This window comes from Eutrigla gurnardus (assembly GCF_963514095.1).
Source record: "Eutrigla gurnardus genome assembly, chromosome: 6".
Lineage (NCBI taxonomy): Eukaryota > Metazoa > Chordata > Actinopteri > Perciformes > Triglidae > Eutrigla > Eutrigla gurnardus.
In genome coordinates, this window is record NC_139920.1 from 18,364,570 (window position 1) to 18,436,658 (window position 72,089).

At 40.9% G+C, this 72,089-nt stretch overlaps 4 protein-coding genes across 6 annotated transcripts in view; all 4 read left to right on the forward strand.

Moving 5' to 3' along the window:
• Positions 1-12,259: 12,259 nt before the first annotated feature.
• On the forward strand, positions 12,260-39,575 carry kank3 (KN motif and ankyrin repeat domains 3). Of its 3 annotated transcripts, none has more exons than XM_084011468.1 (12): positions 12,260-12,303; positions 28,004-28,078; positions 29,122-29,202; positions 29,865-31,652; positions 32,255-32,360; positions 32,553-32,780; positions 32,989-33,079; positions 33,871-34,090; positions 34,437-34,579; positions 36,086-36,286; positions 37,975-38,073; positions 38,696-39,575. In XM_084011468.1, exons 3-12 carry the CDS (start codon positions 29,166-29,168, stop codon positions 38,759-38,761), a joined length of 2,979 nt encoding a protein of 992 aa, XP_083867594.1. In that variant the 5' UTR covers positions 12,260-12,303; positions 28,004-28,078; positions 29,122-29,165; the 3' UTR covers positions 38,762-39,575. The 3 variants fall into 3 exon arrangements, with proteins under 3 accessions (XP_083867594.1, XP_083867596.1, XP_083867595.1); XM_084011470.1 differs by having other exon boundaries at positions 32,258-32,360; XM_084011469.1 differs by having other exon boundaries at positions 12,287-12,309; positions 28,006-28,078.
• Positions 39,576-45,367: 5,792 nt separating this feature from the next.
• LOC311015293 (GTP cyclohydrolase 1 2-like) lies at positions 45,368-46,740 on the forward strand (the record flags this gene model as incomplete). The annotated part of the gene is made up of 6 exons (XM_084012418.1): positions 45,368-45,614; positions 45,862-45,971; positions 46,139-46,194; positions 46,293-46,324; positions 46,429-46,513; positions 46,611-46,740. The coding sequence occupies 6 exons, from the start codon at positions 45,368-45,370 to the stop codon at positions 46,738-46,740; spliced, it is 660 nt and encodes a 219-aa protein (XP_083868544.1).
• A 7,818-nt stretch (positions 46,741-54,558) lies between these two features.
• Positions 54,559-63,503, forward strand: LOC311015318 (phosphatidylinositol 3-kinase regulatory subunit gamma-like). Its single transcript, XM_084012460.1, has 11 exons — positions 54,559-55,118; positions 58,116-58,256; positions 58,618-58,723; positions 58,880-58,978; positions 60,634-60,814; positions 61,060-61,182; positions 61,303-61,445; positions 61,593-61,769; positions 62,392-62,463; positions 62,894-63,055; positions 63,222-63,503. Exons 1-11 carry the CDS (start codon positions 54,866-54,868, stop codon positions 63,409-63,411), a joined length of 1,647 nt encoding a protein of 548 aa, XP_083868586.1. The 5' UTR covers positions 54,559-54,865; the 3' UTR covers positions 63,412-63,503.
• Positions 63,504-70,229: 6,726 nt separating this feature from the next.
• The window catches only part of ifi30b (IFI30 lysosomal thiol reductase b), a 3,859-nt gene continuing 1,999 nt past the window's right edge, over positions 70,230-72,089 (forward strand). The window contains exons 1-4 of the mRNA XM_084012484.1: positions 70,230-70,608; positions 71,448-71,636; positions 71,714-71,785; positions 71,875-71,964. Of these exons, the coding sequence (XP_083868610.1) occupies positions 70,468-70,608; positions 71,448-71,636; positions 71,714-71,785; positions 71,875-71,964 (492 nt within the window). The 5' untranslated portion in view covers positions 70,230-70,467. The remainder of the gene's footprint in view (positions 70,609-71,447; positions 71,637-71,713; positions 71,786-71,874; positions 71,965-72,089) is intronic.

A 72,089-nucleotide genomic window follows, 5' to 3' on the forward strand; every position in this document is an offset into this window, starting at 1 on the left:
TGGGCCCGATGGTGATGCAAGAGGAAATGTCAGAGGATGAATAAAGATCAGGACAACCCTGAGGACAACTTGTGTGCACTAAACCCCATGACATAGTCTGATAGTTAGTTAGAGCCACGCTGCCGGTGAAGCTAAAAACAACCAAATGACAACAGATCGATGTGGCTAATGTTTGACTGAAGTCACTGATTAACAAACTGTTATGGCATCAAAGTCAATAACGATACAAACAAATATATTGAAACTAAACCATAAATATGTCTCTGGAATTATTCTCAACCTCTGACTCACACACGAAAAAAAAGCCTGCAAAGAGCTGGTGGTCAAGATGTAATGACTCAAAACGAAAGCAGAAAGCCAAAGAGGAACTACATCGGCAGTTACAAAGTACAGTTAGATAAAACTAAAACAAACATTAACACTCGTCTCAAACATGAACTGATTACATTTGTTTGTATTCCTAATATAGTCTCATGACATTTCCTCGCCTTGACATCATTGCTGTGCTGTCGTGGTCTGGTGTGTGGACCACTGCACGTATCCTCTGACCTCCTGCTCCCAGCCTGCATCAGGCAGAGCTTTGTGTCTGTAACTCTGTTCACAGTCAGCTGATGGAAGTCTTCCGTTCTTACTCAGCTGTCTACATGAGGTTGTGTTTGGATGAGATGTTCATGCCTTAGTTCCATTATACCCAAAACAATGAAGGGGACACTAAATCATCACAGTATTATTATCAGTTCAACTTCAGGGAGATCGTCTGTCCATTTAGGTTGTTGTAGGCTATTGTGAATCATTTCAGCTGCTCTGGTGCAAATGAAAGTCACAACAGGTGCAACGAGGAGGCAAAAGGTATGTGGTATGGTGTGACCTGGGTTCCTCCTGGTGCAGTGTTCTCTGGGTTCCTCCTGGTGCCGTAGACACTGGGTTCCTCCTGGTGCAGTGTGACCTGGGTTCCTCCTGGTGCAGTGTGCCCTGGGTTCCTCCTGGTGCAGTAGACCCTGTGTTCCTCCTGGTGCAGTGTGCCCTGGGTTCCTCCAGGTGCAGTAGACCCTGGGTTCCTCCTGGTGCAGTAGACCCTGGGTTCCTCCTGGTGCAGTGTGACCTGTGTTCCTCCTGGTGCAGTGTGCCCTGGGTTCCTCCTGGTGCAGTGTGCCCTGGGTTCCTCCTGGTGCAGTAGACCCTGGGTTCCTCCTGGTGCAGTAGACCCTGGGTTCCTCCTGGTGCAGTGTGCCCTGGGTTCCTCCTGGTGCAGTGTGCCCTGGGTTTCTCCTGGTGCAGTGTGCCCTGGGTTCCTCCTGGTGCAGTGTACCCTGGGTTCCTCCTGGTGCAGTAGACCCTGGGTTCCTCCTGGTGCAGTGTGCCCTGGGTTCCTCCTGGTGCAGTGTGCCCTGGGTTCCTCCTGGTGCAGTTGGGCCTGGTTCCTCCTGGTGCAGTAGACCCTGGGTTCCTCCTGGTGCAGTGTGCCCTGGGTTCCTCCTGGTGCAGTGTGCCCTGGGTTCCTCCTGCTGCAGTGTACCCTGGGTTCCTCCTGGTGCAGTGTGCCCTGGGTTCCTCCTGGTGCAGATGGGCCTGGTTCCTCCTGGTGCAGTGTGCCCTGGGTTCCTCCTGGTGCAGTTGGGCCTGGTTCCTCCTGGTGCAGTGTGCCCTGGGTTCCTCCTGGTGCAGTAGACCCTGGGTTCCTCCTGGTGCAGTGTGCCCTGGGTTCCTCCTGGTGCAGTGTGCCCTGGGTTCCTCCTGGTGCAGTAGACCCTGGGTTCCTCCTGGTGCAGTGGGGCCTGGTTCCTCCTGGTGCAGTAGGGCCTGGTTCCTCCTGGTGCAGTGTGCCCTGGGTTCCTCCTGGTGCAGTGGGGCCTGGTTCCTCCTGGTGCAGTGTGCCCTGGGTTCCTCCTGGTGCAGTGTGCCCTGGGTTCCTCCTGGTGCAGGACAATGCCCATCCTCATGTGACCAGAATGTGTAGGCGGTTCCTGGATGATGAAGGCATTGGTGCCATTGACTGGCCCTCACGTTCCCTTCACCTGATTCCAATGTGAGACGTTATGTTCCCTTAAGTACTGCCACAGACTGTCCAGGAGCTCAATGATCCCCTGATCCAGGTCCAGGAGGGGGTTCCCCAGTACACTATCCACTGACTCATCAGGAACAGCCCAGACGTTGTCAGGGAGACTGAGTCAGACCATGAGTTGCCGTCATGAAAGCACTCTGTAGTTTGGCTTCTTTGAAGCTAGCACGCTTAATTATTTCTAGCTCTTCTTGGTTTGTACCCTAACGGTTGGATGCACTTATTGGAAGTCGCTTTTGGTCGGACTTCTGATGTGGACGTGGATTTTCGAGATCTCCCTGGATATGTTTTGGCTTTTAAATGCTGATAATAACAAATGTTTCTGTATCTGTGACTTGAGAGACGTGGGTGACACCGATATGTGATAAAATGATAATTGTGTCCCTAAACATGAGATTGAAGGTGGTTATCTGCAGATTTTAAATCTCAACACATCACACTTTGACATCAGTCGATGACAGTTTTCGTCTCCCATCACAGACATTCCTGAACCCCTCGAGGTCACTTGAACTGTGCAGATTACAGCAACACAACATGTACCATCGGACCTGCACATGTACTGCACATGAGCTTCCACCAAGGGGGCGGGCCGCTGATGGTGGGGGTCGACCGTGCTTTTGGACACCAGTGGGTTAGTGTGTGAAAGGTGAGGGTGCTGTCACGTGTCTGGTATGTTGCATCAGGCGTGCCCAGCTGGAGGCTGAGACCGACTCCCTGGGAGCCCAGAGGACAAAAACATCCAGAAGAGCTGCAGCCTATTTGAACTTTTTGTCTTGTGTAGTCTTTATCAGTTTGATTGTTTTTAAAACTTATTTTTTACATGTTGGTGAAACTATCCTGCCCTTTGCTCAGTATATTTAAAAACATTACAAAAATACAAAAATTTCTGCAAACGATCCCTTTCACCAAATTTTAAACAGTAAGATGACATTTTACATTTTGATTTCCTTTGAGTGCTGTCAATTTTTTTAATTACATAAATCAGCAGCAAACCATAATTTCACAATAATGTTTCATACTTTATCATGCTCGTACTGTATTTATTCAAGTGGTAAACATAAGTTTTGGAAAACATTCTTCAATCCTGCCTCGTCTCTTCTCTTTTTTTGAACATTTCCAAGGAGTCATTTCAGTTCATTTGGCAGAACAGCAAACTGTGTGAAAGGTAACGCTTCTGCGAGGCTTCATACGTTGATGTCATGGGGATTCATAAAAAAACAGCTGCTATTTACAATTCAAAGGTTCAGTCTCCGCTCATTCACATGCGTCGACCTTTTACCCAGATTCCCCTCTCATAGCATCTGTATCCTGGTGTTCCCGCCCGCTTTGGGTCCTGTAGCCTTTTTTTTTCTTCTTTTTTTTTACAATCTGATTCTCCAGCTTGCACTTTAACCCAGAGAGCAACGTCGCGTCCCCGAGGCATCCACGCCATGATCAAAGAGTGTAACTGCGGCGAAGGAATGTTAGTCAGAGGTGGGTTTGTAAATACCTTTCCTGTTTTCATGAGTTAATGTTTTTATGGCTCCTGTTGAACACAGAATGTAGTTATTCAGTGATCAGAAACCAAGTTAATCAGAAACTAAGATACAGGATGATGAATCCCTAGTATTAAAGTTTAATTGTGTTTATTTGTCAGGAAATGATCTGCCCTGCTTTGAAGAGTACCAGCTGTTTGTCATTGTTTGGAATGAAGCTTCTCATTTGATTTATAAACTAGGGACTACGTTGGCCCTTCAGGGTGTAAACTGGGTGTACATTTTGGATTGTTGTTTTTGGAAAGTTACAGAGGTTGTCATTACTGGGGGGTTTCCAACAGGGATCAGCTGAAGCATCCTGACACGTTGAGTCTTGTATAGACTTTGTTGAGCATTTGTTAGTATACAAGTTGGACAGGCTCTGTTGATACTGGATAAGCAGCTGATTTTTTTTTCCACAAACAAACAAACTGAAGGCTGTTTGAGACCAGAAGATGTGTTTTATTTGACACTCCCCTGTGAGATGCCCTAATGAAGGACATTCATCTAGCTTATGAGGTCTATGTTAGTGTAAAGAAATTGAGGTTCAGTTAAACTCAACCTAAACTTTATTCCACATTTACATCCATTTTCTTCTACTTCTCCGGGGCCCCGGGGCAGCAGGTTTAGGAGGGCATTCCAGGCGTCCCTCTCCCCAGCACGATTTGCAGCCCCTCCTGGGGGACCCCGGGGCATTCCCAGGTTGGATCAGATATACAACCTCACCAGTGTCGCCTGGGTCTTCCCCCGGAGCTGCTTCCCAGATGGACGTGCCTAGAACGGGAGGCGTCCTGATCAGATGCCCACATCGCCTTTCAACGTAAAGGAGCAGCGGCTCTACTCTGAGCTCCCTCCACATATCACCCTATCTCCAAGGTGAGGTCCCCTACGACGACAGCTCATCTAGGACACTGATCCGTGTTTGGACTAAAGGGAGAGCTTTGCTTTCAGACTATATCTGACAATAGTCCAATATTCATGGACCAGATAGCTTGTAGCAAGGACACCAGTGCACGATATCCCTGCATTACCCCCCACAGGACAGTACGCCTTCTCCAAGTCCACAAAGACATGTAGACTGGAGGGGCAAACTCACATGACCTGAAGGTATAGGATGTTCCACAGCCAGCACCGACTCTGCAGAGAGAGAGAGAGTGAGAGAGAGAGAAAGAGAGAGAGATTATTACACCCATGCGGTCCAAATAATAAGATACATACACATTATTTTTTTATTATTGCATATTACACCTTTTTTTTTAAAGTGATTTTTTCATCAACATGAATAATTTGAACAAATATGACCTGACAACCTGTCTAAACGTATCTTTAAACTTTCCATCTTATTGAATGAAATATAAATAACTGCTGCTTCATTTCTGAAAATGTTTTTAATTAGTATTAACCAGGTATTAACCTTTGCTTCAGTCCAGAATTGTACTCACATGGGGCCTTACTAGTTCACTGCATCCACCATCACATTACTTTACGCTCTGCTTGACTGTGACCTCTGCTGTGAGAAGGTAAAATCACGTCTTACACAGTTCACCTTCTACCCAGAAACCAGGGGGAAAGCCTGAGGAAGCAAAAACATGAACATGTTTTCCCCAAATAACATTATTTGGGGAAAACTGAGACTGTGACGCATACATTTAAAAGGGAAAACATTTAAAAGCTGCAGACTGGAACAAAACTGTGAACGTCTGAATCACACACACATCTAAAGCAATCTGCCAAAGGCATTTCTCATCTATACACGAACATTACTTCATTAAAATGTGCAATAAAAATCAAAGTTCACATTAATCTTGGCTAAGTAATATACAATTAAACACGAATGTATGCTGATCTAATGTATTGGATGTTCCCAATCAATTCCTCTGTATTTATGTTCTGCTGAAACAATTAAATCGTCAATTATTACCCACTATTTTGATTAACCTTTACTCTTTCAAGTCATTTGTCAAAACAAAAATGCAAAGATTATCCTCCATCCTTCTGCTTGAATGACAATAGACATGAGAGAATTTGAAGCATTTCAAGATAATTATAGCCGTCTTTTTTATGAGAGCTCACACTTGTTTTTCTGAAGCCAAACCCGGAGCGCATTTCTCCTCGGGGAACCTTCAAACTAATGCAAAATGTGTTTATGACTTCTTCCTGCTTGGCCTGCACTCTCCTGGAGGCCTCCGGTAAAGAAAACATGTTTTGCTGCCAGCGTCTCTGGACTTTGATTGGTACTCTGAGCGTGACAGACAGGTGTCCTCCTATCTCCATCCTGTCTGCATGCATTGCCCAGCGGGGAAATGGCTTTTTGTTCCGATAAAGACGACTGATATTTGGCCTCCAGCTCTGTTTTTCCTCTCCAGTCGCTCACTGTGTACAAAGGTTTCTACCTCTAGGTTAATGTGACAGACCGATAGAGGTGAAAGGTCAAAGACACACAAATAAAGGATGGCGGCATGAATTTGTATTTAATATTAAGGTAATGTGAAGTAGAAATTTAAATATTTTTGAAAGGGTAGAGAGAAATATTAATCTTGCCATAATTTGTGATTGCAGGATGTAAATTCACCTTATTGATGAACAACAGTGTAGCCCAACCCAGTGGTTGAGAATTGCTCATTTATGACTTGGGCAGCAGGATGATTAGCTATTGTTGCTACAACGGGGATCAACAATACAATTTTCTCCATTAATCAATTTCAAATTTTTATATTATATCAATGGATCAAATTACTTGTTGATATGTGCTTTAAAAACAAAGATATGGCCAATAACCTGATACTGAACTCAAATTAATGTTGCTCTTTGTCTTTTAAATGTTCAATTAGGCATCTGTTTCTTCGTATATTAGCAAGGTGGAGATGCTGCTCTGTAATACTGCCTTGTATAGTGTGTCATACATAGTGTCATAATGACGTATGCCATAAAAATGCGTTGGCATAAGAAGCACTAAAACATGTCATAGTATGATATGGTATAAAAATGCTATAGTATAATATGAAAATATCATATAACATTAAAATGAAACAGTAAAGTATGCCATAAAAACACAATTTAAAAAAACTAACGTCTTACAAATTGTTATTACAGTATCTAAAAATATAGAATGTCATAGTACAGTATATCATGGAAATGTCATATAAAATTTGTTGATATGTCATACAATGACATATCAACAAATGCCATATCATGCCATGCCCTTACACCCACTGCTGCCATCAGAGCCTCCCCGAGGCATAAGCAAACTAAGTGGCTGCTTAGGACACTTGCAGCCAGTAGGGGGCCCCCAAGAACGCCTGAAATGTCTTTAGAAAGTAATATTATAGTAAAAAAGACGGATTCTTAATCTTAGCAAGCAAATGGTTAATGAATGTTATTAAATTGTTCAGTACAATGATGAATAAACTCTTTAAGGTTCTAGGTTCAGCTTTATTGTCGTTGCACAGTGAAAGGCAGCTGTAGCCCCCTCCATGCAAAAACAGATGAAATATAAAAACAAATATTAAAATATTTAAATTAGAATAAAAGAAAACTTAGAGGTAATAGAAGAAACTCTATAAAAGTTACATTAGTTGTAGTAGCAAGGAAGAAACTAAACATATTAAATTAGTATAGCATGACTGTTGATTATATTATTTCTCATGTTCATGTTTGCTTCAAAAGTCACATTTTAAAGGTTTGCTGTTGCAGCATATTGAGATGAACCTGGCAGCAGTGAAATAAGGCGTGGGAGGATGAGGGTGTGTTGATGTCTCTTGGGTCTGATTTAATTCACTGTGAGTGTGACCCTCTGGACCGGAGGTCAGGGCGACATCAGGAAAGAGAAGCCATGAAACTCAACGTCTCAACTCAGTGCAGCTTCCTCCATCTGTACGATCCATCAGAAAACTCTCCTCGTCAGCAGTGAGCACGATGTACTTCCAACAGCTCAACAGCAGCAGTCTTACCAAGAAGCTTCATTCCATATGTTGCTCTGGCATGAATGTTTACACATGGACTTATTTTAGGGAAAACCCAAAGCCCTGTGCACCATTCATTTGACTTATGGTAGTTATATAGATTTATATAGTCATTAATATATATCATTTATACAGTCAGTGTGCTTCAAAGTTCAATTCAAGTCATTGTACAACAGGGTTGCATCACAAAGTTCAGTTATCTGTGTGAGAAAGTGATGAGAATGCAGTTTCACATGTGTTAGAAAGTGGAACAATACTTTTACATTTGTTTTATGAACAGCTAAGCTAAAAACCCAGTGAAAATAAGTTGAAGAGTGAAAGTTAAGTAGAAGTCTAAATTCATACAATATGCTTAAATATTGTCCTGTCCATTATCATGAATTAAACAAATTAAATAATCAGAATTAAATATTCATGCAGACCATGGTATAACAAGAAATAATAGATTTAAAGTGTCTTTAAAATGATAAAAGAATATGCCTAAATGTGTTCATTGCATGCATTTAAATGACCTGAAAAAAAAAAAACTCTTACATTTTTTGAAAATACTTGGAAGTTAAGTTTGGTTATTTTATGAAGACTTGACTTAACTTGACTATTTATTTTGTTATGGTTTTGTGTATCTATTACCTTTAATGCTTTAACATTCACCATTTCTTTAATTGTTCTAAATTTGTTATTCACAGCATTCATACAGCAGCAATCAACTATTTGCTATGTAAAGACATAGTGGATTAATGTCTGAACTTTCCCTCTGTTTGCGTTGTAATATGAGCTTCTCCTTGCTGTGTTGCTGCTGGGAGTGCATGCTTGTGCATGTAAGCGTGCCCCGCTGCATGGCGAGCTCGTGGCTGCTGCTTATATGGTGTTTACAGCTGCCGGATAATGACACACACACACACACACACACACACACACACACACACACACACACACACACACACACACACACACACACACACACACACAGTCGCCATGTTGAGAACCAATTGAAATATATAGCACCTTTAAAACTGCAATGATTGTTGTGATTTCTGACCACTTGGGGGCAGCAGAAACAAACTGTAACCACAATCTCCTTACTTATCTCCTTATGAAGCCATTATGGAAAATGGATTATTTACACATCCAGATAAAGAGCAACGTTATCATGCAACTGTTTCTGGCAAATATTTATTCTTCTCACAGAACTGTTTGGTCCACCAACTCCCGAGGGAAATATCTGGCTCTCTGCTCTTCCTGTCCTGTCTCTGGTTGTGTGTGGTGTTTTGATAGTGTCACGTTGATTGTTGTTTCTGCAGGGTCATGGCGACCTGCCAATCACCGCATTGTTCACTCCGGTCAGCAGAGTGCCGAACTTTCCTGCCCGAATTCTTCGCAGAATAAAACACCTGCACGCGTGACTGTAGAATAAAGATATAGGGTTGGTCGTCTGTTGACTTGATTAGAATACAAACCATCACTCCAGACATTTGACTTATGTGGCAGTGAAATGGTCAAACTAAACACAAGCATAGACAGTTGCCTGAAAAAATATGGATTCTTAATTGGCAAAAGCCACTCAAGGTTCACTTACAAGCTTTAATTTATAGCTTTCAATCTCACAATGGAGTTTGCTCCAGCCATGTGATGACAGATGGTAACATAACACTGTTTTAGCTTTTTGTTTGTTGAGAAAACAAAATCTTAACTCAATGTCTACTTGCAAGCTTTTCCACTGAGGTTTCAACCACATTTCATGGGCTTCCTCTGTGTATGAAGTTAGCTTCTGTCATGTGATGACAGGTGGTATTATCACCCATTTTTCTGTTAAACTGTATAATCTTTGGTATTAGATGTGAATGGCCTTGTCGATCACACTCCATCCCACCGAGGAAGATAGGGATTAAGAACCTGAGATCTGGGTGAAAGCTCTAAAGAAGGAACCCCATGTTTCCTCTGACTCTAAATAAAAAATAAGGCATGTAGACCTAATGAATTCTTTTAATCTAAATAAATGTTAATATAGTTGGGGAGCTTACCTATGTTCCCCGGGTACTATGTTCCCTGCTTTGTATGTGACTGGGGAACATAGGACCCTTTTTTAAAAAACACACTAAATACATAGATATTAATAAATCATTATAATAAACAACAAATAAATACAACAGCAGCAGTCAATCTTAATAATGAAATAATGAGTATGAATAATAATGAAAATAGTGAGAGAAAAAATTTGCTGCATAGTTCCCTTTTGGGAAAAATGGGGGAACATAGGACTTGGGGAACAGGACCTGGGGGACATAGGACTTGGGGAACATAGGACCTGGGGAACATAGGACCTGGGGAACATAAGATTTGGGGAACATATGAACCGGGGAACATAGGACCCGGGGAACATAAGATTTGGGGAACATAAGATTTGGGGAACATATGAACCGGGGAACATAGGACCCGGGGAACATAAGATTTGGGGAACATATGAACCGGGGAACATAGGACCCGGGGAACATAAGACCCGGGGAACATAAGACCCGGGGAACATAGGACCCGGAAAACATAAGACCCGGAAAACATAAGACCCGGGGAACATAGGACCCGGAAAACATAAGACCCGGGGAACATAGGGCCCGGGGAACTTCCTTCGGGATCAATAAAGTATCCATCCATCCATCCATTGTCTGCCGCTTATCCTGTATTCAGGGTCGCGGGAGCCAATCCCAGCTGTCATTGGGCAAAGGCAGGGTACAACCTGGACAGGTCGCCAGTCTATCACAGGGCCGACATGTAGAGACAGACAACCATTCACACTCACATTCACACCTACGGGAAATTTGGAGTCTTCAATCAACCTATCCCCCATGTGAACTGAACATGAGCCTCATGAAACGACTGTAAGTAAAAAAAAACTTTAATCATTAAATTTAATCTCTTTAATCAATAAATTATTCAACTGAAACACCCAAGTATAGTAAAAGTACCAGAAACGTGTGTAGGCTACTTGTGCCGACTTTCCAGCACTAGACAGTTGTTTGTTGTAGAGTTGACTGGCTTCAACCTGTAGGACAACAGCGTCCCCTGCTGCTTGGTGGAAGATAACGTCGTCTCTGGTGCTTTATTTACCGTAGACTCCACTGTTAATTCTTTATTTACTAGTAGAGGTTTGTCCCCAAAAATAAATAGTGCGAGCTTTGATACGAACAGACCGGGAGAATCACATCGATATTAGAGCCTATTTATTTAGACTCTAAATTATGTGCTCAAAACAGAATAAAACAGGACTACCAAAACAAGCGAAATGGGCTAAAATGGGGTTGATTGCATACATTATGCGACTTATACTTTCTGTAAAAGCGCTGTAATACGTCGGTGGAGTGACGTTTATACTGCCCGCGGCTAGGAGCGAATATAACGAAGCAAGTTGACACTTTGGCGCCGTTTGACCAAACTGACTAACAAGTCCCGCCCCTCTGTCGTCACATGCGGACGCTCTAAATCTGGTTCGTCATTGGAGAACTCAGCTGTCGGTCATCAATTCCCTCGAGCTGTAATGAACGGCAAACTAAAGGCGAACTCAAGAAAGCTGGTGAAAATCAACAGTTAGACAGGAAATCACCGCTTCAGCGAAGATTCTGCCTTCAAAATTAAAGCATGCAATGGGTAAAATTAAAAACAGCCTGTTAAAGTGTAAACAAGGACATACTTTACACAAAGACATATCATTTGTCTTGTTTTTTAATGTCCTTGCCATGTTTGTATCAGTCCCAAAACAGTCTAAAAGTAAACTATTATTATATTTCTGGACTTTTTTTTGCATTTAACCCATTTAATTTTAAGACATGTAGTTTTAATTTGATTCTACAGTTGACCCAACAATGTATCACTCCTGTATGAAAATAAATCATGTGTGCTTTGTGGTGTCAAATATTCTTATGTCGATTGGCAAGGCAATATGAATATTGGTTACAGCACAAGCAGGTGTTGCAATTACACAAAAGATGTAAAAAAAAAAAAAAAAAAAAAAAAAAATCTGAAAAATGAAAACCAACTGCAAAGCAAGAGGAGAGAAAGAACAAAATGGAAGTGGCTAAGAAAGTATATACAATGATGATATGTAGAGTATGGTATGGCAGCCTGTGAAAGCCTAATGAGTGTATTTATAAAAGTAAAAACACAAGTTAAAACAGCTCACTGATGTAAGTTTATTTTGTTTTTAAAAAAGGTGTATGAATATAATAAAGCTAAATTAGCCTTAAAATTACATTTTTTGTCAAAACAAAAAGAAACACAGGTTAATTAAAAGATGTACAGCTGAAGAGCTGCTTAAAAAACAACTCATTAGTCAAACACTTTTTAAATGCCATACTGTAAGAAAAATGTGTTTGTTTTAACAGTGTTCTATAACTATACACGTAGACATTGATTTGAAAAGTATAATTTAGGTGATATACGTTTGATTTTCTACCAATATTTTAGATAGAATGTAATCATCATCTTCTTCAAACAAGTAGGACCAAATTATAACACATTGATCCCCCCAAAATCAATGTGGAGCACATAACCAACAGAAATTGATGAAACTTAAAAAACAAAAAATTGGCCGAGGATGTGCAGGCCAACATGAGATGGGAACCCTGCTCAACATTGGCGTTTTATTTTTAAATCACAAAACGGAAATAGTTTTTCACGGGTTATGTAACTTGACACCAGTTTTTTTCCTCCTCCCAAACTTTTCTTACCTTCTCCCTAAAGTCATGACAAGTCCCAGTGAGACTGGACGGAGAGAAGACAGAAGGTAAGAAACAGCCCGAGGGATCGATTACACACGCGCGCACGCGATATACGGATACGTATTGATTAGCTGATTATTGCCTGACTGATCGACTCCGTGAACAAACGATTTATGCTGCGTGTGTTTTAGTCATTAGCTGCCAAAATTGAGGTTATTGCATGTCCAACGCCTATAAAATACTTTAAAACAGCCGCTACATCGTTGTTGCTGCAGTTAAACTATGTTGTTGATGCTCCTGTATTATTTCCAGGACTTTTAGTGTCCAAGGCCTATGTGTTTATAATCATTGTTGTGCTTTATGGTGTTTAAACCCACTGAATGTTGCCAGAATACTCTTAATATCGCAATAGAGACCTGAAGTCCCTATACTTTACATTGTACAGTATACTGTACATATACATTATTTGTATTAAGGCCTTTTGGACCCTAAAAGTGACTGTAAGACATTTTTCACTATTATTCTCACTATGATTCTCAGTTCAAAATAGTGCAAAAAAGAGAGCTCTTTTTAAATGTGTTGTGGATTTTCTTCATATTTATAATATTTGACGTAAAAATGCTCTCAAACAGAATTATATTTTCACAACTTTAAAATAAAATCTCCCAGCCAAAGCCTTCCTCTACACTTATTACAGTAAAGGTCTAAAAACTGGTGTTTGTGGGTGACAAGTATAATGTGATAAATAAGTTCATCCCACCAGATCTAAACATTGTTGTGACTTTCTTGCTTGTGTTGTTTCTCCACACGTCGGTGCACATCTTAAAACCATTCTTGTCTTCTCTCGATCTCTTGTTTATTTTGTGGTTGGTACACTTAACTTGACTTGTTCTTTGTTTCTTTATCTCCCTCTCTTCTACTGTTGTGGAAAGTGCTTCACAATAAAGTTCCTTAGCTTGCTAGTAGAGCAGATAGAAGAAATATCTATCAGATGGTGGGTGAGGCTACTACGTGGGATGGAAATCCCCCCTCCACCTCCTAGTGTTGAACCCTGGTTGGTAGCGACCAAATCGGAGTTAAAAGAGAGCGATTTTTCGTGACGTTGACACAAACATGACTCCATAACTGCTGGATTTGTAAAAGAGCAGCTATATGCTCAACATATTAACTTAAACAGTGATGCTATCTCAATGTTGTGTTCACAACTTGTTTCTGCTGCCCCCTAGTGGCCAAAACAAGTCAGTTAGTGCAGGGTTAACAGTTTGACTTAGTTAATTTTCCATAACTGGCATCTTTCTCTAAACCCTAACCATATGCAGATACTGCAAAACAAAGTATGTATATATGTTTTATATCCGCAATTGGATGTTAACAAATGGTGTAATTGCAACCTCGGACTTCAGGTTACGCAGAATCTGCCAATATTGTTGTTCTGTCGGGTGTTCACAGACGTAGAGTGGACGGGTTTGTTAATAGGAAGCCACACATTTGATTTTAACTCCAAGTTTTAAAGAGCATCCAGTTGGATGATTGATGACAGTGGCTGCTACTGGTTGGAAGAGCGTCTCTTCCTCATGTGATGGAAGCAGAGATCTCAAGACACAGTGTATATATGGGATTTGTTGTTATGGGCACTGGAGCGTCCCTAAATGGAAGCGTATGTCTCTTGTTTGTGAGTGAGGTTAAATGATTTGATAACCAAAGAGATGGGAGGGTCTATGAAGGGGAAGAATCATGTGAAGAATGTGGAACAAACTGATTGTCTTAAAGGCTGAAGAGAAACAATGAATGTTTATTTTAGTTAGAGATGTCAGGACGCTGTGGCCTTTTGGTTGAACTTCCACTTTCTTGTCAAATGAAACAAATTAAGGCTCAAGTTTATATGAAGTTTAAAATGGCTGCTGTCTTCTTAACTGTAATTTGTATTTGTTAAGTTGGTTATTCCATAATATTGTTTGGGGAATATAACTAAGGCACATTTCCCAAATTGATAACCATGAGATAATCATGTGGTACAACTGTGTTTATTGGTAACAACTGTCTGTCTCAGGGGGGAAAGTGTCTTTCTGCAATAGGACTCTGGGGTTTGACTTACTGCGGTGGCCTCAAAAATAGATTGACTGTAAGGTTAGTTGCAGGTGTCAGGAGGTCAGTGTTACACTCTGATACTCTGAATAATTTCCCTCCTGGTCCTGTTTTTTAATGTTCTTTCATACACGCGTCCTAATTCTTGTTTCGTTGACACCTAAGAACAGAAGGACAGTTTATTACCTTAAAACTGAATTCAATTTGGGTTAGTGCTCCTACTCATGAGCTAGATCAGATGCATGCCGTCGTATTTTTAGCTGCATTACAAGTGGTTTTAATTTTAGCACCTTTTAGCGACACGGTGTTCCTCAGTGAACTGCAGTGACATGATGTGCGAAGAGAGAGCTGGACTCACCAGACTCAAAGTAGACGACTGTCAGAATCCAAATTGGTATTTTTATATATGAGGTAATCAGGTGGCTTTGTAATCCAAAGAACCCCTTCTTATTATTATTATGATGATGATTGGAAAACACTGGATTTGGCCTGATTTAATTTCATTGTACTTCGGGCGTTGGAACTCGCTATGTCGCAAGCAGTGGTGGAAAGTAACTAAGTACTACTCAAGCCTTTCTAAAGACAATTTTGCGGTATCTTTACTTTACTTATTTTAGGATACATTTTACCTACGTCACCACACACATTGTAATTTTACTAATATACATTAATGTAACAGCAATAGGTCCGGGTTGCTTCTCATATTAAAATGTTATATAGAAAACAAGTTTATAATTTGAAGTACCTAACCGTAGGAACTAGTTAAATAGCTCCATGTTGAAGAAATACAAGCGTAGTTACACGTGAATTGATCAGTGTTAATTATCCAGTAATAAGATAACACTCATCAGGTTTAAACAAATTCTCTACTCAGTGAAAGTGGTTTGTTTACCTTTTTTTAACATTCAAGCATTTGCTCCGAAGGCAACAATTAGTTTTAAGTGTCAGAGCTGTGTGGAACCTGATAGCAGGAGGTTTTCATCATCATCAGGCTTTGAAAATGGAAACGATCATTATGAGGTTCAGACCAGATCCTCTGATTGGAGTGGCTTTCCAAATTGTCCTTGAAAGGAGAATCAGCTGCAAATTTTCCACATGTAGACCATTAGACTTTACACGACAAGAAAAACAACTTTTCTTAATTGTATCATTTTAAGATTACATATTTATAGTTTTGTAGGAATGTAACGTCATTTAATAAAGTTATTATTTGGATCATGAAGTCCTTCCTCTTGGCCTTTTGAATAAATGTAATCAACTCTCTCATTTTGACATTTATATAACTCTCTCAGCTACTAGACTTGAACAGACTATTAAGTAAAATGAGACACTGGAAAACTCAATTCCCCCCGAGGGCCCGTCAGCAAAGTCAGGGATCACCATGGGTCCCCATCTTTGCCTGCTGCCCAACTCGCGCTGCCCCTGACCCCGATACCTCTCCTTGCGAGTGTTGGGGCTTCCATCCTGGGCGTGCAACAGTATACACTTGCAGGACTGTTGGAGCGGTCATGGGGATGTGAACATCGAGTCTACATTTTGTGGACTTGAAGGCTTACACCGTGTCCCTCGGGGAGTCCCGTGGGAGGTACTGCAGGAATATGGTGTTGTTGCTCTGGGCCCGGTTTCCCGAAGCCTTCTTAAAGCCTTCTTAACGCTACGTCATTCGTAACCCCTACTTAGAGTTCCTACTTAACATTTCGCGTGTTTCCCGAAACGTTCTTTGCTACGAATCTCTTTCGTACGTCACATGTTGGTAAGAGTGGTCTGGAACGCTCTTAGAGCCTTCTTAGCTCTACCGTAGCGATGTTTCAGCTCCTGACGCTAGTCGCCGCCACTGTACGGTAATCCAGAAATCCCCGCTGCGCATGGAACTGCACATTACCAGTGTTGTGTTTCACCAGTGGTTTTAAGTCATTCATGAAGAAAATAAAAATAAAATGCGCATGCATTTCATCACAAGGCTAAGCTTTACCTCAACCTCAGAAGTAGCTGAACCAAAGACGTCGCCGTCTCGGAGCCGTTGGTATACATAATTTCATAAGGATCAACTTCAATCCCATGGATATATAGACGGACGCGGCTATATTGCATAAGTTTCGACTACAACGGCAACAAATACGCATGTAATTAAGGATGTAATTGGCTCAATCTCCTCCGCTGTTTCTATATTTATTATGTCGTTTTTTAAATCAGTACATGGTAGTATGTTCGACCATGGTTAAATAAATGTTTAGGCCTAGAAGGATTTCTAGCAATGTTTTATTCGCAAACACTGCAATAGCCTACATTTTATAATATAGTGCTGTCATGCACCTGCGCATAAAATGGAAAATCGAACTCTGAGCAATCGATTTCAGCACTTTCTTTCTGGACAGCGCCGTGTACATACGACGTAAGGAGTGTTACTCCTCCTAAGAGACCGTTCGGGAACCAAGACTATTAACAACTTTGTTAAGTCATAACGTAGGAGTCTTCATAGCGCGCTAAGAGTGGATGTTATCGGGAAACCGGACCATGGTCTCTATGCTACAAAGTGAATGTTGTGTCTGTATACTGCACAAAGTCATACATGTTCCCAGTGGGTGTTGGCCTCCACCACGGTTGTCCCTTGTCAGTGATCCTGTTTGTGATTTTCATGGACAGGAATTCAATGCGCAGCCAGGAGGACGAGAGTGTCCAGTTTGGGGACCTCAGAAGTGCATCTCTGCTTTTTGCAGATGATGTGGTTCTCTTTGTTCGCTTCAGGACGCAACGGGGTGGTTTACAGTAGCATCAAGTATGAGGCCAATGTTGGGTTGCACCCTTAGAGATGGAGGGAACTCGGAGTAGAGCAGCTGCTCTTTCCCGTTTGAAAGGGGTCAGTTGAGGTGGTTCGGGCATGAGATGAGACCCAGAATACGCTGGAGAGATTATATATCTGATCTCGCCTGGGAATGCCTCGGGGTCTACCAGGAGGAGCTGGAAAGCGTTACTTGGGAGAGGGACGTCTGCCATTCCCTCCTAAAACTGCTGATAAATGTTTTTAAGTGACATGGCTGCTGATATTCTTGCGGTATTGGCAAAACCAGCAACTTACCAACTTCCCTACCCTGCCTGCCCCCAATCCCACTAGTTCCTGCTGGACCAGGTCAAATTCTAGTTTAATTTTTATATGAATTTCCTGGGTACAGCTGGGTACTGTAGTTTTTAACAGTTCTTAGGGACTTATTTCATCCAGATAAAGATTTGTTTTAGATTAAGAAAAAAAAAAAAAAAAAAAACTAATTTCACCAAATGTTTAAAATGTCTATATGAATTGATAGGCTTGTCAGTGAGTGCCTACTGTCCACTGTGGTCCAATTAGCTCTGCTATCTCCACTGCCTGAGAAACACAGAGCTAAAAATACCCATGTGAAGTGAAGTACTTGGGCAGAGCATGGGAAAGAGTCACTAATCAAACTGTGTACTGACAAACTCCTCTATCACTGCTGCATTCTGATTGATCTGATGAATCTGTTGAGTCTACCAGACACTGATCATGATCTACAGGTTGTGATACCTGGCCCTAAAAGTCTTTATGGCTGGTAAAATGGCGAAAGTCCTAGACTGGTTTCACTCTTGTGGTTGAGCACCAGAAAGGTCAGACTCTTGCTCTGTCTGGACCGACCACTTCCGTCAGTGGAAGCACCAAACCGCAACTGCTTTTGGCCAAACTTCCTGCATATCATGTGACGCCAAAAACCTTTTCATCCCAATTTTAATTTTTGGATGAAGCAATGAAAGTTATTGTGTGCTTCTGAAGGAAGAGAAGTTCAGTTTGTGGTTTTACTCAAACTTTTTCTGACGCCGTCTAGAAATTTTAAATCCAATGCCTGAGAAAACGTCTCTGAGGGCAAAGTGAGAATGAGACCTTGGTTTCGCAGCACAGAGATCACCTCTGTTCACCGGCTCATAATGGACGAAATGTTGTGTTTAGCTCTGTGGAAAAGCCTCTGCCCTATGAAGTCATGTGAAGAGGCTGAACAACACTGCAACGTTCAGTTTCCACAGCAGCAACATGAAATGACAACGACAAAGATTGTTTTCATAATCCTGCATGTCTTTTTCAATTCAGATTTTGTATCTTCTGTTACTCCCCCCCTCCATTTCTTTCTTGTTTTGTATACTTTTCTATTGCTTGTGAATATCTGTTTTGTAAAGCATCCAGCATTTAAAATACTGGTTCCACTTTCTAATGGGGTGCTCATTAAGTTACCCATGGCAGCAGAGCAGATGGTCCATTGGAGAGTGCAACTAAATAAGTCTGAACTAAAGTTAAAAGGCAGATTGTCCTACTAGAACCAGAGTACGTTATGTTACACAACTTGAAAAACTAAGAGTTGGTTGTTATTGCCTGCAACTCCATAAAACACTACTAAATGTATCTTATTAGGAAGTGGCGTCAAAGTATTGAACATCATATCAATAAAACCGCAAAAACAAGGAGGGAAGAGTTGTGTAATAAATTGAATAAATAACGTTTAGAACCAGGCAACAGACGAAGAGCAAGTTAAAGCCAAATTGATGATCAAAAGAGTCTCCTTTGCAATTTGGGTGAGATCACATTGCAGATTGTCTCGATGTCTGCTGCATGGTATTGATACGTTTAATCAAGTCTCGTACTGGCTGGCAGATAACGGATCAGGAGTAATGAGCGGCTTTGAGAAGCTAACTGAATCAGTGCCTGATGGAAACATGTATTTACCAGAGGGGCAGCGCCATAGCGATAAAGGTGTGTTTGCAGGAGCTTTGGGAAACATTTCAAAGACCTACGAACACCCGGTGCCTTGTCATTACCCCGACTCTCTCCATCAAAGAGATGCTGAACTGGTATAATTTCTTCAAGTGAAGGAAATAACATGATATACACATATTTCAGTTGTTTCTGGGCAGAAAGCTGGCGACATCTGGTCCTGTTCTGTAGTTATGACAATCAAACATCTGGAGATTCCAGTCGCTACTGTTGTGAAAGAAAATACTGAATATAGGTCAACTCAGAGAGACTCTTAGAGACTGGTTTATTTAAGTTATATGCTTGACTTGAAAACAAAGAGCGGAGGTGATTAGAGAAAAAGGAAAGGTGCAGAAAGAGACAGATCTTTAGAGGGAAAATTCAGTTTTCCTGCGTATTTGAAAAGCAGCTGCTCCTAACGTTCTGTTTGTCAAGTTGGGAATACAGGCCTCGAGTTTTTGAGCCTCACCACAGAGGGAAAACAACGTACTTTGGTTCAAAATGCAACATGACATCAGAGCTGGAAACTGGTTAACTGGGGGAAACTCAGCTGACTGGATGCTGCTGCAGCTGCTGGTGTACAAATTGTGCAACGCTGCAATCTGATGCTAACATCATTGTGTCCAGAAAGAAACATATAATGTTGCTTTTCTAGGGATTCATTCATGCCCGGTCAGGTCTTTTGTTTTGGTGGTTGTCCATATTTGAATCCTCAAAGGATGAAAAACCGCAATACAGTTTTACCAAAAGATACCAGAGGTTGTTACTGGAATAGAATATATACCAAAATACTAAGTGATTTGGTTTGACAAACTCAGACTACTGAAGCCTCAGAAATCAGCCAAACAATAGGCCGCGCTGTCGCTCGGGACAAGGACTGTGGATTTGGCCCTCATCTTTGCCCCGGCTCAGCACTGCATACTTTACTGTTCCCTTCAGACTTGCTGCTCGTGTGGTTTATCTTGTGTAAGTGAACTGCTGGTAGATGGTCAGTATGGTCATCTTCGTCCTGGGTTCCTCCAAGCACCAATTGCAGCATTGACCTGGCATTGTTTTAAGAAAAACAAGAAAATTAAAACTGCGAGCAGTGATGCACGGGCACATGCGCTACCGCCTGCCAGTGCTGCGGTCGGGTAACCAGCAACAGCCCCGTCGTTGGACGTCCCGTCTGGAATATGCATCTGTTATTAACCATATCAGACATTTTAAGTCATCATGTTTGACTGGTGTACAAAGTTTAATGACACTGGGACTGTAGCGACCCACTGGAAATATCACTTCCTCTTAAATGCCAAAAAGCATCGCCATGGTAACAGCGTTCACCGTATCCTCCCAATGTTCAATAGTAACCATTAGCAATCTCTTGAGGCTTTTCTGACCAAAAGGGCCTTCACGGCCCGGGGTCGTCGGTGCTCAGGCCCTAATGATTCAGCACATACATGCAGAGTTAAAAATGTTTTCAAACTTCAGAAAGATGGTTTCAAAAATACCGGTAGAACAAAGTATAAACACATTTATTTAACAATTATGTATTATTATATAATTTAAACATAATCTGAATAGCAAAAGTTTATATTAGATTAACATTAACGAAGGAAATGAAAACACGTTTTTACTTTTTTTCTGCCTGATGGCCGATACATGCCGATACACTTTCTTAAAACATACCTGCAAGAGATGTCATCCCACAATTTCTTCCTTTTTTCCTCTTCTCTGCCCCGGACTCCTGTCTGCTTTTGGGGGCCATTCTTTTCAAAGTTGTTGAGGCAGCATTACCATGACCAGCTGATTTGGTGCCCTCCGGCTATCGGTGTCCCATGCAGAGCATGTGATGCGCATGTACGTAGCAGCTCGGTGTGGGCATGTGAGTAGTGTATTTACATAGAATGTGTCATCGATAAATGAAGAATGTAACGTGGATGAGGCTTCAGGTGTGTTGTGGGAGTTGAGGTAGCCCAAACCGATCCTGTTGTCAGCGGCAACGCTTGCTTGCGAATGTTCCGCAGGGGGTTACGCATTCACAACAACTCCCAAAGTCAGTTTTTATACATTTCTGTGGGGGGACGAAACCCGTGCTTGGTGTGAAACGGCTTGTCCCCAGCGACTTTATTGGATTCACTTTGTGACATTTTGAACCTGGACATAGTCAGGAAAAGGCGGGGTGGGGGTGGAGGGGTAGTCGAAAACAACGAGGCCTCACAAAACGTCTTGAAAACAGCATCACCACCAAACGGGCATAAAGCCTCATTGTGGAGGCTGAATGCGGCTGATTGTGTTGGCTGGAGAATCTGGAAGGAAGAGGGAGGGGAGGCAGGACGCATGTGATGTTTGAAGTCGACCTGATTGTGATAAAAACAAATATATATATATATTTTTCTTTTTATGTGGATACAGCAGGACATGCGAGATAGATGAGAAATATATATAGATGGAGTGTTACCATGTGTCACCTAAACACTTAAATCTTGGGCCCAAGCTGATAAGGCGGTATCTAATCTCGTGTGATGCATCATGTGATGATGGCCTCGGTGCTGCTGTTGCAGGATGCTGCAGAGTATGTGTTTATGTCACATTGGCTGTATTTGTTCAGCTCTCTGTTTTCTCTTGCCTTCTCTCCGGTGTTTTCCTGCTGCCTCCAGGAAGCAGCTTTCAGGACAGCCTGATGGGTTTCCTGGCAAAGCCCCCCCCCCCCCCCCCCCCCATCAGTTCCTACTGGGAGACAATGGGAGGTCTCCTACAGGGGCATGAAGGGGTTATGTGTGGGTGTGTTGGTGAGGGGGATTTATTAGGGGAGTAGTGGGCTTCCCTTCAGGAAACTGAAGTCGTATCCCAGCAGCAAAGAGGCCCTCCTCTGTGTGTGTGTGTGTGTGTGTGTGTGTGTGTGTGTGTCTATTAGGCCTACATTTCCTCACAAGCATAAAGACATGAACCAAATCTCCTGGCTTCTACAAAAGGTAAAGTTCAGGGAAAGCACATTTTAGGTTTTAAATTAACCAGGATGAGCGTTGAAGGTTGTTTGCATCAAGATGACGTTTCCTGTTTTAGAAATGAACAAGACGATCTTAGATGCATTCCGGAGATATTCTAGACCTTTTGATCGCATCACACAATTTAAAAGTTGAGGATAATTTTGAAAAAAAAAAATGTACATCTATTGCATGTCTGTACCTACTGGGAGAGGGATCCCTCCTCCTCTGAATGAATGCTTCAATACTCTAAAATATTACATTCACCAGGATTCAAAACAATGAAAAATTGCAGCCGGAACCGAACATATTTGGCATTTTTGGTCAAATGATTATATAATTATATTATCAAAATGTTGTTTCCTTCAGTCAATGTAATTTATCAATCGTTTCAGGAAGAAAACTATTAGATGACAAAATGAACAGTATTTAGTTTCAGGATGAGATTAAAGGATTCAATTTAGCAGAAATCAGATTTTCCTCATGAATAGCAGTCGGATAGTAAAAGTTGTTGTCAGAGAGAGTGGAGGTCGGCTTTCTCTACCGCCTCGCCTCCGATTGGCTTCTCTTCTCGGAAAAGGGTGGTGGACGAAGAGTATGAGGTTAAAAAAATGTCCCTCCAGCCTCGACCCAGCACATTTCCTCTCCCAGTGAATGCAGGACGGCTGTTTTCTCTTCTTTGTGAGTCTGCTCTGGGACGAGGTGCTGCTTCTCCACTTGTCACATGTTCCGACTGAACCAGAGGGGAAATCTGTATCAATAACAAACAGTAACAGACTGTTCTAGCATTTCACCCGTTTTACACTTTTGGTCACTAAACTATTTATTCATCCAAGTTATTTTTGTTAATAAGTCCGAGTCTCCTTTTTATATCCCAACTATCTTGACTGCTGAAATGTTAGTTTATGACATAGTTAGTATTTCCATGATTTACATTAGGGATAATAAAACTGTTCTAAAATGAATTGTTGAGATATGCCAACACAATAACGAACAGCAGTGGAGGGTTTAAAACACTAGCAAATACAAATGTTTTAGATGATTTGGCTAACTTTTTCCAAACAGTAAAATCATCTCCCTGCACATCATTGTTTTCCAGATCTCAACCACTACTTTGGTGAGTCCAATGACATCTAAGAGATGCTCAGAACTATAGAACGCTTCACTTTAGGGGTTTGTAATTTCCTAATAAGTTGACCAGAAAAGTATCATGGTCCACTCTACAAAAAACCAATGGGATTTTTCCATTGAATTTTGGAATATTGCAGAAAATGAGCTCTGCAGCAAAGAAACGTTTATGATACCGACACCTTATGTTTAGAAAATTCACAAATAGACAGCACTTTTATGATTTTGTAGCATGAATGCAATCACCAAGTGCAAAGCTAACGTTAGGCTATAGACAAACAACGCGGACGCTCCAGCTAACCGGCTCTGTTTTACACTTTTAGTTGCTTATAGTGCTGGCAGGTATCGAAGATTATCGCGTGGCTGCAACGTGAAGAAACGCGACTGTGATGTTGAGTGAGAGCAGCTGCAGTCTAAGGTTGATTGCAGTGTTGCATTAAAACTGAAGAATGTCATGTAATTCGTCTACGGCTGTTTAGTGAGTCTGAAGAACAATGTTCATCCGTTGACAATAAAAACACATTTAGGCGTTTGCTGTTATGGTGGTATGTCCACGACGTGTTCACTGAAACTTGTAGCTGTGAACATCGTCTTTGTCTGACTGCAGGATCCCGTGTGTGTGTGTGTGTGTGTGTGTGTGTGTGTGTGTGTGTGTGTGCGCGTGTGCGTGTGTGTGTGTGTGTGTGTGTGAGAGAGAGAGAGAGTGTGTGTGAGAGAGAGAGAGTATAATGCACAGTGTTTCTGTTGCTGTGCACTCACGTTCATGCAGTTATGGGCCTTTTAGTCATTTTGTTTTTGGCGTGTGTGTGAGAGAGAGAGAGAGAGAGAGACAGAGAGAGCGAGCGACAGACTCGACAGCGTGGCTCTCAGCTGGTCAGGACTCTGGGGGGGGGGGGGGGGGGTTGGGGGGGTAGAGGAATGCAGCTTCTCCCTGAGGTCTGTAATTTGCTGTCTGTCACAAATCAGAAAGGAAAACAGAAACACTTGAGGTGTGTGTGTGTGTGTGTGTGTGTGTGTGTGTGTGTGTGTGTGTGTGTGTGTGTGTGTGTGTGTGTGTGTGTGTGTGTGTGTGTGTGTGTGTGTGTGTGTGTGTGTGTGTGTGTGTGTGTGTGTGTGAAGAGGGTGTGAGGACGAATGAGTCATGTGGGGAGCGGAGGGGAGCAAAGAGTGAAGAGGAGGAAGTGTGAAAGAAAAAAAATGAGTAATAGACAAAAATCAAATGAAGAGAAGAGAAAATAGATTATGATGAGGAGACAAGGGGGGGGGGGGGGGCGACTTGACTGCTGGGGTTAATTGAGTTTGTTCAACCATCTAATTAACTTTGCAACACATTGTGCAATGAATAAATTCTTGAAATGTAGAGACATGAAGCCATCGCTGCAGTCGTCTCTCTGGTTTTATGAAAATAATAGTGTAGATGCTCTCAGTTTAGTGGCGTTAAAACCAGCAATTCGTCCTATAATACGGTGCTTGTACATGGACTCAGTTATTCGGCATGTTAATAGTAACCTGTAGCTTCTGTGAACCTGAACTTTTAGGAACCCTAGAATGGTGTGTTCCCACCAACCATGCAGTGAATATAAATGTGGGATAATTTGTGTTTATCCGTGTCACTTGCTGTGCTCACCTCCATGTAAACACCAACAACGTTTCAAAAGCCACGGCCAAAATAACCACCACTATTGCTGCTTGGTTGAAGTCCCAGATACAGTATGCCCAAAAACCAAATGTCTTTGTGTCATCCATCATCCAGCTGCACGCAATGTCTTGTACTGCTGTAATTGTTTAGAGTAAAATAACCAGATTTGACTGATTTAATTTCACTAAAAGGATAAGAAAGAATGCAGAAATAACGACAGACTGATTGTGACTTGTTACAATGAATTCATGCTTTGTAGGTCCGTCTGCAGGAGGACAAACAAACAACTTGGAAAATGCCTGTTTTGAGATTGGAGTTGGGATCGATCAACTACAATAGAATAAAAAAGGCTAAAATACAAGCATCTAGGCATAAACATGGCAGTTAAGTTATTGTTTGTTCCATTGCTCAGAATAAAAAAACAAAAAAAACAAATACATACAGAGATTGAATTCTGTACTTGAATTGTTCTTTTTCTCGTTTATAGTCCATTATAACTGAAATAAGTTCTAATACTGTAGTATAGTAATCCACTAGCACCTGCCCGATCAGTTCTGCACATGTGCAACTCAACAGAGATGAGAAAGAAGCAAGATGGCTCATTCATTTTCAACTTCCATTGTTTTTCGGAGCTGATGATGGAAGCAGCAAATGAGTGAGCCACCGATAAAAACGGATGTGGCAGCAAGCGACACGTTTCTGTTCCTGTGAATGAGCTGCTAAATGAAATGATAACGTGGTATCAGATTGGCGCATATACACTCTGATACTCGCTTCAGCATTTTAGACTTTCCTGATACCGGAAACAACTTTAGATCATCAAAATGTACCTTATATATATATTAGGGCTGTCAAAGTTAACGCGTTAACGCAACATCCTCTTAACGGCGTTCATTTTTTTAACGCGCGATTAACGCTCGGTATTAAAAAAAAAAAAAAAACGCGCATTGTATGATTTATGGCCGTCGGTGGCACCTGTAGTCTTGATCCAGAGGGAAGGTGCGCGTCCACAGGCAGCGGTGTTTCCCCGCGTCCCATTCATTGTATTCTGGTAGCGTTGCGGCGAATGTCGAGAGACGGCGCGCGAGTTGGCCGCTCCTCAAGTATAAGTCGAATCTACTTTATGCTAATCAGAGGCGCCGGGCTCGACTCGCCGCCTCGGGAACGCTCGCGAACGCTCGCAAAAATATGTTGTTTGAAGGAGAGCGCCTGTCAATCATCCTCTAGTGGCAGCCCACCAAGCGTGCAATACTGGGAAGCGGCGCGTCCACACGCGTTTAAAATCGATTTGTGAACGGCAAATTCACCTTCAAAAGACTGCCAGATGGTTCAGTCGATAAGACCAAAGTCATCTGCGCGTACTGTGGGTATGAAATGAGCTACCATAGAAGCACGTCCAGTCTGAGATATCACTTGCAAGCCAATGCACTTATATCCTAACTGTACTTATCTCCTGTTACACTATCTCCTGTGACATGTTCACTTTAATTGTTTGTGATATATTCTTATAACCCTGTTTTGATCCCATGTTTTGGTAAGGGGATATTTGAAGTGTTAAATAAACATTTTCATAAATCAAGTATATTTGCCCTTATGTTGTTAAAAGTATTAAGAATATGAAAAAAATTCATTAAAGTACATTTAGAAGAAAAAAAAATTTGCTAAAAAAAATGCGATTAATTTGCGATTGATCGCGAGTTAACTATGGACAAAATGCGATTAATCGCGATTAAAAAAATCAATCTTTTGACAGCCCTAATATATATACGTCATCCAACCTACTTTACACATTACACTACAATCTGATCAGAAGAGTGCAGACAAGCAGCAAAAGTTAAAACTGTAGCCAGATTTGTTCCAACTTCATCTCTTGTAATTGCAAGCAGGCAGGATTACATGCTCCCCAATAAACTAAATAATTTGAAGGGTCATGTAACTTCTTTATAAGCTCTGCTTTGCTTGTATTTGATCCTAAAGAAACAGAAAGTACAGTAAACTATTTCTCTCTGGTTCGGACCAAAGTAAACCAACGAGGTGAAGTCACATCCTTGGAAACGGTTTAACTTGTGTTTGATTGTCTGGCTCGGACGTTCCAGGATCACACTAATTGGGTTTTGACCCGACGGTAGACAGAAACACTGAGGAGAGACAGAGCTGTGGCTGATAAGAAGTAAAAACATCGTTGTTCGTTAGAGATTCTGTTTTTACCCCACTTCATATTTTAATTAATGCACTGTCCATAATATGATATATGATCATTAGTCCTAGGTCCTTACTTTGACAATAAACGGTCTGCTGTAGTCTGGGCTGACAAATGAGTGTGTGTGTGTGTGTGTGTGTGTTCAGAGGTTATCAGTAGTCAGTCAGCTAGAAGGACGGCGGCGTGTTGCAACAGCATGTGTTAGGAATGCGCCCCAGGCTGCTGAAAAACATCTGTGTGTGCGTTTGAAACAAAATGAATGACTGAATGTATGCGAGGTGTGTGTGTGTGTGTGTGTGTGTGTGTGGTTACTGTATCTGACTGTCTTTGCAGTACAGAAACATGTACACAATGTGTGTTTTTGTGTTGCATGAACCTTTTTTCTCCGTCTTAAAAGTTATTTTTTACGTCCGAACCTCACCGGCTTTGCATGACCCACATGGACGACAAACACTATACTTTTCTTAGTGAACCGACACCGTGAGGTTTGTGGTGCAGGTGGATGCACACCTTGACATTGTTTACGCCATTGTTTTTCACCTTTCATACCTCTCGCTCTGCTTATTATCTTGTCACATGACAGAACATCTTCTCTGGTCTAGTAGATGTTTCTCTTCGTCCAATGTTGAGATGAAAACAATAATTGGATTTCTGCAAAGATTAAAAAAAGAATAATAACATAAAACACAGTCTGGTGCACAACAGCTGGAAAGATTAAAGCTTTGGGTAACAAATTGACTGAAGACTCCAAATTAAAGGAAAGCACAGTCACTACACTAATTTACACGGTGTTGGTCCACCATGACCCACAGAGGAGCTTCACTGGTCGTTGGCAAAGATTCTTGCTTATGTGACGCTCTACTGGAGGGATTCAACACCATTCTTACACACTAAATTCACTCAGTGTTTTGATGAGTGAGATTTGGTTATGTGAATGGTATAGTTGGGATTATGGTTAATATGCTTCTGTTGGTGGATGTGTGTCTCTCTCAGGGATAAGAGGAGCAGAAAGGAGGGAACCAGCCGGAAGCCCAGCTGCATGAATCGCTTACTGAGCGGCTGAGAGGTAAACTTTTACATCATTCAAGTTGTAGCTTCCTACTTTTCTCTGCTGGGACACATTCATCATGAACGTGTCCAATTAAATACAGTTTTCCTCTTTTTTTCCTGAAGCACATGAAGCATTTCAATGTCTGTTTAGAACAAACAGACAGTCAGCCAGTCAGAAGATTATCTATCAATTCCAACTAAAACAATTACTAACATTTTCCATAGTTTCTAATCTTTAGCATTGTCATTTAGCAGTCATTTTTACAATGTCGTCAGTCCCTTTTAAGTTTGTCTCGTGTGTGCCGATAAATAGACATTATGGTCAAAGATAATGACAGATTTCCCAGTGCTGCAGTACGGATGTCAGGTTTCAGCAGTCTCGTGATGAGACGAATCCTGTGGTTTTACAGCTGGGTGGTGTTATCTATCATTAATGGATCAGTTGTCTTGTGGTTTGTGGACATTGTGCAGCCCTTTGGTGTTGACTTTGCACTGAGGTGTTTCCCCCGACTGCTAACTTCACAGTGTGCCTAAAGATTTCAGCATGTACTGGATGTCACACTCTTAGTGACTTGGAATGTCTCTTGTAGTTAAGAAAGTCTAGTGTAGAGATCATCTGACAGCTCAACCAACTAGAGACGGAGAGCTTGAACGTTTGGATGATGTCAGGCTCGATATACTTAAACATCTCTGAAGAGTCAGACATGTTAACAAGCCAAAAGAAAACACATAAACTTCTTTAGGCGTTTTTCTGCACTTATTAAGTTTACAAGTCCTATAAATACGCGTCTGCGTCCGCCATTAAAGTGAGAGCAAGGAGCCACATGTTTGTTGTCTCATTTTCATCGGAACATTTGGAGAATGTGATAAAAAATAAATTTAGAATTATATTTAGTAAAAGAACACTTGTTGACAGTCGGTAGGTAAGAAATGATGGCCCTCTGCCAATGTTTTTTTACCGAAGTACTGTGCAGTGTTTTTAGAAACTACATCCTTTTCCTTCCTCTTGAAGTACATTCATGACACATGCATTCACGTCATTGTGTTTTCTTTCGCCAGGTGTTTATTTTAATCTGTGTGCTGAAAGGTCCCAGTCCTGAAAAATGACTCAGTCAGTGCAGGTTAACCCGAAGCTGCCCGGTAAGAAACTGCATGTCGATGCCATTGTTTTATTTTATTGTATTTCATCCTCATATCCTTATTTCTTTTGTGACTATGAATATATTTAGGCGTTTTCTTTGAGTGAGGTTTAATTTGAATGGAATGTTTAGTTGTAATAAACAAATATATATATTTTTTTTACATGCCACTAAAAAGTTTGTGGACTGTATCACATTCAGAAGGTTGACAGTGACTTGGTGTTATTTGCTTGCCTTACAACCTGTAATAAAAAATACATTTGTATGAATAAAAATAAAAATAAAATAAATTATTTATATATGTATGTATATATATATATATATATATATATATATATATATATATATATATATATAAACTGCCTGCATATGTAATCACCCCCTTTGCTCATGAATCCCCTTAATAAGTCGGGGGGCTACCAATTACCTTCAGAAGTCACATAAAGTGTCACATGATCTAACAGAGCACTGTTAAATCCATCATTTAAAAATGGAAAGAATATGGCACCACGACAATCCTGCCAAAGGAGAACTAATACTCCTGAACATTAATATAATTACTATAAATAAAATGTTTGTTTCATTAGTATGAAGCTCCACAGGCCATCTTTAAATGCCAGTGATGTAGCAATACTGTCTTGTCACATATCCTCTTCCCTTCAGATCTGGGCTCTCCATTCATCTACTCCAGTCAGGAGGAGGCGGACCAGCCAGGCTCTTACTCAGTCCAGACTCCGTATGGTTTCCAGCTGGATCTGGACTTCCTGAAATATGTAGAAGAGATAGAAAGTGGGCACAATCTCCGTCGAGCAACTGCCAGCTCCCGGCGTACTGGCCGAGGGGTCAAACTCTCCCAGAGGAGTGTGGGGGGACGCACCAGTGGCTGGACATCCACAGAATCTCTGGCGTCCCCAGCCAGCGAGGATGGCAGAGCTCCTCCGCCGCCGCCACCACGCAACCGCCTTGGGTCAGCGCCCTGTGAAGGGCTCTGTCTTTCCCCCGTGGCCCTCCTCAGTGTTCCTCCCCTTTCTGCTGGAGCCAAAGTGCCACCTCCTCCACCGCAGCGCAACCCTAGAGTGGAGCGGACTCTTCTAGAAACCAGCCGGCGGCTACAACAGGAACAAACCCACCAGCACCAGAACGGTGGGCGCTTCCAGCTCGCAGATCCTCCCAAACAGCTCTTATCCTCTCCATCCATCCAGCTTCTGCAGAGTAACTGGACTAAACCCAGTCCTCAGACCTCTGGGCGCAGCACTCCAGCGGTTGGTTCCACAATGACTCCAATCCCACCCAGCCAGCTGCAGACAGTTCGAGAGCAGATGGCTACAGCCTTGAAACAGCTGAAGGAGATGGAAGAAAGGGTAAAGGGTGTCCCTGCACTTGAGAAAGAGGTGGCCAAGCTTCGTGCAGAGAAAGACATGCTCCTGTTAGCCCTGCAGGAGAAGAAAGTTAACCTAGAGGTGGCCCAGCAGAAGCAACAGTCCACAGAGTCGTCTACCCAAACCACAGAGATTCTTCAAACTGACCAGAGTATCCAGAGTCGATTGACTGCACCACCCTCACCTGGACATAAAGGCCGTGGAATATCTGGTGAGCTGAAAAGGCTGGCTGAGAAATTTGAGGGCAAGGAAGGGAAACCTACAGAACATTCAGCAAAAGTTTTAGTAAAAACTCCAGAAAAGGTGTCTGTTGTTCAGAAGCAATCTGTGGCTGTTGGGGGTGACATCCCAATGGACTCTGTTGTTTTCTACTACTGCCAGGGTGTGAAAGATGCTTCCGAGGGCACAGAGGTAAACGTTAGTGATAAATGCACGGGATCAGAGGCCCCTCTGGTTCACGAGGAGGGAGTACAAGCCAGTGTGGAGACAGAGGAGGCCGAGGTTTGGGTTATGGAGTCACTACTCGGGCTGACCAGCGAAGCACAGCGGGAGATCGACACTTTACAGGACACCATTAAATTCCAGCAGGAGTCCATTGTGGCTCTAGAGGGCCGATTGAGTGTGGCCGACAAAGACGTGGGGATCCTGAAAGCCCAGGTGGAGGAGAAAACCTCCAGAATTATGCTTGAGAAGGGGGTTCTTGCAAAACCAGACATGAAAAATGCCCAGGTAGAGACATTGACGGCTGTGTTAAAACATGCTGCAGTTTCGTGCTGTCCTGAGGTGAAAGACGCATGTGTGGGTGAGACCTTACCAGCGGATCAGATCGAACAATTCACCCAGACTGATGCTGTGGTGGAACCAGCAGAACCAGCAGCTGTTGCAGTGGTCAGCACTGGGAGCCAATGGGAGAACTTGTTTGAGGAACATATGGAGGTGCAAAAAGTCCTGAAGAAGAGACAGATGACCATCGCTGAATACAAGGTCTCACCAGGCGAAGAGATGGTCAGCATGGCAGAGAAGAAAGAGGAAGACCAAGGAGAGACGGCCGCGGCCAGCAACACCAAGACAGGTGGGAACTTACCTGTACTTCATTGTGGGGTTCAACTTCCTCTGGACATCATAGGTGTTTTTAAATCGACAAACATGCAACAAATGGAGAATTCTTTGTCTTCATAACATTGGTGCAAACACATGGTAGAATGAGAACATGTAATATTCATAACAAGTGGAGCATATCAGAGACTGTACATAAATAATTAACATTTCTTCGTGGACACTTGTATCCTGAATCGTGTGTTAAGCTGTAGGCAATTTAACAACAGGTGAACCTGTCATGCTAAAAGACCCAATAGGTCATGCTTGGAAGTAATTATTCTGAGTGTACCAATTGAAAAAAATCTCTCTCTTGTACACAAAGTTACAAATGACGTCGTTCCTTCCATGAAGGTTATTTGAAATTGTTCAGAAATTGCGGATAACGAAGCACCGCCCACTGGAAAATATAATACCAACTATTTAAAAACCAAAATGACATTGGATTTATAAGCAGTTCCCCTAGAAGGAGATCTAAAGAGATGGGCTCAATCCTCCAGCGATAGTTAATCATAAAAGACTTTTGTTTATATCATATCAGTTTTTCTTTGTTTGATCCTTTGGCTTCCTTTATGGCAACAGGTATGCTGAAATCAATCATGAAGAGGAAGGATGGGAGTAACTCGGGCGAGAATCGCACCGCTGGCAAGAAGAGTCTGCAGTTTGTTGGCATTCTAAATGGAGGGTGGGTAACACAAAGCCTAATTCAATTTTTTACCATGATAAAAATAAGGTGGCAGATGCTCTTGGGGTGGGAAATAAAACTTTGATTGGGTAAGCAATCGCAGTCTTGTTTTCCATAAAAGAGCCATAAAAGTGCCTTAAATTTAAACTGCGCTAGTTGCTCTTTATTTCAGCAAAAATCTGTATCTCCCAGGTATGAATCTACATCCAGTGAAGAGGAAGAGGAGGAGGAAGAGGAGGGAGATGGCAGTTCTTCCGGAGAAAGTGTAGAAGGTGAGTCCTTGGACAGCACGGAGGAGGATGAGGCGGCACTGGAGGAAGAAACATCCGAGGAGGAAAGAAACGTCAACCTGGACGAGAGCGACACCGACGAGGAAACCCTGAGAGCCACAAATTATTCAAGTGATGCTGTGAAAGAGAAGTACGTTGTCACTTATGACAAAATAATATAATAATATACTGATGTGGAGCTGTAAATGTGAATTCTACTAAATTATGTCGGAATACAAAAGAGCAAGTCTTCTAATTTAAATAAATCTACACATATAGTGCAGAGAGAGATACATTTTGTACAGAAAGCATCACATTGTTTTGTGTTTCAACTTCAGACATTTTTGTGTTTGTTAAAGATTTGAGCTGAGCTCAAAAATGCGTGAAGCGTGCCTCATTGTGAAGAACCACCTGAACGATGACATCACAACACTGAAGAGTAAGGAAGTGGTGCGTCCCTGCATGCTTCTTAAAATCATTCTCAGTTGCACATTTAAATTCACCACTTCCAACTTTTGGAATAATGCCAAATTGTAATAAGTTAAACTCAATGAAAGCTGCCAGACTGTATTTAATTGTTTAGGTATATTTTGGCTCCAGCATACATTAATTACAAATAATAATAGCTTCATTTAACAAGAACAGGAGTGTAGACTGGGGAAAAAAAGGCTCAGGAAGTGGATCATTGAGTTTAACAATAGATTGTTAAAACGTACATTCCTTGGCATTCAGTCAGGCTATGGTAAACTTTGTCTTTACCAAAATACATTGTTGTTTTTTTCTCCAAATCCAGAGAAAATGTGTGTGAAAACTAGCACTAGAAATATATGAAGATAGTCATATCTTTTACTTAAGCATCAGCATCAAATGTGCTTAAAATACCCCAAATAAAAGTATTATTATCATTATACAAAATGATGGGCCTAATTTAAACTCATTTCCATACTGCTGGGTAGTAGCAGTTTATAACGCATCAGTACGTATTATTTATACAAAAATAACATTGATTATTATTTTATATCATGAATCTGCAAAGTTCCATGTGAGAGTAACATGACAATATTTTGCATTTTAAAGTACTTTACTAAATGTACATAGTTTCTTTCCACCGTAAAATATCATCACAGCTTTATCATTTCCTACCTATTGAGGTGAATGTGCTTCAGATGCTGTGTGTTTTTGTGTGTGTGTGTGTAATGTATACCTGTAGATGATATTTGACTTCCCACCCTCACCGTCAGCTCTCCAGCACCCACACCGTCCAGCTGGAGTGGTTCCGTATATCCAGCGCCAAGATGGCTCAGCCTTCACGGGTCTCAGACTACCTGATGGCGTTCTCCGAGGTGTCGTCAGTGCTGCTGGAGCACGTGGTCAACATGACGGACGGCAACGGCAACACGGCTCTCCACTACAGTGTCTCCCACTCCAACTTCGGTGTTGTAGGGCTGCTGCTGGACACAGGTTAGGGACCTTCTGAGAATGATGCACAATTCACTATAACATCTAATCCCGTTAGTAAATACTGTTTACTAATGTTTATTGTCAGATTAAAAATGCTAAATATTCTTTCTTGTAGTGCGTTAGGTGTGAGAGAAATAATCAGCTTAATTACTTTTTACGTTACATAAAGTGCAGGTGATATCCTAACCTTTCTATTTGCCATAAAACTATATGAAACTAGTCACTGAGTGTAATTGTGTGTGCATGTATATGTAAGTGAGATTTCTATGCAGCGATCTGTTCTGTACATCTGTGTGGTTGCATATATGGTCAGATACACAGCAATAAAAGCATGCGCTCCCTGCAGGCGTGTGCTGTGTGGATAAGCAGAACAAGGCGGGCTACACGGCCATCATGCTGGCTGCTCTCTCTACCGTGAAGGAGGAAGACGACATGGCTGTGGTCAAAAGGCTCTTCAGTCAGGGCAACGTCAACGCCAAGGCCAGCCAGGTTAGTCGTCGTCAGTTCACCACAGTTCAGGAGTGAACAACACACACGGGAGCGTTGTGTCTAGTCGTGTGAAGCAATGCTCGTAATCAATTTCTGTTGCTTCCCACAGTCATTTTACTAAATAGAGGAACTCTCATGCGGTGGTCGTGGATAAAGTTAATTTAAAACAGCTGAAAGACATGTGACAAACATTTTCAAAGATACAGTTCGCTGTTCAAAAAAGTATCACCTGAGAAGTGTGATGCCAACACGTGTGGAAAACAAGAACACAAAGACGTACTGTGAGTCCGTCGGCTCAAACAGCCTGAATCATTTTATCACTTAAGAGACTGGATAAACTGGCTTTGTTCAAATTAATTCAAACTGGTAATGTGAAAATATTCAATACAAAACCAAACATAAGATTAATTCTATATATTACAGTCCATTTAGAAAGAGAGTAAGTGAGGGGAATGAGTCACTAATTTGATCTGTTAACTGCATTAGATTGGATAAAGGGTTTTTACTGCATTCCTTTGTTTAATCTAAATTTGGCTTTCCCCCTGCTGGTTTAGTGTGTGATGTTCAAAAACATATGGAACCCGATGTGCACAAACAATAAAGCAAGTTCAATATGACTTCATTACTTTTTTTTAGATAAGGCGAAACAGATTTGAAAGAATATCTCCCATCTGCAATATTGAGTAAAGGTAAAGAAAACTGTGGACAAAAGCAGTCTTTGTGCCGTGTTTACTTCAACGAGGGAAGTGTTAAAAGAGCATTTCCTGTGCTCTAATGAAGAACTCCATTCAGAGCCAGAGGAATAATTGGTTACAGGTTAGATTGGGTTAGAGAAATGTGTAGCCTAACGTGACACATTCGTGAGAATCTCTTGACTTTTAAGTGGTGCTATCTCTTTGCTCCATCTAATCAGCTTGTGTAGTGTATGTGTTTGGGCACAGCGCCTGACAACCTCTCACACTGCCAAGTCACAGGACTCTGGATTTATAGCCAGTGATGTTATAAATTCAATTACCGATGCTTGTTATTGTTGCAGTTGTTGAACAAAACAGAATCTGTGCCCCGCTGCATAAAACCACCAGTAAGGTTGCCCTTAAATTTTCCAGTTGCATAAAATAATTTCCTTAGGATGTAGTAAGGACTAACCCTTTGATCTAAGTGTTTCCCGATAGCTACTTACGTTTTCCCTTATGCTGCTAGAATGTCCCAAGTAACCATTTTCCTTAGAAAAAATGTAAGACCTATACCAGTCTCTTAAAAGTAGCTTATTAGTGGAACATATTCTTCAAGGAGAGCGACATCTCCTGTCCAGTTTGGCATTCTTTTTGTGTTTTCTTTGTTGTCCATTTTGGAGAAGCTCGCTAACACTGTCCATAATGCTGTCAAGTAACATTAAAGGATGATGATGATGATGCAGGTGAAAATGTTCTCATCACTTGGGCTTAGCATGATGATAAGCTCTCAGAAATGGTATAAGAAGAAATTAAAATACATTTACCTTTGCAGGCGGGCCAGACGGCGTTGATGCTAGCGGTTAGCCACGGTCGGCAGGAGATGGTGCGGGCGCTGCTGCAGTGTGGCGCCGACGTCAACGTGCAGGACGACGAGGGATCCACAGCTCTGATGTGTGCCAGCGAACATGGCCGTGCTGAGATTGTCAAACTGCTCCTGGAACAGCCTGGTTGCGACATATCCATTGTTGATAATGTAAGGCATTCACATTTAGCTCATGCACTCATTGAGGAAATCTTTCAGTAACTTACCCTTAGCTAACGGATGAGGCTAACTGTTGGATCTCTTGACTGCTGAAATCCTCGGAGCACGTTCTTGTCTGGGATTCAGCTTAATCCGGCTCAGGAAACGGCACCTCATGGGAAATTGATCTCTCCTTGTCCCTTGTCGCTTGTTTCTGCTTCTCTTAGTCTGTGTTTTTCTTTGCTAGCAAGATGGGTTGAGAGCTAAAGAGCCTTAATCAGATTAATTTCATCTGCCTTCTAGTCAAGTCAGTGCAGTTTACAGGAAACACAATCACTGCTTGCGAGCCCCCGAGGGACGAATTAAAAATCCACGACTGCAGACTTTTAGATTTCAGACACAATACCCTGCAGGCCTTTGCACGAGTCCTCTGCATGCTTCACCATGTGACCCATTCACAAGTCAGCAGCTCATTTCCTGAAAACAGAAATATGTAAAAAGTCAGTCAGTGGTAACTTTTAGACTCTAAAGGATCCAGATTATAAGATTTCAATTTTGCCAACCACTTGACTTATATTTCATACAAAATGTTAAAATTGTTGTACATTTACTGCATGGGTCTGTCATTGGGATCATCTTACCCTGGAACAAAACACTTCTCATCGCAGCTTGTGACATTTCAGTTAATCTGTACAGTCCTGTGTGTTTTAAAGCGAGTTCACAGAGGTCCGGTCTGGATGCTTGGCCAGGCAGACAGATATGTGAGCACTGACATCTGTGCCACGAATGAGGTAGCCATTCAGTGCAGGCAGCAGCTCCTGGATTGTGTTTCAGTGCAGCACAGCTGGGCTGAGATGTGGACTGTGGGGGGTGGAAAACGTTTGGAAAAGCCCCAAGGTCCACTGTCCTCTGAAAACACAGAACCGCAAGACAAACCACGAGTATAAGACAAAGTGGTGCTATAAAACAGTGTAGTGCTATGGCCAAATCTTACTTAGTTAAGTGTTTCATTTCATTTTGTTGAATTAGCCGGTTCTGTCTAATTAGGTCTGTGTCTTAGATGTGTGGACCCTAAAGGCCGAAGTGTACACAGCTTTCTACCTGTTAGCCGTACCATGCTAGTTGGGTTAGCGCCTGGGTGTATAGCTCATTGAGTGAACGCCAATGAGAAACCGAGAGTCTCCCTTTCCGTTGCTACAGTGGCGAGAAAAGTGGAACGGAGGAAAACTATGAGCCAACCTGTTGAACTGAAAAATAAACCTTAAACCAAGTTACATTCCAAACTGTGGATTTATGTACATATACACCTGCGATGTCAACTAGAGCAACTTACACTGATTGCAGAAGAATAAATCAAGTCAATATTGAAGTTGTAGAATAAAATTCAATGATTGGTTTAGTTTTTATAGTGCAAAATCACAGGATCTCTCTTGTATTTCCCCTCTATAACATAAAAGAGAGGCTGAGGATGCAGGATGGATGGATGTTGTGGTTTACTGGTCAAACAAGGATGAAAGATTGCAACTTAATCATCCATCACAAGAGTGGTGATGCAACACATCCAGACAGAGACAGGGTCTGGAAGAAAAAAAGAACAAGGGGTAATGTGGATCACATGGTCCATCTCAAACTGTTTTAATGGTCAATAAACTCACTGCCCTCCTACTGCATCTGTTTCTCCCCGTCTCTTCTGTCTGTAGGATGGCAGCAATGCTCTGTCCATCGCACTGGAGGCGTCTCACAATGACACAGCTGTGCTGCTCTACGCCCATATGAACTATGCTAAGACCCAGCCTGTGGTGAGTCTTCCTCCACACCGCCTCCTCCTCTGTGGAGATGAGGTAGTCACACTTGTAAAAGGACAAATGTAAAATAACTGAAAACATCATGTGACTATAATGCCGACTCGTCTGGTTCAGTTTTATCGCATTTAAGAGCCTGGACAGAATAAATATCAATGCTTGGAGTCGAGAGTTAACTTTTTAACTGGCAGTGGTTCATTGTTGGTTCCACAAGCTGAAGGGTTTTATGTCACCATCTTTAAATCAGTTGGGAAATGGCATGTTAGCTGGCTGAAGTCTCTGCAGGTCACCCAGCATAACTGTACAGTGAGCAATGTCTGTTGTATTTAAAGTGGGTCGGATCAGTTCCTCGGCAGCGCTCCAAGCTTTAGTTTGGGTGTGGGCAGCACTGACTGAAGGTACACTGCTGCCCTCTCTCGGTGTCATCAAACTCCCATGGATTGTGTTGTCTGAATATGTTAACTATTTGACAACTCAAACATTTTCATCAAACAAAAAAAATTAAATTAATATCCCAATAATGAAGAGCCTTTGTTTGGATGATTTAATGCTCTGAACCCTTATTAAATATAATCCGTTGCAGAATAATTGACTATTTTATATGTTTTATTTCTCTCAGGGGAGTCCAAAGGCCCAGCCAAGGAGCCCCACCAGCTCCCACAAGTCCTGGCCTTCATCAGACTGAATCATGGCTGTATATGCAGAGGGACAGACCAGCACACAGAACTGGATCTGTGCTGTGGAAGCGCCACTGGAATTTACTAAAATATATATGTATTTATATATTGCCATATGTCCTTTTATAAGTATTGTTCATATTAGAATATTATTTTTCCATAAACGTCATGAATTGTTATACAATATACTTGACTAATATGAGCTCCAAGCATGTCAAAATGAGGTCTCCAGCGCTTGTTTTTCTCTGACAGGAGACAAGACCTTTACATTTATTATTTGCACTCCACTAATATTTTTACTGTTAAGGGCAACACACACTGGTGGAACATGATCGGCTTGGGTGGTATCATGGTATACCAGGGAAAACCAGACAGTATGATTTTCGATTCCAGTACAAATGCGACTTGTATGATGCTTTATTGATGTGATGTATTGCCAAGAGTGGTGGGTTTCTATGGCAGAACGAGCTCAGAAAGACGGCAACTGAGTGTTCTGGGTTTAGTCTTCAAACTACAAAAGCTTAGTTTATAGTCACATGTTATTATTCAACTGCCAGTCTGCCACAACCATCTGCTCCTTTCAGCCTTGTGCAGTGTGTGTGTGTGTGTGCAGTTTGGGCGTTTTTGTCGTTGAATAAATGCTCCAACTCCTGTGTCTTGTTTGCCACCTGCTGATTAAAGTGAAGGGGTTAGGTTGGCGTTTAAGGTGGACCAGCTATTCTCAGTTTTGAAATGACTTGGTTAACTGATCTGTGAACCTCTTCAACTATCTGCACTAACTGTCTGTGCATTGTATGTTCATATAAATATATATATATATATAAATAAATATATTCATGTCTGAAATAAACATTTACATAAAAGTGTCTAGAAAGTAGTTTGTTCCTGCAAACATTGTGCACAGTTTTTAAGTGATAAACGGACAGACTTAATGAAGTGAATGACTTAAACAATCTCTGCCAGACTGATGTTCTTCCTGGATAATTTAGTTAGTCTTTTGATGTCCTACTACTTCCTAGCCGGCCTGTAAAGTATTGCATTCCAAATTCAGTGTTTAGCAAGCCGACATTAAGGTAAGCATTTTGTTAATCATTCGTAAAATGATATTCCTACCTCGGCGGAACAGAAGAGACGCATGAATCTGAAGTCACTGCATCTGAAAACAAACAATCAGACAATTAATGCAGAAGACAAATTCATTTTTGAAGATTGCCACATCTCTAGAAAAATTAAAAGATCCGTTATCGATTCCAACATTTAGTAGTGGTCACGTTGTCTCAAAAAATAATACCATAGAGTAGATGAGCACAGAATAAATGGAGCAAGTTTTTGCTTATTTTTTTAAATGGGTTTGTGACGTTACAAGCAATATCAGATTCTTGAAACACTCCGTTACAGGTTAAAAATCCCTGCATTCTAAATTTTATGATAAATGTATGTTGAACAGCATTCACATCAACATTGAATTAGAGTATCACAACTAAAAAAAGCTCCATCAGAGTAATATTTATCATATTAAATCATAATGATTGAAACAATAAAGTGTACATCACAGGGTCTATAATATCTTATCTTAACTAACAATAATACATAATGTATTTGTTGATACATGTTATATTAATCTGGAAATACAAAGTAACTCAGGCTTTCAAATAAATGTAGTGAAGTAAAAAGTAGAACATGGAAATACTCAAGTTAAGTACAGATACCTCAAAGTTGTGCTTAAATACAATGCTGGAACAAATGTACTTAGTGACTTTCCACCACTGGCTGTTGCCATTTCAAACAGCGGTGCACACAAACAAAACCATCTACACTTAGTTGAAAAGTAGAAAAAATATCATCCATTATGCAACAAAATATTGCGGCACACTGAGTTTAAATTCAGTTTTAGAGGACAGTCATTGTAGATCCTCTGCAATGACGGCCTGAACTGGTTTCTCCACAGACTTTTGTAGAGTTGATTATAAACACATACTTTAACTTTAATTAAATATTGATATAAATGTTCTTACTATGCGATAGCTAGTTATTTTATACATTTTACATTGTATAATATATTTAGATTTAAAATCATTTGCAACACAGTCAATTACCTCACAGATATTTACAATATCCAGTATGTTTTTTAAAAATTATATTATAATTATTATTATTAAATTCATGTATTGGGATGTATCGAGAAAAGTTATGCGACGGGTGAATCAAATTGAATTGAGAGGCCAGTGAAGATACGCAGCTCTAGTTCTTGGTCATACTAATAATGAACACATCAACACTTCCAAGTAAAAGAGACTGAGTGACGTGATGTCGGGGAAACGCATGACATACTTAACGTAAAAGAGGTGATGTGCAAAACCTTTATATTTATAAAGCCCAAAATGACAAATTTGCCTTGGAGGGCTTTAAAATCGATACAGAATCCACTATCCCAGGATCCTTGCATAATTCATCAGATATCTAAAACATGTCCTTCCCTCATCATCGGGGGATTTGTTTTCTTTGATTGTTCATCATATGCATGTAAATGTATTTTCCTTACAACAGGGTTGGGTCGCTCACAAGGGGTCACAAGATGAATCGAAGAGGAATAGAGATAAAACATACAAAAACTATTCTCCTTAACAACATTATTATTATTCTATTTTATTCAGACTTTCTTTAAATATGTCTCGGGGGTCCTGTCTGCATGTCAAAGTGTCCTTGAGCAAGCCACTGAACCCCCGAGATGCTCGCCCGAGTACTTTACAGCTAAATTATTCTAGATTATTTACCTCTTGAAAGGATTTAAAAAAATAAAATAATCGATCTTTGTGCTGTGAACTGCAGATCAGAGGTCACACAAGGACACTGCTTTGTTTTGAGGTGTCAAGAGCCAAAATTGTTGTGAACCACTGAGATAGACAACCAACTGATCTTACGTCATATAAACATAAACCTATACTTACGGAACAAAGGTTTGTTATTAGTTTTTACCTTTTGTCAAACTATATTTACAATTAACAAACAGTCAATTATTTACACATGATAATGCTTTATAGTGTTTGATACATCACTTCTACCAGTATGATTATATTGCTCCATATCCCTGAAGCCCTCTTAAGTTTGTCTGGTGACTGTCACATTTGGTTAATACCATGCACTTACAATTTTCTTTGAATTCCTTCTTTAAATTCTCGGCCACTGCAGAGTGCGTGAAGAATTTATTCATGCATCATTAGTCATGGCTGCATTGTGACAGTCAGAAAGCTGAACCGGGCATGTGCCTGAACAGTTACGTCTTTTAAGACAATCATTTTTATTTTACAATAAAAAAGTGTTGAACACAGCATTCTTCATTACAATATCTCATTATTAAATTAGTGATATTGCTGAAATCACAGAGGCTACAAAAAACCGTCACGGTACCAGGGTGAATGCATCATGATACTGACAGTTTTTGAGATTTGAAATGACCTTGTGTCAACTACTGTCACACTTAGGCCGGACATATTTTCTAAAATACTTATTCAATTAATTTATTTCAATAATGATGCAATATTTATATTGCAGAGGTAAAGGCATAGAAGAGGTTTTGGCCCAGTCTACTGTGTATCCCCTGTTTATCTTGATGTATTACAGTGTCTTCATCATTTGTGAATGAGTTTTTATGGATTACATCCTGATGGACAGGTCGACACCTTGAATGGTTTCAATGTATGAACATGTGTATGAATGGGTGAATGTATCTCTGCTCGAGATTTCTGCCTAAAAGTGTTCAGGCAGTTTTTTCTCGCCACTGTAACACTGTGTAAAGTGTCCTGAGATAACTTTTGTTGTGATATGACACTTTATATAAAATTGAATTGAATGTAGTGTAAAGTCTAGAAACTATAGTCCATTTACCATAGCAGCATCTGAAGCACAAGACAGTCAGCTGTCTTGTGCTTCAGATGTCTTCAGAATCTTGTGTTGATTAAAATGTTTAAGTGTGGCGTAGAGGGTGAACCCAGGACTCAAAATTGTAAATTGTAGAGCTGCACCAATTTGAAATTTCAGGGCCTGATTAAAATTGTAGTCGTTACACAGACCAGCATTATGTCTGTGCCTCAGGGGGGCAGGCCCACCCATTCAGCTATTACACATTTTAATTTCTCAATGACAAAGCTATTAGCCTACTTTGCATGTAGTTACGGAGTGCATTAAAACGAATCAAAATAGAGCTTCTTCATGGAAAAAAAAGCTGAGCCAGGATCCCCCAGACCCTAGTGATAGTAACCCCCAATGTTTATGTCATGTATACTTGTGTCGCTCTGCTTGTCTGAAACCATATCCACATCATGCAGCGCCCAAGAAAATTCCACTGAACTGCTTAAAATAGCTATAGGCCTATTAACTGTCAATGACCTCGACTGTTTTGTTTACATGCTATAGGGAGTGCTGAGGATTGTACAATCAGCATGTACACTGGTATTTTTAAATGGGCCCACTAACAGAATTACGATCAAATACCGGCCCCGGTGATTTATGTCTGCTGCCAGGGAAGCAAATCTGCAAGGAACAACTGGGGAAAATAACAAACACTAAATGGCTCATCGTGAAACAGTATCCATATCTGGGAAAAGTACACCGAAAAGTAGGGGTATAACGATTCATCTACTATATCGATGTATCGATTTTTATTCCTCTGATCCAACTACATCGATAGGTGCTCGGCAAGTTGTCCTAAACTGGGGAGAAATATTGATATAAAATCGATTTGCATGTAATAATTGATTGTATTGATATTAACAATTTGCACATTGATTTTAGCACAAAGAATTGCATATGGATGTAATTTTAGCACTTTTAAATGAGCAAATAATAAATATTATTCAAATTACGCTCATAGACTGGGGCGCTCCATGTATGACGCCATCAGCATGCACCAACAGTGATAGCTAAGCAAAGCAAAGCAAAGCAAAGCAAAGCATGGCTGATGATGGAGAAGAGTGAGAGCTGTTTGTAGAATATATCATGGTGAAATAAAATACAACGGCAACACTATTAATCTTTCTACCCTCCTAGTGAGGCGTCATAGGTTAGCAAACACAACCGAACACACAGGTTCCTCTCACAGCGTTCTTCTTGTACTTCTGTTCTCCGTTTTCAATATAAAAAATTAGCATGTTATTTTCAGATAAAAGGTGAATTTATTTGCCATTAATCTCTGTTTACTTGTTTTATATCCATAATTATTTTACCCCTGCTGATTCCCTTACAAGAAATACCTAAATACTAGGAATCCTCACCTGCACTGTCCAGTATCCATTCTTCAGGAATTTTTTTTTCACAGTAACACTGGTTGAATTTTTGGCAAAAAAAAGTTACTGTATAGCTTTAAATTCATTGAATCATATCGTTCTAGAAAGAAAATATCGTCCTTGAACCATATCGGAACCATAGAAAATGATACGTATCGCATTGTTTTAAAAACGAATCGTTGCACCCCTTCCGAAAAGGTGTTTCTGTCTGACACAGAGGGCTGAACAATTCAAAATAGTATTTATTTATATAGCCCAAAATGACAAATTTGCCTTGGAGGGCTTTAAAATCGATACAGAATCCACTATCCCAGGATCCTTGCATAGAATAATGTAAAGCCGCCCTGTTTAAATAATTCACTCATTTAAATGATGCATAATTAAGAGAGTGGCTGCTATGAATGTCAGTCGTCACCTCAGCTAATTCAAGTCACTCAACTTCGTTGGTGTCTTTTTTCATGTAAATATCTGACAAAAAACTGGCTGACATCTTTCTTAAATACACACACGACCTCACAGAACAGATTCCAAATTCTCAGATACATCGGAATTGCAAAGTATCATTTCCGAGCAAAGTAACTTATCTAATCTTATGACCTAAAACACATTTTTTTCCATTCTCTTGTCACTTACCAGCAACATAAACATTGATATCTGTGATATATCTTTAATATCTGCATGGACAATTTACGAGTGTAGCTAGTAATACGTTTTTTTGTGTTTTCCATTCATTCCATGCTTATAAATAATCCTATTATATCTTATAATTGTACGTTTCTGCAAATTGCCCACACATTTGTACAATGCTAAATGCAGGATATTCCAGGACTATATGTTAGCCATCTGCTGAATATCATCCAATTTCAAGGCCGATCATAGACAATGGCCTTAAAAAGCATGTCAAGGCTTGCGTGTGAGTGGTGGTTTTTCCAAGAACTCAAGACTAGCGTTCTGTGACTCGAATCAGAGCACGGGAGGTATTTGAACTCAAATCACAGGATCAGTCAAATGCTGTTCCAAGGCATTTAATGGAAGAGAATTTGGAATTGATTTGCGTGGTGATGAATTACCTTGACAGTGAAGAGAATTCAAGCCTATCCAAGAGCACAAATCTCCTTCTTTCCACATGTCATCACTTGCTGCATGAGTGTCTTGAGGCTTCAGTGATGCTGTAGCCTGCGGGCCCCATATCAGGGGATAAAAACCAGGGGCCGTCCTATCTGAGAACACAGAACAAACGGTGCATCACTGAGCCTATTCCACTGTATCCCTCAGTATCGTCCACTGACAGCAGACCTTACAGCAAGAATGGAATATCAAAATGCTTCCGAGATGGTTGGAGAAGTTGACAGGTATCTGAAAATTTGCAAACATAATGAGTTGTGCAGAGAAGAGAATGACTGCAAAGAAGACAAGGATGCTGCAAATGCAGAGAGGCTGCCTAGCATAGAGAAGGCTTATTCCACCATATTGAGTGAGCTGGGAGAGGACGTTCACCGGGAGGGACTTCTACGAACACCACTACGTGCCGCCAAAGCCATGCAGTTCCTTACCAAAGGTTACAAAGAAACTACTCAAGGTGAGGATATGTCTTGCCTTCATATTATATTAAAAACAACTTTAAGTATTGCTAATTCAATCTATATACATTCACATGTAAAGTATTTCCATGTTAGTTTTTTAAAAGAATAATAATGACATTTTGATCTGAATGTCTGCCCTATAGTGCCATCATTTGTTGGCTTTTGATCGACTTACTTTGGATTTTGATTACTCCCCGTGCTCCAGCGTGAACACAGTATGTAAAGCTAACATTTAACCCACAGAAATCCTGAATGATGCGATATTTGATGAAAACCACGAGGAGATAGTGATTGTCAAGGACATCGAGCTGTTTTCTCTCTGTGAACATCACCTGGTGCCCTTCTTTGGCAAGGTAACTATTCAGGGTCCCCAAATGATGCATTAATAAATATTAAATGTTTGAATATATTGGTCCATGTGTAATTACTATGTGTTCTGATCTGACATGTATTACAGTCAATATTTTATTTAATATATATTGTATATCTTACAATACAAAACTTTAATTTAACATTGCAGGCTCACATCGCATATCTCCCAAACAAGAAAGTGGTCGGCCTCAGTAAGCTCGCTAGGTAGGTGACTCACTCTTACTCACACTCACACTCACACTCACACTCACACTCACTCTTTCACTCACACACTAACATCTCTCTCATTCTCTGTTCTCCAGAATTGTTGAGATCTTCAGCAGGAGGCTTCAAGGTAAAAATGACTAATAACTGCTATAATACGGTTATACAAAAATCTTCCCTTTCCCCCTTATTTTGCATTTGTGTGTGACATCTAATAATTTACTTTCTCCACAGTTCAGGAGCGTCTCACCAAACAGATTGCTTCAGCCATCTCCGAGGCATTGGAGCCTGCTGGAGTAGCGGTGGTGATTGAGGCTGTGTGAGTGTTCAGCCTTTCTTCCGTCCATAATAGATAATGGATTCTGTGCAAATCATTGTAACGGTAATGTAAAAAAATCTTCCTTTGTTCATTTCAGCCACATGTGCATGGTGATGAGAGGCGTGCAGAAGATGAACGCCAGCACCGTCACAAGTGTCATGCTGGGAAGGTTTCAAGAGGATCCCATGTGCAGGAAGGAGTTCCTTGACCTCGCAATGAGGAAGTGAATTGTTTTTACGTAAAAGCCATTTTAACAACTTAACTTACGTCTGTTGATTTGTGCATCACTTTCAGTTTTACTTTCAGTGAATTATTGTCTTTCATGGCGTTAGTGGTGACCCTTTCATCAGATATTTTGTATGCGGTAACCTTGTTTGAATGTCACATGTGGGTACGCCTGTTTCAATCATTCGTTTCAGTGTCATACAATACAAATAAATGTGATAAATGTGAAGAATTTAATTGTCTATTTGTGTTCATTATGCCACACAGCGGCGCTGTTTGGCTACAGACCTAAATCCACATTAATGTTAATGTTCATCTAAATGGTGCCATTTTTGGCAAGAGTGTCAATTAATCATCAAATAGTTTGCTCAAAAAATTGTTTAAACTCAGTTTGGATTTATATTTTAATTTAAGTAGCGTGTTCCAAAACTGTTGCATAGGCTGACTTTTGTGCTTCAAAATAATGTAGAAGGAGGTTTGATTTCATTTTCAAATGTTAAAATGCAACAGGAAAACAAAACGTTGTTCACCGTTCCTGCTTCATCTCCCAGACGGTTGTGGGGAGTCCCAGGCTAGACTCTGTCCTGGGTTCAGGGTCAACCGATGCTGACTTTGGGGTTTCCCATGAATTACAGAGACTGTGGCGGCCCGCCATAATCTAATTTGTCCTGCCACAGTTTAATAATAATAGGAAAATATTTTGACACTTCAACTGATGGGCTGGAAGACTCTCGCCCGGCTTGTTTTTCTCTAAAGGGCAATGCATGAAAAATGCCTCACGACTCCAGCTGTCCAGCACCCCTCGCCTGAGCTACGCCAGTTCCCGGGGCTGGGAACGTAGTGCTTGCTGTGCCTTCGCTCCCTGCGGGGGGATTCCCGGCTCCTGGCGGGACTGTCCTCAGTGTGGGGGGGCTGCAGCTGTGTCAGCAACCCACCCCCGACCCTTCTTCATACACAGACCCTGTTACGTTTACCATGTGGATGTGACCGTGCTGTGTCATCACCATTCATATCTATACAACCAATGTTCTTATGATTAAATTATTTACTAGAGCACAGTGGCTGAAATAAAAGTAGACTTAAAGTATAGGTTCTTATAAGAATAATATAATACACTCAACAAAAATATAAACGCAACACTTTTGTTTTTGCTCCCATTTTTCATGAGATGGACTTAAAGATCTAAAATTCATTCCAGATACACAATATTACCATTTCTCTCAAACATTGTTCACAAATCAGTCTAAATGTGTGATAGTGAGCACTTCTGCTTTCTGCTCTCCATCCCACCTCACAGGTGTGCCACATCAAAACGCTGATCTGACATCATGATTAGTGCACAGGTGTGCCTTAGACTGTCCACAATAAAAGGCCACCCTGAAATGTGCTTTTTTTTTTTGCTTTATTGGGGGTCTGGGGACTCAGAACCAGTCAGTATCTGGTGTGACCACCATTTGCCTCATGCAGTGCAACACATCTTCTTCGCATAGAGTTTATCAGATTGTCAATTGTGGCCTGTGGAATGTTGGTCCACTCCTCTTCAATGGCTGTGCGAAGTTGCTGGATATTAGTGGGAACTGGTACACGCTGTCGTATACGCCGGTCAAGCACATCCCAAACATGCTCAATGGGTGACATGTCCGGTGAGTATGCTGGCCATGCAAGAACTGGGACATTTTCAGCTTCCAAGAATTGTGTACAGATCCTTGCAACATGGGGCCGTGCATTATCTTGCTGAAACATGAGGTGATGTTCATGGATGTATGGCACAACAATGGGCCTCAGGATCTCATCACGGTATCTCTGTGCATTCAAAATGCCATCAATAAAATGCACCTGTGGTCTTCGTCCATAACAGATGCCTGCCCATACCATAACCCCACCACCACCATGGGCCACTCGATCCACAACATTGACATCAGCAAAGCGCTCACCCACACGACGCCACACACGCTGTCTGCCATCTGCCCTGAACAATGTAAACCGAGATTCATCCGTGAAGAGAACACCTCTCCAACGTGCCAGACACCATCGAATGTGAGCATTTGCCCACTCAAGTCTGTTACGGCGACGAGCTGGAGTCAGGTCAAGACCCCGATGAGGACGACGAGCATGCAGTTGAGCTTCCCTGAGACGGTTTCTGAGAGTTTGTGCAGAAATTGTTTGGTTATGCAAACCAATTGTTTCAGCAGCTGTCTGAGTGGCTGGTCTCAGACGATCTTGGAGGTGAACCTGCTGGATGTGGAGGTCCTGGGCTGGTGTGGTTACACGTGGTCTGCGGTTGTGAGGCCGGTTGGATTTACTGCCATATTCTCTGAAACGCCTTTGGAGACGGCTTATGGTGGAGAAATGAACATTCAATGCACGAGCAACAGATCTGGTTGACATTCCTGCTGTCAGCATGCCAATTGCACGCTCCCTCAATGCTTGTGGCATCTGTGGCATTTTGCTGTGAGACAAAACTGCACATTTCAGAGTGGCCTTTTATTGTGGGCAGTATAAGGTACACCTGTGCACTAATCATGATGTCAGATCAGCATCTTGATGTGGCACACCTGTGAGGTGGGATGGATTATCTCAGCAAAGCAGAAGTGCTCACTATCACACATTTAGACAGATTTGTGAACAATGTTTGAGAGAAATGGTAATATTGTGTATCTGGAATGAATTTTAGATCTTTAAGTCCATCTCATGAAAAATGGGAGCAAAAACAAAAGTGTTGCGTTTATATTTTTGTTGAGTGTATATTTCTAATTATTGATGGATTAATGTGTTCATCACTTTGTTGCAGCTGGTAACGGGGGAGCTAATTTTAGGTAGGTACTTTTACTTTTATTTAAATACATTACTTGAGTAGCCTAAACACTTACATTCCACCACTCCTAGGGCAACCAAAGTGTTGCACTTCATAGTGTTCATAGTCCCTCAAAATGCACTAGATTTATGCATTTAACTTTAAAATGTACATCGTTTTCTTCCTCCCTAAAGTGTCCGAGATCTGCCCATCACACTCTTACTGTGGGAAACACAGAAATACGAATGAACTTTGAACTTAATATGAACTGCATTTGGTAGTGTGAATGGCTAATGTGCTTCAGTAAGCAATATCTTTAATGTATAAATCCTCGCCGGACATGCAAGTACATTCATGCTGTTAACGCACTGCTACTATAAAATTGTGGTGCACAACATGGCATCGTTTTAATCAACTGAAAGACACACATAATTACACGCTTGTTAAGTAGAACTGGGGAAACGCAATGTTTCCAACCTATTTGCATCTAATTATCATGCCATTAAATGTGATTCTTTAGTCACCGCCGTACTGGGAACATTTTCCTAACAGTTGTTGAAGACCAGGACTGCAGAGAGATAATGTAACCAAATCCTCTGTAAACAATATGAGTAATTATGAGATTACCAAAGACACAATCTGTTCGAAATGTAGATGTAAATAATAATCTTTTTTCAAGTAAATCTTAACTAAGATGGTATACTACATTTTTTTTTGCTGCAAACACTGTTTAAAATGGTCAAGATCCAGATTAGATTAGAAATGAGGATAGAGCATTGAACATTAATGTGATTTCAGTATATTTTTCTAAACAGACAAGGATTATGAGTAGATCTTGATGAAATTTGGAACATGCATTTTATGAAAGAAGTTATGGCAATGACAACAACTCTCCCCCCTTACAGGAATGCTGCACATATTAACTGTCCATAATATCACTTTTGGGGATCTTACGTAAGCCATTTGGCTGAGAAATCAAATTTCTCAACATACATTTTTTTAAATGTATATCTCTATTATTAATATTCACCTAGATAATAGCTGAATGTGTTGGAACCACTAGAAGCCATGGTCTAAAAAGAGGTAGAATACATACATTATCAAGCTCTCTTATACAATCAGTATAAGAGAGCTTGATAATTAAGAAGATGATGATGTATGACAGAATATTATTCATAAAATATATAACAAACACAGGGTATAGGTCAAAATAGCGTACACCAGCAGAGGAATTGTAGGCTGCATGCTTCAAAAATAAATGCCTTTTATCTCTGCTCACAATTCGTTTAATTTTTAATCCATGGACCTAATTATTATATTACAGCAGAATCTTGTCAGTATATGATCACTAGAAACAGAGAAGGAATTAAACTAAGAACAAGAGATATTCCTAAATGTATGTTAAACAAACATAGCGGGAAAATGTGGCAATCACAACGTGCACCTGTTTTTCTGCTGCAAATCTCAGCACATCAGCAATATGAACCGAAGATGAATCCGCTTTCTCCATCCCCGTGCGTTTGTAACTGCACTGACTGGGATATGACGGAGGGAGTCGGGCTGGTGGTGGTGGGGGAGGGGGGGTATGTGTCTGCTGTTTCGTCTACGATGCTGTAACATCTTTTTTAACCGGTTACTTCCACACCACTTCTTTCATTATGCTGATCTGTGAAGTGGAATGTAACACTGGCTGAGTTGAGAGGTCAGGGGCTCCCGCTGCCTAGATACATACAGTCTAATATTAGAACATTTCCTTGATTTGTTAGCGGCATCTCTGCTGACTCCTGAGCACATGGCAACAGACCGGCCAATAGGATTTCAGGAGACCACTAAGCCTCTCGCTCTGTATAGCAACAGTGGCATCCTTCCCTTATTTATTTATATAGAGGTTTTTTTTTTTTTTCCCACCGACTCCTTCTCATGCTTCTGTCCCCCCACTGTGCATCCACACTGAGCTCTCAAACTGTGAAAAAGAGTTGCGGAGCGAAGAGTAGAGCTGCTTTTACTTTTGGCTTGAGCTGCACAAGCTCTAAAACCTCCATTTTTGAATAGATTTTTTCATTCTTGTATATATGTTTATGTTTTTGTACTGCATGCCACAGATCAGTGAGGTTTATTTTATTTTTTTTCTGTGCTTTGCATGCAAAAGTAAACACCAAGTGGGAAATGTCTTGGAAAGGGCTTGATTTCCCATGAAGACGTGAAGTGTGTCAGTGAAGAGGAGAGGAAATACCCAGAGGAAAGGCATAGCGGGAAAATGTGGCATTCAGAGGGGATGGACAACAACCAAGTGGAGGCGATCTTTAAAAGATGGAGGACACAAGCAAAGAGGCGGCACGGGATGGGAGGAGTGGAGGGGTGGAGGGACATTGGATGGCGTGAGGACCGAGGCCGGTGGTTGGTTTGATCAGAGCCACGTGTGTGTCCAGCCACGTCTCTTCGCCGCTTCATGGATGTCGATGAAACGTTGGCTTCTCCTGCATCCCGCTCCCTTCCGTCTTGGCCCAGGTAGGTGCACACTGTCCCGTCATGCCAAGGTTCCTGATGATGTTTCGTTATTTGAGGCTGTTCAGATGTTATCTTCACCAGAAGTTGCCATTTTGAAAGTTCCGTGCATGTTCAGCGTTCGCATCTCTTCGTCATTCCACGCTTAGGTACGGGACGAAAGGAAAGCTTGGAGGCGTTGGGGGGGAAACATGGCGTACATCAGCCATCCCATTTTGGGATGCAACACTGATCGATAACGGACTACAACCATATATTTTACAAAATCAAAAACATGTTCAAGGGAAACTCACCAGCAAATTGATTCGTCCGTCGTTTCCTGTTGGATTGACAAATGTAGTCGCCTGACACGGTGAAATATGTGACATTTTTCAGTGGAGCGTTGCTTTAGAATGCAACACACGTAGAGAGATTTTATGACTCGAACTTTGCTTTTCCTTATGGATCAATACAATAATATGAGCCAAGCCAACGCCATTCATTATTTACATCATCGTTAAACACAACCTATTTTGGAACAGCATTTCTTTTTCTGACAAACGTAAATAGCAATGTTGACATTGAAAAAAAAAGCCTGTTAATTAAATAATCCCATAGTGTGTCGGCCCAGACGGACGCATACCGGAAGTTTTTATGATTTTTCTAAAAAATTTTAGAAAAAGAAAGTATGTATTGGCTTATGTGATAAAGCTCACAGGACTTTGCTGAAATCATGTCTCGCGTCTGGCATCATCTCAAGAGGATCTGAACACAATGTCCCATAACGGCGAGCCATGAAGACTTCATGGCTGCGTACCATTGGAAGTATTTAATGCCGACGCCATTTTCAATCCTTTGACTTTATTACAGATACGAGTTGTCACATAATCAGTATTTTCAAAGCTTTTTCAATACCTCTGACATCTATAATCAATGCTGAGAAGCGTTACTTGTTCAAATGTTAGAAGTGAAAAGATTTTGTGAAATTATATAACTGAGGTTTTTCTCTGTTACAGTTGAGAGTTATGACTATATATTGTGATGGGAGCAGATCAATCGCCTTTTCATAGCATCATATGAAATAGATCTGTCATTAAAACACAATTCAAATAAGACAAAGTTATGGACATTTTCCTCTAGTAGAGCAGATGACTCCCCCAACATGTTTCTTCGATAGGATGTCACATTGTAAAGGCTATAGGAGGATAATAAAATGCTGACTAATCCCAGATGCTTGGGAGAGGATTTAGTCACAATCCACCTGAATTCTTAACTGTGTAATGGCTTTCATAATAAAAAACTGTATGGTCATCATATAAAAAAATGACTTCCCAAAAAGCAAAATCCCAAGAAATCCAGAAAAGCAATATCCTATCCTGTGTTGATCATTAAGTGATTTTTTTTTTTTTTTGTTATTAAATTTTTTTTTTTTTACCGTTTTCAAGGGCAACAGTAAAAATGAATATGTGTGGGGAAAATATTTTACAAGTTTATTCTTGTGATGTTAAAACGTAATCTGCTTAAAAACACATTTCCAGTTATTCTGTTTGATGGTTCTTGACGGTTGAACAATATTTTAATTGACAAATTAACCATATTTTTCTTTATACATTGAGACTTGTCGTAACGTAGCCTTTTCTGACAGAACAGTTGTTGTTAGTCTGTTTTTATTTGACATCGGGAATTCCTCAGTTGTACTAAAACAACAAAAAGGGACATTCCCTACTACTCAGAGCTTGATCTGCTTTTCTTGATCACAGTGAACATTTAGTTGTCAAACACAATGCAGTAGGCTATGTGTAATTTTAAATATACAGCAAATTAATAATGGGATATGTATCATATATATGTAAATAAAAAGACAGGAATGTCTGTTATGATTTAATTGATTTAATTAAATTAATTACTGACATGTCGAAGTAATTCATAATGGAAGTTTTAAATAATCATTGAGAAAAAAAAAGTATTTCTATAAAGCAGTCCAGCTCATTTATTTGCAGGATTCCACACCAGTCTGACACAACCAGATGACAGTTGACAAATTTATGATGGTTTTAACATCTATCAGACAACTATGGTCAACATTTCAGTGCATAAACACTGAGAGCCATGTTTGATTTGATCTAACCTGGAAGCCCATCTAAGTACTCAGATTGATAATGCTAGAAGTTACATTTCAAAAGATACACTGGACAGCAAGTCTGAACCATGAAGCGGTGAACAAATAAGGGTTTCAATGGAGGAATATCATATAGGAGATAGGTTTGTGACACATTGCATGTTATTACACCATTATTTGACCAGCCTGCTTATTTTTCCAATTTCCAGGACTAATTCAAATTTCATTAATGCATTTTTTTGTTTTAGGTTGTCTGACATGAGACGTGTGCGAGTCCTTGAGGAAGAAATCAGATAGTCGTGTCCCTCTCCGGTGGGTTTACAGCTCAATAACTGGAGTCGAGGTCCCTATGAAGCAGGCAGTCAGCTGTTCGCTAACAAACTGTGGATGTTCTGGGTAGCTCCCAGGTATGAATCCCTTTAAGCGAATGACTGTGAAACAGAACAGAGAAAACTCCCACTGAGTGCGTGAAGGTGAAAACACACGATCTACTGGCAATGTCATCACTCTGCTCTGTGATGAAGACAAACCGGGGTTTCAGGCAAAGAAACATGCTCTACCTCCAAAACACAGGGCAGCCTTGAAGCCTGCACCATCGCCCTCTCTACCCTCAGCCATGAGTGTAACTGTTAGCTGATAGTATGTGACCAACAGCACCGTGGCACCTAACATCCTGCTGCTTGCCCACCTCAATAAACCCTAGCTGGACGATTCAGTCTGAGTTGTGAAAATGGCAGACGAGGGTTTCCAGCTCAGAGATCTAAACCGTGCGGAGGATAATGAACTCCAGCCAGCTGACTTCCCAACATCGTCACTCGCATCCCTCCATCTCAGGGACGAGGCCGTGGTCATCAGCGAGAGCACCAACCATATGGGGGATAATCCTGAGCCTCATTCTGTATTTTCTGTGATGATGTCATCGCCGCCACAGCAGACAGACATATCCATGGCTCCTAGGCCCGAGACTTCACCAGCAATTCAAGGTAAGATCTGATATTATTTTGATAACAGTAACTGTGGTGCATTTGAACAAATATAGTAAATTAATGATAAAAAGATGCATCTTATAACAGAGATGTTGGCGTTGCTAAAGTGTCATCTCATCCTTTTTTTTGTGCAACAAAGCAGACCATTTCCAAATCAACCCTGTGCTGCATTTAATGAGCCGTTAGAAAGTCTTAAGAAATCCCTGTCTGTAAGGACTAAGGACATTTATCTGATACAAGTTTGTGTCTTCCGTGTTAATGAGTTAGTTGGGGGGTGAAGGTAACAATTACAGTAATTATATTGCTGTCTAACATTGATAATACATGTTTATCATACAACAGAATTGGGAAGTGAAGTTATTTTAGTTATCCAGGGCTCAGTAAAAGCCATGTTCACTTTTTCTTTGGCAGTTGGAACCGTTTCATGGCCTGGATGGGCATGAAACATTAAATGAGAGGGGGGATATTAATATGGCTCTAAATAAAGGGTACATACATACAAACTAAAGAAGTAAACTACAACACCAAAGAAAAGTTGCATTAGGAAACATCCAATTGAAGCCAAACTAAAACTTCATACACCCAAATAATTACATTTAGCAGTTTTAATACATTTTCTTTGTGATTTTGGCATTTCTTCAAATGTTTTTTTTTACTTTAAAGAAAATGTCTCTATTCATAAACCCTACAACAGACTATTGTTTAATTATCTGAGGCACTCCTACAATAGTGTCAATGATTGATAAATCTGCCAGTTGTTTTATAAAATTTCTCAAAGCCGAAGATGGCAGCTACATATCGATTGTTTTTTAATGACAGTCCAAACGCCAAATATATTCAGTTTACTATGACAAAAGAGAATAAATCCTCACAATTAAGAGGCCGTGACTAGATAATGTTCATAATTTTTTTTAATTATTTTTCATCAAACTATCAAAATAGTTAATATATAGTTTTGTTATAATATAAACAAAATAGACTGTTTAATCGGCTAAATCAGAGGTCTTCCATGTTTTTCAGGCCAGTAATAATAACAGTACTTTGAAGGCTAAGTCATTAAAATAATAATTGCCGACAGATTCATATATTTATATAACACATATAACATAAATATATATATATAAAATAGGTAGATTTATATTTATATTTATTAATAATAATAAATAAAATAAAAATACAACAATTCATTGGCGCTTTGAAAACACAAATAAAAGCAACATATTTTCTTATTATAGGTTGCATTCATGTTAATGTGTATTTTTGGACATTCATATATATATATTTTTTTTTAAAGAAAAAAGTTTGGTTTAATTTCGGGGACCTCCTGCAGTAACTCTGTGGACACCCTATTGAAGATCTCTGGGCTAAACCTTTTAGCTCCAAGAGAATGTTGGCAGCTGGGATCACAAGATTCACCAAGTTTTATTTGATGCAGACCTTTCTCAGGTTTTTATAGTGGGCAGGTTTTGACAGTTTTACTGTTTGGAGGCCCTGGCTTAATAAGTTTACGCCCTTTTCTTATTTACCACAGTCTACGTATGATTCCTCCAACACACAGCTCTGTCTGCAGCAGCCATTCATTGCATCTCCAGACATGCCATCACAAGTGCTGAAGGGCTGATTTACATCACCTGCTAACAGCATGCCTCCCGCAGGAACCATAACCAAATATTAGTCAACACAAACAATCCACACATAAATATAATGCTTTCAGGAAACGCCTGGCAGACAGGTTCTCACCTTCCCCTGCTTTCCTAAAGCCACATTAACACAAGCAGGAACAATGAACACAATCACACACAGTCAGTGGCGGTTCTAGACAAATTTTACTGGGGGGGCCAAGGTGGGGCCAATGTTTGATCAGAGGGGCACATTAAAAAATGGAAACAAATGATATTTAAACATTAAAGGCTGCAATGTCCCTTCCTCGTTTCATGATGACTACTAGAAGAAAAACAACGTAGAGGCATACATATCATTTCACAAGTAACCATCCCGCCCTACTTAACACGGGCAGATACTGTTGATTACTTTACTCAATAAATGTATTATTTATCGAAATGCAACAGCCAAGACTGATAAAGTTACGTGGTTAACGTCACAACATTGCGTAGAACTAGCTAGGATACTGACATTCGGATATTTGCTTCTGCTTCGATGAGTTTGCTTAGATATTTAAACATAGCGAGATCAGACATTTACAAACTTGATTTTCTTATCGTAGTGAGGAACAACAGTAACACGGTTACGTGCAATAAATCACTTTACGAGATGAAATCGTTTTGCTTACCTTCGCCTCTTGCAACAAGACATTAGCTCCTCTCTTCAAAACTTGTGGCTGCCGTTCTCACTCTCATCTCGCATCCGGCAAGGCAGTGTTTGGGTGCGTCGCTCTAATTATTCCGTGTAGAGCGCTGAGTCACATTAGTTCCGCTTTTGGCGCTAGCGCATAAAATCGTAATAACTTGATCAATTTATTTCATTTTCATTTTATCATTCAGTCAGCTTATTCAGTCAGCTCTGGGGGGGCCACAGGGGGGGCCTGGGACATTTTTACAGGGGCACTGGCCCCTGTAGGCCCCCGTGTAGAACCGCCACTGCACACAGTTGCACATCGTCAGCTCCAGTCATTCAGGCCCACATGGCATCTCACTTCACACAGCTGTTGTTTGTTAGGCGAGGCCACGCCAGGCGAAGCAAAGCAAGGCGAGGTCGCGCGCTTAGCAGCGCAGAGTCTGGCTGAGTGGGCCCGAGTGTTGAGGAGTGCCCGTTCTGGTATTTTAGGCAGTCAGACAGTGTCACCTGTCAGTAGACTAGTCTGGACAGACTCTCCTACATGGTGCAAGACGAGGCAACACAACGATATCTCCCTCTGGACTCCTTGTCCGTGAGCCAGCAGTGTGTGCTGGACAGCCACAAAGTGCAGATAGCCACAGACGGACCGGCCTCAGCTGACAGGAGTAACACTGGGCCGTTGTGCGGTTGATGTTGCAGAGTTCTCGGAGCCTGAGATGGGTCAGAACGACAGCGAGGCTCAATCTTGCACCCTGACAGCGTTCCTGCAGGACCTCTCCTCCCCTATTGATCACGATGATGCGTTTCCTGCTCTAACAACAAGTCAAGTCCAGGAAGGAGGTACTCTCCAGCATCTCTTTGTTCTGCTCGTTAGAGGTGTAACGGACTTTTTAAAATCCTATTTAATCACTATTGTTCCAAAATATGGGATGATATACAACAACGCAAATGCAAGGATGCTTCATCCTTCTTGCTCAGCTTCTTGTGTTTTATAGTTTGGTTGATGTTTAAAGTCAGATGGTTCTATAATGAGTGAAGGAGGAGGATCTATTACAGAAGTAGCTTCTTAGTCTTTGGAACAAAAATTGAGGTCTGATGTCTCCAGCAATCCAGACTTAATAATAGACTTTTTAAATTATAAATAAATGATTATTATTATTTTAATATTTGGAGTAAATGATTGTATTGCTTTTGTGATCAGAACTTCAACCCAAGAACAACGTAACCAAAGCTATGGCAGCGTGCGACTCCAGTTCTGATGACAACAGTCTGTTGGATGCTGAGTGGTACTGGGGAAATACCTCGAGGTACTGAATATCTTCATATGGCGTGTTGATGATTTGCTGTATTACCCACTAATACAGAACGTTGATCCGTTTTGTTTCTAAAACATCTAAATGTCTGAGGCTTGATGCTCATTCTCAAGTTGTTTTCAAACCTTATTGTCCTCTGTGTTTGTACAGAGAGGAAGTAAATGAGATGATGAGAAATACTCCTGATGGTACGTTCCTGGTCCGAGATGCTTCCAGCAAGGTCACGGGGGAATACACTCTCACACTAAGGTAAGTGCTTTCCTGTGTTGTGAGCATGCCAAAATCACATTATAACAACTATTCCAGGGCTCTGCATGTGTAACAAAGTGTTTGAGCTGCTTATAGTCTAATGATTATCAGTGAGAAGGCTGTGTTTTGAATATGTAGTCAGAGGTCAGTTATTATTTCCCGGGTCCAATTCTAACTTTAGTTGTCTGGTTTCAAAGTCCAAATTTAGTTTTACTGGTTTATACTGTAACTTTATACATTTCCTGGTTTCTGTCCAATTATAACGAGAGACTGGGTTTCAGACATAAAGCTTTGCTGATTAAGGTTTGGCGCAGACGTAGACAAATTGCTTAGCAACATAACACCCTTTAACACGGGGTGTTTTTCCAGCTACCCATCTCACATCTGTCTCAGGGAAAAGGACACAACTTCAATCATTGCTGTCTACACCGTCTGTCTTTCACCGTACACCTGCTGTATATTTATATGGATGGAGAGAAGACACTTTGGTTGGATGCTGGCATCCAGGTAAAGGGTCTGTGCAGGACGGCGGCTGGGTGTTGAAGACAATGCATTTAAAACAGTGTTTAAGCCTCTCATATTTCCATATCTTAAATTAATCCCACGCTGATCCCACAAGTATGATGCTGGACCGGCTGCTCCCGTCTGCATTCGAGTAAATATATCTTGCAGCAGCAACATTTGTGCTGAGCTCTGCAGGGCCCGTCACATTTTTGGATCACACACTCTAAAGATATCAGGCATGTGAAACATCCACTTGCCAACATCTATGTATTGACTAAGCAAATATCAAATAGTGACTTCTCACAGCTACTTGCTGCACCATTAGTTGATCAGATTTTATGGGGTGGGCGGTTGAATGGCTTTTCTTTGAAAACAGAGACTACTTAACAGTCTTAAGAGATGTATACAATGACACACAGAAGTCTAAAAATTGACAAAATGGTCCAAAATGAAAACTTTACTTTGACCAGGATCAGCATAAAAAGGCACAATACTATAAGTGTGTTTTCACACCTGACCTGACCTCTTTTGACCTGCATGTACAGTTCACTTGGACTGCATGGGGTGAAAGCTGTTAATCAAACGCTGGTTTGGACCAAACAACCAAACCCAGACTGATTTTGTCCGTTTATTAAGTCCTTTAAAATGAGACAGCATTCCCACAATAATAAGCCCTGAATCCTTACAAGACCCTCCCTATTCCTCCCGTCTCTACCAGTTAGTCATTATTCGTAACATGCGGTCAATTTGCAGCCTTATAATACTAATAAAACGTATCAGTTATTTCGTTGTGAGCTCTTAGTGACACCAAAGAACATAAATATACACATGAGAAGCATGAAAATGCTACATAAACTTCTGTCTTCTGTCCTGATGACGCATGATGACAATAACCAAATCTGTCCAGTCACCAAGTTACCCGCCAGTCTGTTTAACTATAACTAGGCAACCGTGATAGTAATAGAACTAATACCAACTCCACTTCTACCGGCATCAAAACAGGAAGGAAGGGGTCAAGTGGTAAAGCACGCGTCTTGCTTGATTTGATACGTCTTGGTATGATTGATTGACTGATTGGCGATGAGTTTCTAGGGGAGATGTGCGTGAGGTGCATTGGCAGCTTTGAGTGAGTTACTCTTTGGCTTTTGCAGGAAAGATGGCTCCAACAGACTGATAAAGATCGTCCATAATAGCGGGAAGTACGGCTTTTCTGAGCCACTGGCCTTTCCCTCTGTGGTAGCCCTGATCCAGTATTACCAGAACAAGTCTCTGGCCCAGTACAACTCTAAACTGGACACACAGCTACTCTACCCTGTAAACAGATACCAGCAGGTGGGTTTAGAAGGCTCTTATATTACAGTCACATCATTACTAAATATAAAAGCATAATCCTGTTCAGTTTTGTTTATTGTCGTGGTTTATTGTTATTCTTGAGATTTTATTGAAAATGATGTTGATAAGCAGAGATGATGAATCGATGGAGGGATGGAAATAACATGCTTAGACTTCTGTGATGTTAGTTTAGATCAGATTAAATGAATGATAGGAGCTAAATAATCTTCTGTGCTCTGTAACAGCAGGTTGTGATGGAAGTTGACATTGATGCCGTTGGAGAGCAGCTGAGGATGTTTCAGGATCAATATAAAGAGAAGAGCAAAGAGTATGACCGTCTGTTTGAGACGTTTAACCAAACCTCCCAGGTACATCCTAATCACTGAGACTTCATTTTACTCAATACATCTGTGGTTTTATATAAAGCCTTGAATACTTTTATATTCAAGGCTATGTATAAAAGTAGACGTGTTGCCTTTCCTTCCCAGGAGCTGCAGAGCAAGCGGACAGCCATAGAGGCTTTCAGTGAAATCATTCGGATCTTTGAGGAGGAGTGTGAAACACAAGAACGCTACAGCAAAGAATACATCGACATGTTCCTCTCATTAGACAGCAGTACACAGTCAGACAAGTATGCCCCCCCCACCCCACCCACAATTATATCACTTAGAGTTTCCCATTGAACTTATTTTCAAACAAGCAGACTCTGAAATGTTTACTGAACTTCTCTCCCTCCTCCTCCTCCTCCTCCTCCTCCTCCTCCTCCTCCTCCTCCCAGGATTCAAAACAATCCAGATGAGCTGCAGTCGAAGGTGGAGGAGATCCACAACAGCAAGAAGAAGCTGGAGGAGGAGCTGAGGAGGAAGGAAATGGCTTACATGGAGGTCGACAAAAAAATCGACAGCCTGAAGCCGGACCTTGTGCAGCTCAGGAAGATCAGAGATCAATATCTGCTGTAAATCCAAACCTTCAGATACATTGTGTTGTGGATTTTAGTGTGTTTTCAGGAGAGAGGAAGCAGGTCAGATTATACAGAGATTATTACAACTCTGTGTAAGGCATGTAGTGCTGAGTAGGAGCGAGGTGAATGTATAGTCAGAATAAGTGCTGCCGCTGCTGTAAAGTATGTGTGTCTCATAACTGCATGCATATCAGGTGATGGGAGATGAAATCCATCTGATATGACTGATAAAATGTTTCGATCAAAACAGTCTCGACATACCAGTAACACAGCTGAGTTGTAAACATAGAGAACACTATCAGCTGTTGTCATTCATGTTGCCACAGCTGTGAATCTCCAGTATGCTCAGCACAGGGTTTTATCATTAGCCAGGCTGGGAGACCGTCATTCTAACCGGCAGTCTTCAGTCGGTCCGTTGATGCAACTTTTACAGTAGAAAAATGTAACTTTGTTCAGACAGTGTCCCCAAAACACTATAATGGACAGTGATATTAATTGCTATTGATCTGGTTACTTCTACTGAATCACAAGAAGCGATAGTGTACATCTTACAGCACAGTTTCTAAATATCAACATATGTCAGCCTTGTTTGAAGTGTGTTTTGTCCACGTTTCAGGTGGCTCACCCAGCAAGGCACAAGGCAGAGTCAGATTAATGACTGGCTGGGTATCAGGAACGAAGAAGAAGAGTAAGTATCCTCATTCATCCTGGCTGGCATAGTTAAAAGAAAAAAGAACAGTATGCTTTAATATATTTAATTCAGCATGTTCTCCCCGTGTAAGCGTGGGTTCTCTCCGGGTTCTCCGGCTTCCTCCCACAGTCCTAAGACATGCAGGATGGGGATAGGTTCGTTGATGACTCTAAATTGCCCGTAGGTGAATGTGAGTGTGAATGGTTGTCTGTCTCTACATGGGTAGAGACAGGCTCTGGCTCTGTGATAGACTGGCGTCCTGTCCAGGGTGTACCCTGCCTTCGCCCAATGACAGCTGGGATCGGCTCCAGCCCCCCCGCGACCCTGAATCGGACGATAAGCGGTAGAGAATGGATGGATGGATGGATATTTAATTTAAGATACGTCCTTACTAATCAAACCCTTCCACCTCCCCGTCCTCCTTTAGCTTGTACACTCTGGCAGATGAGACAGACGAGGAGGAGAGGAGCTGGTACGTTGGTGGTATGACACGTAAGGAGGCCGAGGAGCTGCTGAGAGGGAGGAGGGATGGGACTTTCCTAATCAGGGACAGCCAGACTCAGAGGGGCTCCTTTGCATGCTCCGTTGTGTGAGTACCATCTGATTTGCACCTCAAACTCAACATTACACCACGATCCCAACCCAGTAGATAAAACTCTCTCACCAAAAGTGGGTGCAAAACTCTTTCTAGGGGTCCAAACTACCCTAAACTGATCTATTATCATTAATACTGAAATATTACCTGTCTCATGCAGTGTGGATGGGGAGGCGAAGCACTGCGTGATCAACAGGACGTCCACAGGGTACGGCTTCGCTGAGCCCTACAACCTGTACCCATCGCTGAGAGAGCTGGTCCTCCACTATCGGCACACATCCCTGATCCAACACAACCAGCAGCTGAATGTAACCCTGGCCTGGCCCGCCCTCAGCCAGCAGCCCAGCTGAGACACACCAGCACACCACCCTGATGGCACTTTCCCAAAGCTTCACCGTACTGCACCACGGACGCACCGACACGGACACTGTTGCCAGGCTCTAGCAGAGTACCGGTTAGTGTTGTTACCATATAAGCATTTCCAGAAACACTTTGGATGCTCAGATCTACAAATCCTCCACTGATAAAGATGTCACCGCAAACAAACAAAAAACACGTGACTAAACAGTCACTCAAATGCTTTGCTAAGTTACGTGGAACAGATTTTGCACAGCTTTTCTACAGGAGTTTTAAGGTCGATTAGTTCATTGTTGGCTTTGTTCGTTAAATACAACTGCAAACGGACTGCAGCTCTGTTCTAATCTACTTAACTTCTTTTTAAGGCTATTATTCTTAATATGAAATATCCCATTTACATGCCATCTGCACATGAAGCTTGTAAAACAAACAAACAAAAAAAAAACACACAAAAAAAAACACACACACACAATTGGGCTTAAGTACTTACTGCACTAAATGTTTGCAGCAATACTGAGGTGTTACTGAAATATTGCCTCATCGTGACAACACCGGCACTCAGCGAGTTTCCCGAACCGATGCTGGTATTAAAAGGTGCAAAGAGCACAGCGGCACTATCAGGGTAACACAGAATGCTAGTATCTATCTTTCAGAATACTGATACTAACCTTATTTTTATAAGTAGAACTATCAAAGCAGAGAAATATAATTTGGCTTGTCGTGTACAAGCATAAAAAGGATGATATATTTTCCTGGTGGAGAGAAATCTATGTGAGTTATCCACTAATCCAGAGAATACATATTTCATATTTTCTGAAAGGCAAGCACAAGAAATCATTATGTTTCTTTCAGTATTTAAGTCAAAGTCTCTCTCTTGATTTGGCCACTCTTACCTCAAACGTTTCTAAACTGTTTTTGACAAACAATCCAATTTAATGCTCTGCATCAACCGTTGTCCCTCCACAGTACATATCTTAAATAATCAGTGCAGTTGCAATGTTTGATTTGCTTCTGGGAAATTGAGCTCAGGATGGGACTCTGCGTTACCGAGCACATGTGCATTATGGGTCGTGAAGTATGGAAACTGAGGAGACACAAGCACTTTATCCAAAACAAAACAACCAGAGCACACATAAGCACAGAGATGAGAGGTGGATGTTTGTTTAACGTATCGATGTTGCTGGTTGGAAAGAGGTTTTTATTTTAGGAGAATATAAAAGTTATTTTCTTATTGTCATCTTCATTCTGCACATTTCCACAATATCGTCAGTACTTTACAGATGTGACAAAACAGGAATTCATGGGGCTACCTCTGGGGTGTATATATGCTTTATAGCCCCGATGTGTAGAATAGTTTTTGTCCTCAATGGTGGTTTTAATCATAGAAAAATGGGACAATAACACTTAAGTTTGCGTCATCTATGTGTTTTAAGCTCCCTCTATATAACACTGTTGAAATAATATATCGATGTGTTGACTGTGGAGCAGCAGACGTGAAGCAGGGAAATAATGAAAGTGTTAATGTGCGTTGTTTACATGCACATTCTGGAATATCAATGCACAACAAGCAAGATTATTACACAGCTCTTCTAGATAGATGTTTCTGTTCCAGCCATGAAAATAACCCTTGTGTTACTCTCAGGAGAGATGCCTTGTCCCCTACAGTGTGACGCTGAGGTTGTGTCTAGTTGGATACATGAAGAAATAGCACAAATACCCTGGAGTGTCCTCGAGGAGAGTATCCTATGATTTAAATAATTACATTAAACTATTTTGTAAAAGTGAGAATCAAATACATCTTATTCCAGCCACATGCCGTGGGCCTATAGGCTCATATAAAATGACAGCTGTGGACCAAATACAGTACGTCAAATGTAACATAATGATAATATCGAAACTCACTGGTTTGATAAATGTTGGTACACAGCAGCAGGAAAAACCATGAGGATTTCCTTTCCTGTGACATATATTCCAACATTCATGGAAAATGTATATTGGTTCAATCTATATAGTAATCTATATTGATAAATATGATTTTGGAAACCAAAAGTTCTAATCATTTCAGGTCTATCCTGGTCCCTGGGTAGGTAACAGGGACTTCTTTGATAGTGCACAGTGTGTGGCACTTACAGTGATTATTATATATGGCATGTCTTTGACAGCTTTATCGTAGGCAACGGGCCTTGAAGTGACTCGGATGACTAAGCATCTGCACAGACATTACTATGGCATGGTTAGTTTGGATCGCCCTTCAATGTAATTTGTCCTGTTTATTGGGTTTCTTTACCGTTATGTTTTCAGACCGTTTACTGCCGTGAAGGGAGTTGGAAAACTTGTGTCCAAGTCCTACTTTGTGGCAGTGAAAAGGTATAAATGTTTGATTTTGCATGACATTGTTGTGTAACGATGACCAAGGTATTATATGGATTACTAATTATTATATGGCTGGCTACTGTTTTGATACCAGTTCTAGTACTATAAATCCACCGCCAGCTATAAAAGATATGTTTTGTTAATCTTCTTTGATGGGTTAGCCCTATTCTATGACTTTTTGTTTGTTGTTGCTTTGTCTCCATTATTGGTGCTAAGCACTCATTGCTGTAGTTTTCCTTGAAGGCACCTCACCTGTGAGTCCTACAGTATGAGTGATACTGTGATCAGACTCTTTATCCAAGCAAATGGTAAAGCTCTCATTGTTTGTGGTCTATTGTGTTCATCACCACATCTGTGATACAGTGTTGCATTGCACAGGATAAGGACGCAACCACTAAATGATGTTGCACGCAGGGCTTTTAGAAATGAAGGCTGAGGTCGAATAGTAAAAAAAAAACGTCCTATGTCTTTTCCTAACCATGGAGTATCGAGGCAAAAGCGTATTGAAAACTTTTCAAATCAATATCAATCAGCCTTGAGACCGCCAAACAAATAGTTTTAGAACAAATATCAGTTGATAAGCTGATATTCATAAGCTGATCAAAATGAAGCAGGGGGGGGGTAGGGGGGGGGGGTAGGTAGAGGGCGCGCTATTTTGAAACGTAACATATGGTCGTAATTCGGTGCTTGACACACGACCTATGTGGTCGTTTTCTCGAGGAGGACAGTCTGCTTATCATGGCTGCCACTTAGACACTTCCTGGTCGTTTCACTTAAGTTAGGAACCTTCCTAAGCAAAAATAGACTATTCGACTTCAGCGAAGACTCTGTAACTGGAAAGTTACTGTGAATACTCACACCTGCGGCCATCAGATGGTTGGTCAGATGATTTTTCATACAGTAAACGTGGATGGATGCACATCTGGCATGTGAAAGCAAAACACGGGCATCGTTCCGGTCATTCGGGACATCTGTCCCTTTTTCACATTTTGCACACTGGATAGATTTAATTAACGCTGTTAATTCAAGTCCAGATTAGAAATGTAAATGTATTTAGTAGTATGAATTCTAAGAAAATAATCTTTGCATATCGCAGTTAGTTTTGTAGCAGGAATGCAGAGAAGGTGTTCACGAACACACGACATAGTCGACGGCACTGCTCAGCGGGGTTTCCATTTAAAGCATAGTATTTGCACACAAGTGTCTCATGTGGTGTGAAGACACGATGACTGTCTTCATGGACGTCCACCCTGTTATGAATCAGGTGGCGGTGCTAAATATGGACACATTGCTGATGAGATTGATATGTTGTAGCACTGACGAAGCATCGATATGAGTCTTCAACTTGTGTTTCTCCGTCTCTTTACTGATACTTAGAAGTATTTAGTTCCGTAAAGTCAGACATATTTTTTGTTATTGTGTGTGGATTTTTTTTGTATTTCTCCATTGTCATTGAAATAGAAAAGAGATAAAAACACATTTCAAAATGATTCATATTTTGTAGGAGAATAACTGGCATCTCATCTCACGAAATGTGTCATGATTTACTTTCAGCCGTAATCATGTGAAGTAGTTTTGTCCAACTAATTCTTCGTAACCTATTATTACCTAATGTTTTATCAACGATTTCAAGCGCACGTTTGCTGATGTATATTAATAGAATTCTACACAGCTATAAAAGAATATTGTTATGTTACAAGCGGATTGACGTTTTACCTTTAAAAGTAGTCTGAATAGGTACCCAGGTACGTGTAAATCTTGGTAAGCCTTCCATCATCGTAAATGAAAAATAAGTGATTGCCGTTTAATTATTATTTTTATTATATTGTACAGTGAGCTAGCCCATGGTCCATAAAACCTCCCACCGGGGAGATTTAAAATCAATGAGACTCTCCCCCCTCCCTGTTACTCATTAAACTTTGTTGATTTTTTATTTTTTTTGCAAGATATAATGGATCTGTGTCGGAAATATCAAATGAGCCTTAATGGTGTATGGTTAAAAAAGAAGAAGACAACCTTGTTTGTCAAAGTGCTGGTGCAATGAAACGGTGATGGTTTCATTCCTAGAAGGGGTGAATTTATTTTGTCTTTCCTCCTCCACAATGACGTTCATATTGGATGCGATCAGTGCCACATGAAATATTCCTACTTGATTATAATCAATCGCCAAATCAATCACCAATGTTCAGCAGTGAGGCATGAAGCCACTTGTGTAGAGAAGCAGAGGGTATTGGTGTGAAAGATGGGACGATTCTGGAGAATATTGGTTTCGCAACTCGTCCCAAATCAAAAATGAATATTTGCTTTATTTATTACATGCATCACAACCATGATTTCCCTCCCAGACCTTATTGAAGTAAATGTACTTGGTTTAACAATAATATTTGGCCTGGCATGGATATTGTTGAAATGATGAATTAAAAAAGTATTTGCACTAAATGTTCAAAAGCCATTTGCTGTACAAGTTTGTGTTTTTGCAAATGTGACGAAGAGTTTGTTACACAGAAACGGTTGTATTGAAGTACAAGATTATGGTTGAGTAAAGGAACTGATTTTGTACTATAAGTATAGAAGAGGTACAGGTGGGTTTGGTATGTGGAAGGCATTGGAGACAGGTTAAGGTATGTCGTGGTGGGTTAGGTGTTGTTATGGGGAGGGTTAAGATGAAGGAGGTAGGTTGGTAACTGATTTTACATTTACATTCACACAGCTCTGCTCAGCTAACTTTATTTCACAAACACGGCAGAATCTAACATTTGTATCGCAAACAGGACATTTTAGGAGATAGGTTTGTTTTCCATCTCACTGTGTTAGATTGGACAATCATTATATATCAACTTTTTCAAATGTTTAAAATCTAGGGACTAGATAGAGTACTTGATGTTTCTGAAACTCTGATTTTTTTTTTTTTTTTCATTATTGCTGTATGGACTTGTTTTTCTACTTTAATTTCAAGTTTAGCTGCCCTTTGTTCATATTGCTGTGAGAAAATATTGTTAGTGCAAATGCTTAATTCATGTATTGATTATGCAAAACATTATGCTTTAAAAAAAAAAATATATATATATATAGCTTGTGTTTCATTCAGGAGTCATATGAGGAAAACGTCAAATATTTTAGTTGGTGTAAAACCTGACCCACTTCAGAACATCACTGTTCATGTATGCACTTTAAGATCCCCAAATAAATCTGAGATGATGGTTTCATGAATTGTTGTGTGTGTTATTTGATAACCTGATGATTTTATTTATTGCCATGGTTACGTTTACCATGGCAACCGCTAAAAAAAACGCATTTAGTTGCTATAGTTTTGGTTTAGGTGTTTTTGTTTACGGTTGCTATGGTAACGGTTGCCATGGTTATGGTTACTCTGATTTTTAATTTTATTTATTTATTTTTTCATAACAGTTGCTATGGTAACAGTTGTTTTGTAACCGTAAACAAAAACACGTAAACCAACATAATAGCAACTAAATGCATTTTTTTTTAAAATATATATAAAACTTCTTTCTGAGGAGCTTGTCTCTCTCTACCTTGTTGTCCGTATTGTCTGCTGGTGATTCCTGGTTGGCAGTGACCTTTTCTTCAAGGACTACCTTCTCCTGCTCCTGGTCCAGGGTCTTCTAACTCAGCTTGGAGGCCCTGATCACATACAATCATCACCATACACATTAGAGTTAAAAGGACGAGTCTTTACCTTTAGAGGAACCTCTTCAATGTGCTTAAAAAACATCATTACACAGTCGGGCGGTTCAGGTAAGGGTCTTGGTGTCCCTGGGTGTCCCTCCTCCACTATGTAGCCTAGTTAACGAGTGAACATGGCTGACAGGTGAACAATCCATTATTTCCATGCAGTTTGTTGTTAACAGAACATTTCATCTATGAAAGGCAACTTCCCGGTCACACAACTGAATCTCCACAATTTGGCATGTCTGAACAATTCATTTTGTTGACAGCCGTTGAAACGGATGAGCTGTCTATCACCATTCTTCTTGGCAGCTCCCCCCCAACGCCATTTTGGGGCTGCCGGCCGCCATGTTTTTGTTCCATGTCCATCTCGTCCTCCCGGCCGCCACCGCCGGAGTCCGTGAAACGTCACAAACTGTCCATTTGCTGTTATTTAGAGCTCAATCGTACTGTTTTTTAAAATGTTGTTAGTTTTTGGGGGATATTTTTAAATATCTCATTCAAGCACATTGACAGCATTTCAAATTCTCAAAAAAAAAACTTAATTTCGCTTCTTTGTACAATAAAAATGGACCTGTTGACATAATAGAAAAATCCTAGGTGAAGTTGAAACCAGTGTCCACTCGCTTGTAACCACTAGAGGGAGACAAATGGCCATAAGCACACCAGCATGCCTTTATATGAAGGCTTCATCGTCTTTGCCACACAGTAATCATTTCTTGTTTTCTTTCTTGTGCATCAAAAAGCATATATGCCACTCAAACAAAGAAATCATTCTCAACGACTAAACTGCTCCAATAACTCTGGATATGATCATTTCGCGCTTCTCCTATTCACGGAACCAGAAGTATAAGATTTGTCCGAGGGTCCTTGAAGGCAGCAGCAATCACCAATCGCATCTGCCGTCAATCAGTCGATGATAGGGCAACTTGGAAGAGCAGTTTATAGTCATCTCTCATCGGTGGCCGTGCGGACTCCTGCTATCAAGTATGAAGTTGTCAGGACTGGCATGCGTGTTGTTGCTCCTCTGTGTCGCCCGGAGGAGTCTCGGGAAGTCTCACCCGAAACCGGCCTGCCGTTACCCGCCGTCTCAGTGGTGTCGCTCCCTGGAGATAGCGATAGCATGCAATGTGAGTACAATAAACACGCTGGAATCTATTGAGTGGTGTCTATTTTCAAGCTTTACCACGTGGGATCGCAGAAGAATAGCTTAATTGTTCACACAAAGTGTCAACAGAGATATTATTATTATGATAAATATTATTATTAGACAATAATGTGAGTAAGTACTTCACTCATTTTTATCATAGTTGTTAATCTGTTTAGAAACAAAGTGTTTTGTTCTGATGTATTCACTTGCAAAAGAGGGAAAATCAGCTCAATACTGAAATATTACTAAAATTATTATTTTGTTGTTGTTTTTATTTTAAGTTTTATTTGAGTGACAATATTAAAGTAATTTCAGGTGCTTATAATGTCACTATCTAAACCTGCCTTTTTCTTTATGTATGAGGAAAGAGTACATTCTCTACTAATATATAAATAATGAATTCCATAATATTCATATTATAATTGAGCGTCACTGTCCCAAACATGGAAAAACCCCGGTCTGTGTTTAAATGAGAGTCATGCTTCAGAAATTGAACACCAGTGGATCTTCATGTGACCAGCAGAGCAGCTCTGGGTAAAATCAACCACATCCCTTAATCAGTTTAAAGTTGAGTGAAACAAGCATTTTGTTTGACTTTCAACGTCACGTTACAATAATTATTATTTCCCCTCTGTATCAGGATTTCACAAAATTTGTTTTTGTTTACTCTTTGCTTTCTTGAATAATTTGCATTGTTTTAAAGGACATGTTGTTGTCATCAAATGTGAAGCCTTTAAGCAAACAGAGTTCATTCAACAACCTGTATCTCTTTTCTAAAGTTGTATTTGAACACGTCAGTTGATTTCTTTCCTTGTGTAGGTTCAGAAACAGTGTATGGAGGTGAACGCTACCAGACTAAACCAAGCCGTTCCTCCGGTAGCCGTCACTCTCTACTACGAGAGTTTGTGTCCGGCATGCAGAGTCTTCATCACCCAGCAGCTCTTCCCCACCTGGACAATGCTGCAGGACATCATGACCGTCACTTTGGTCCCCTATGGGAACGCTAAGGTACATCCTTGTCATGTATTTGTGTATTTCTACAGTATGTATGTATGCAGGTATTTGACACTTTGACGCTCTTGTAGGAGATTCCATCGCCAAATTCTCCCTTCACCTGTCAGCACGGAGAGCCTGAATGCAGAGGAAACATGATCGAGGTTCGACTGTTTCATCACCCGCGCTGTAGCTCTGGCACATTTGTATCAATACAACATGATGACTTTAGGTTGACTGATCTGTTCCTCAGGCCTGTGTCATCCATTTAACGGGACACGCAGCATTTCAAATCATCCACTGCATGGAGTCGTCTGCAGACGTTCTCAACGCTGCCGGACCTGTGAGTGTCTACAGAACAAACCGAGGCGTTTCCCCCCCTTACATGCACAGGCAGTCCGATGGTCAGACAATAATATTCAGATCCAAACCAAATTATTTGTAAGTGAAAACAAAGGGAAACACACC

Coding starts and splice junctions, on each gene's coding strand:
- LOC311015318 (XM_084012460.1), top strand. CDS start 54,866: ATGGCAGACGAGGGTTTCCAGCTCAGAGATCTAAACCGTGCGGAGGAT. Junction 58,724..58,879: donor TACTGGGGAAATACCTCGAG/GTACTGAATATC, acceptor GTGTTTGTACAG/AGAGGAAGTAAATGAGATGA. Junction 63,056..63,221: donor TCCTTTGCATGCTCCGTTGT/GTGAGTACCATC, acceptor TGTCTCATGCAG/TGTGGATGGGGAGGCGAAGC.
- kank3 (XM_084011468.1), top strand. CDS start 29,166: ATGACTCAGTCAGTGCAGGTTAACCCGAAGCTGCCCG. Junction 29,203..29,864: donor GGTTAACCCGAAGCTGCCCG/GTAAGAAACTGC, acceptor TCTTCCCTTCAG/ATCTGGGCTCTCCATTCATC. Junction 32,781..32,988: donor AGTGATGCTGTGAAAGAGAA/GTACGTTGTCAC, acceptor TGTTTGTTAAAG/ATTTGAGCTGAGCTCAAAAA.